Here is a 72,089-nt window from a genome sequence, read left to right on the forward strand (position 1 = left end):
TCAATGTCAGCAGGCAGACAAGCCTTTCCACCATGGCACTGGTGTGCATGATTCTTTCTGGAACCCTTGGTAGATGGTTTTGGTTGTAGGCTCAAAGCCAAATGAGGCTTTAAACAAACCCCTTTGAGGGCTAGGATATTACTGGGCTTGAATCTACAAGCAATCTCGGCAAATCAGCCACTTGGGTGTTGGTCTGCACTCTAAAAATGACTCTTCTGGATCTTGGGCTCCCCTGGGATTTGACAAACTCCTACCTGAATCCCAAGGTTCCTGCAGAGAGACTTTTGACTTGAAATGGGTGCAGAATTGTTATTGTTCTGCGAGATATGAGTAGGTTATTTTCTAGTCTGCCGTCATGGTAACATCAACCCTCAATATTTTTAAGTACCATCAAAATCAATCAGTTTATAGCTGATCTTTCCTCTGTTTCCAGATTTGTATTTTCAACTACTTAATTGACATCTCTACTTTGATGTTCTATAGTTACCTCAAACTTAACTTATCCTAATAGAATTTGTCATTTTATCCAATTCTGTTATGTCTTATATACTTTATATCACTGTAGGTTTTATCTAATCCAGAAACTAGGGGATTATTTTAGATTTCTTCACACCTCATGTTTAATCAGCCAGTAAGGCTAAAACTTACCACGTTTCATTGCTTCTCTGAATCACTACAATAATACTTCATTTTTCCCTCCCACAATCCAGTTGCTTTAATCAAATTTATACTTTCTATCGCATTTTCCCATATTTCATACTTTTTTCAATGTAAATCCAAGCCTATAATTTTCCTGTTGAAATACTTTCCAATGGCCCCTACTGTCTGCAAGATTTAGTTCAATACTTTAGTATTAACTTTTTGGTGATTTGACTTCTTTATTATCTGACGTCCCCCGATCTCTCCAGCTTTCACTCTTGACTTCCTCCTCCCTGTCATTAGATTTTAATATATTTATTTTAGCTGTGATCTCTCCCACATTTCTAATAAGCTAAAATCTTCTATTCAAAATGTCTTCCTACCTTTCTGCTTGGTAAACTACTAATCCCCTGCTCAGAGGTCTTTCATAAAGCTTTATTCCTCTTATTTCACATCTGCAGGATTATTTCTTCTGTCTTATTTCTACTTTTTTATACTCTGTTAATTTATATGTCATACATAGTCTTAATTTGGTAGCTGTTTGTTTCCTCCCCTAAAATAAAGTCTCCTTGTCATCAGGTACCTTATTAATTGCTGATACTCCAGAGCTTAATATATTATTCATTGGCATACAGTAGACAATCTGAAAAAAAATGAGCTAAGCCCTGAAATTCTTAGAATCAAGTAATCTCAGTCTACAGTGTTAGATAGCAATCAGTGAAACATCTTCTGAAGTCATGTTCCATATTAGAAGAGAGGGTGAACTGAATTCAGAACAGATTTCTAGAAAATTCTCCTTATTGTGGAAAAACCGTCTGCTTTGAAAAGCAGTTGAACAGATGATCCAAACAATGATAAGAAGAAAGAACCAAGGGGAAAGAAAGATAAGAAAGATAGCAGATATGTTCAGGGCAGAAAGGAACTTTAAATAAGGAGAAGAGAAGTCAAAGAACTATGAAGGAAATATGAATTAGAGGCCTTTTGATTCATACTTTGTTAAAGTAGAAGCCAGTTAAAGTGGAAGAACTCAGACTATAAAATGTGCTTTCTACTTGTACGGACATAAGTATTTAAAGTTTCACTGTGAATTATATGGCATCATGGCCCAAGTCAATAGCCTTCACTCTAGAGATAATAATGAATCTTTTTGACAGTCTCTTACAAAAAGCTCTATTATGGAGAGTTGACAGCTATTCAGAGTACCTAGATAACAAATTCATTCTGTAATAATCTCATATTTAAATAGGGAAAAGCTTTCCCCTTGCAGCCTAGAAAAATATGAGCAGAGACATTTTTGAATACTGAGGAGAAAAATTCACCTTGTTTGTATTTTATTTTGCACAAAGTCTGTAGGCTTCGTAACTGCTTTGTTATACAGGGATATCATTAGGACCCACATCAGGCATCAGCAGCAGCAAAATCCTCACATTTCTAGGGTTGTTAAAAAGTGTTCTCGGCTTCCTCAGCACCAGATGTAAGATCACTTTGTCTTCGAAACTGGAAAAAAAAGCAACCTCTTACAAATCATATCATGTTTCTTAAAATTATACAACTAATAAATAGGTCTTTTTCTTTAAAAATACAGGCAATACTGATATTTATAGAGAAAAATCTTAAAAGTATCGTATTTCTGTCCCATTCCTATCTCAACCTTCTTCTTTTCCCTCCCTCCCTCTCTCTTTCTCTTTCTTTCTCTCTTTCTTTCTTTCCTTGTTTTTTTTTTTTCTCCCCCCAACGTCTTGCTCTGTCGCCCAGGCCGGAGTGCAGTGGTGCGATCTCTGCTTATTGCAACCGCCTCTCAGGCTCAGACCCAAGCAATTCTCATGTCCCAGCTACCTGAATAGTTACGATTACAGGCCTGTGCCACCCTGCCTAATTTTTTTCCTGTTTTTAGTAGAGATGGGGTTTCACTATGTTGACCAAGCTGGTCTTGAACTCCTGGCCTCAAGTGATCCTCCTGCCTCAGCCTCCCAAAGTGTTAGGATTACAGGTGTTAGCCACCATGCCGAGCCTTTAACCTACTTTCTTAATTTCTATTGGATCACTTGTATCTTTTGGTATACCTTCAAACTTTTATAATAAAAATAACCATAGTCTTCTTGAACATAAATCTTAATAGATGCCAACACCCTATCCTCTCATGACATTTCTCAACTATTACCTATTCCTTTCCTTCAAGGTAATGGTCATTTTGACTTTTAGATAAGGTCATCAATCCTGTCAATTTTTTTTTCTAGTTTCATCAACTAAGCTTGCATCCCTAAACACTGTAAGTTAGCTTTAGTTTTACCTGGTTTCAAAGTTCATATGAATGGAGTTTTTAAAACTATGCATTCTTTTGAGTTTTTATACTCAACATTTTATTTGTGAGATCTATGCATGTTGTTAAGTGCAGGTATAGTTCCTTTTAATCAGCATGTCAAATTTCAATAAAGTAATACACCTCAACTTATTCACCACTCACCTACCTGTGTTGTTTCCACTTTGGGGCCACTATGAATAATTCTGCTCTCTATATATTCCTGGAAGTTTATCTGAATGCATAAGGGCAAACGTTCCTGTTGGTTATATACCAAAGACTGAGATTACTGATCATAGGGTATGCACAGTTTAATTTTTAGTGGGTAATGCCCAAAAAGTTTTAAAACTTGTTTCAGTAACTTATATTTCAACTAGGAGTGTGAGAGATATTTCTTTTATCCATAATCTTTGCTATCTGTTGGCATCATCAATATTTTGAAATTCAGTCATTCCAATAGGCATTTTAAAACATCTCATTGTCATTTTAATGTTGTTATTACAATGAATAGATTTATATCTGACATTTTGTTATTTGTTTTATATGTGTCTCATGTGTTTTCTTTTCTTTTTTTTTTTTTTTTTTGTGTGAGATAGGGTTTTGCTCTGTCACCCAGGCTGGGGTACAGTGACATGAATAGGGCTCATGGCAGCCTTGACCTCCTGGGTTCAAATGATCCTTCCACCTCAGCCGCTCAAGTAGCTGGGATCACAGGCATGTAGCACCATGCCTGGCTAATGTTTTTATTTTTATTTTTTTTGTAGAGATGAGGTCTCGTCATGTTGCCCAGGCTAGTCTTAAACTCCTAGGCTCAAATGGTCCTCCTGAGTTGGCCTTCCAAAATGCTGGGAATATGGCTGTTAACCAACCAAGCCTGGCCATTGTGTTCTTTATTTTTTTTAAATTAAACATACTTTGTGTATGTTAATTCCCTTATTTTTAAGCTGTTATATTTTTAGCTTTCTTAATCACTAAATAAGCACTCTAATTTATCAGTCTACTTCAGATGAATGCTAATTCAATTCCAGTAAAATACAGCAACTTTATTCCCATATAACTCATTCCCTTTCCTTTTCTTTGAGCTATTATTGTCATATATTCTATCTATATATATTATATAACTACCAATATGGTGTTATAATTACTGCTTTTATGATCTTATCTTTTAAAATTTAAGATAAAAATGGAGAAACTATCTATTGAAGAAGGGTTGGCAAGCTATGATACATGGACTAAATCTAGCCCACTGCCCGTTTTTGTAAACAAAGTTTTGCTGGAACAAGCCATATCCATTCCTTTATGTATTGTCTATGAGTACTTTCATGCTAAAAAGTGGAGCTGAGTAGTTATGACAGATGGAATTAATGTTACTAATAACACAACCTTAAATTCAGGTAATCATCCTGGATTACCTGGGTGAGCCCAATGAGATTAATGCAGCTGTCTTTTAAATCAGTTAACAGAAGAAAGCACAAAAGATGTATTTATACATCTTTTGTTATTTCATAACCACCTACATAATTACTTTTACTGGTACTTTTTTATTTATTCATGTGCATTTGAGTTTCATCTGATGTCACTTCTTTTCAGTCTAAAGAACGTCCTTTAGTGTTTCTCATGAGGAATTTCTGCTAGCAACACATTATTCATCTGTGTTTGTCTCTATTTCACCTTCATTTTTGAGGGATAGTTTTAAAGGATAAAGAATTCCTGCCTGTTTTTCCCCATGTACTTTAATATCCCATCCATTGTTTTGGATGAGAACCTAGCTCTTAATATTATTGTGGTTCCCTTGTATATGAAGAGTCTTTTTTTTTTTTTTCCGCTGCTTTCAAGATTTTCCTTTTTATCAGTTTGACATGGAGGTGTTTAGGAGTGGATCTCTTTGTGTTTATTTTACTTGAAGATCCTTGAGCTTTTTGGATGTATTGAATATTTTCCATGAAATGAGGGGAATTTGGTGCCATTATTTCTTTAATTTGTTTCTGGTACTCCCCATTTTTATGGGACTCCCATTATACATGTGATGGTATCTCAAAGGATTTTGAGGTTCTGTTCAGTTTTCTTCATTTTCTTTTTTTTCCTGTTCTTTGGACTGGGCAATATCTTTTTTGCTATCTTTATGTCTGTTTATTTTGTCTTTTGTCAGCTCACCTCTGCTCTTGAGTTCCTCTAGTGGGTTTTTCATTTCAGTTCTTGTATTTTTAAACTCTAGAACCTCCATTGGGGTTTTTATAATTTCTGTCTCTTTTATTGTCTTTTATTTGATGAATCATTGTTGCCATCTTATAATTCTTCAAACATATTTTCTAATTTTTGAAGCCTTTCTTTGTTAAGTCCAACATTTATCCTTCCCTTTCTCCAAGACACTATGTCTGTTAAGTGTTGTTTTGAACTCTATGGTTAACTATTTCCTATTATTTGCATATTTTTGTTGTTGAAAACTGGACATTTTAGATAATATATCATAGCAATTTTAGATTCTGATTGCCTCATTTCCAGGAGTGGTAGTTATTGCTAACCACCAGTATCTTTGAATACTGGAAGTCCTAACTCCCAATACCTTGGAATATGACTGTATTTGGAGTTAGGGTCTTTTAAGTGGCAATGAAGTTATAATAAGGTAATTAGAATAAGCCCTAATGCAATATGACTGGCATGCTTAGTAGAGATTAGGACACAGACACATAAAGAGAGAAGACCATGTGAAGACACAGGAAGAAGACAGCCAAGTGAAAGCCAAGGAGAGAGGCCTCAGAAGAAACTAACCCTGCCAACACCTTAATCTTGAACTTCTAGCCTCTAGAGTTGTAAGAAAATAAATTTGTTGTTTAAGCCACAGTTTGTGGTGCTTTGTTATAGAAGCTCTAGGAAAGTATTAGACACCTTGAGCCAGTAAGACTTCTACCCTTTCCTAATGAATCAGTGTAGCTTGAGCAGTATATTCAAAGTTGAGGCTGCCCCAGCTTTTACTTTATTTTTGCAAGGCCTCTTGTTCAACCAAGGGCTCACTACGAACTTCTCCAGTCTCCTTAGTATGTGTATAGCTTTGCACATATTTATATTCTTCCAGACTACAGGGGAAAAGTAGGAAGTTATCAGGGTCCACTGTGGCTGTCCTGTTCTTCAGATTTCTCTGTTGAGTTTCTGGTAGGTTGCTAGTAAATTTTTTGCCCCAACAAGTATTGTGATCTTAGTCAGGCTAGGAATGACATTGGCCTTACCTGCTTATTTGCCACTGGGATTATGGTTGTTTTAATAACCCTCTTGGTCATGGAACATTCTGAACTCTGTTCCAAATAAAACTAGTCATCTCAAGCAGTGAGTCATCTCACAGTCTGACCCACCAAAGTAAACTTCTGCGTAATGGAATCTGAGGGTAGGGTGGTATATTAGTCTGTTTTCACACTGTTATAACAAACTTGTCAAGACTGGGTAATTCATAAAGGAAAGAGGTTTAATTGACTCACAGTTCCATATGACTGGGGATGCCTCAGGAAACCTACAATTATGGCATAAGGCAAAGGAAAGGCAAGGACCTTTTTCACATGGCAGCAGGAGAAAGAAGAGCGAGTGAATGAGGAACTAGCTAAACACTCATAAAACTATCAGATCTCATGAGAACTCACTCAATATCATGAGAATAGCATGGGGAAAACTGCCTCCATGATCTAATTTCCTCCCACCAGGTTCCTCCCTCAACACCTGGGATTACAATTCAAGATGAGATTTGGGTGGGGACACAAAGCCTAACCATATCAGGTGGGAAGAGTGGGAACAGTACCAAACTAACATGCCACAGACATCCACTGTTCTTACTGAGGTCGAGTAGATTTTCTTAAATAAATACTTTGCAAGTTCTCATATGCTTGGTCAACTTCCTGACTCTTTAGAAGGTTGTTTATTGATAATTTTATTCAGTGTTATAATTTCATTTTTAGGGAGAGTTACCATGTCCCCAGTCAGCCATTCTGGAAATGCAACTCATTCTCTCTCTTCAGAAATCCTTTTACCATATAGTCTTATAGTTGTTTCTATATTTCAATCAGTTGTTGATCACAGTAGTTTTCCTTGACCATCCTATGTAAAATGGTCTTGCCTTATCTCCTTACTTTGCTTTATTTTACTTCATAACATTTTTCAGTTCTTGACATTTTATATTTTTATGTGTTTGTTTATTGCCTTTCTCTCCCAATGGAATGCAAACTCCCTAATGGAAAGGACATTGTTTTGTTGATCATTGCATCGTTAGTGCCCTATGATAATGCTTAGCAAATAGCATGCTCTCCATAAATATTTGAGGAAGAATGAATGAATGTTAGATATGTAGTCTTTTAAGCTTGTGAGAAAATAATCATTCTCATAAACTTTTGTGACTTGTTATAGCATTTTGGGATGTTGTTACACTTGATTCTGCAATTACATTTCTAGGAATCAACCACCTAAAGAAATAGTGGTCTTGTATGCAAAAATATTTATACTCAAGTGTTCACTGCATCATTGTTTATAATTTAGAAAAAACTGGAAACCAAGCTACATATGCAGTAATTAGGGAATGTTGAATACTAAGAAAAACAATGAAGGTAATAAAAGGCATTATTTAGATATGTTTTGTAATGGAAAGATATTTCTAATCATTGCAAAAAATGCATATGACAAAACAATGTGAATATAATACATACAATGAGTAAAAAAGAAAATGTGTGTGTATTGGTCTTTTTTTGTGTGTAGAATTGGATATGTGGATATCATGAGAACTATATTAAGGAAACAATCACTTTTTACTCTATATGCTTTTTACTTTTAAATTTACCCTCATGTATTACTTTTATAATTTTATGTTTTCTATTTATAAAATGTTAATAAAAAATAAAGGCAATATCACACATTCTGTTCATATTAGTTCTAAATATTTTGCATCATCTCCTCATTTGTATTTGTATTCATCTCCTCATAGAGTGTAGTTACTAGAAATCAACATCTTTTGATTTGCCAGAGAGTGGGTAAACACTTACCAAATTGGAACAGCTACATATTGAGTATGTAAGTGCAACAGAAAATTCCAAAGGGTAGAAGAACAATAAAATACGTGATACTTCCCTCCCAAGTTTCTATAACCAAAAAACAGGGAGAAATCTTATGTTATTATCTTTAGTGAGTGCAAACATGATCATGGAAGGAGCTACTGGTATGAGACTCAAAAAAAAAAAAAAAAAAAAAAGGAAGGAAAATGAGAACAGATAAACCTTTCACCATTTGAGTTCCTTAGACATTTCTACTCCTTTGCCCTCTGCTACACTTTCCCTAGCTTTCGGTTCCTCAGTTCAGCATCTGTGGTTTCTGTATTTGATCTCCATTGCTTAGCATTCTTGTCTCACTCTGACAACTTTTACAGAATCACTGGCATAGCTCTCTATGTAAACTCTTCAGTTACTAAGATTTGACTCTTCTGTCTCTAATGATAAGATGGCCACCAACAGATTTATCAAGCAATCCTTTTCTATTAAAACAGCTATTATTAATGACAACCCTTTGTAAATTTACATACATGGTGATAAAACTCTCACATACATATTGCTCTAATATCATTTAAAATGAACAATAAATTCAAAAAGAGTTAAAAGAACATTTAACTTGGAAGCATAAGGTGATTGTGACTGCTGGGATCAATCTGGGATAAACAGATTCCCTTCTGTTGCTATCAGAAAGGTATTTTCAACTACAAATCTGATTAGTTAGTTATGTGAATAATATTGGTGCTCATCCTGAAAATGTGGGTTTTGTGCTGGCTGTGGAAAGACAAGAATGATACTCAGATCTAGAAAGAATGACATCATAATTATCTCCCCTTCAATTCCTTCTCTAACTCTTCCTCCTCCTTCTTTGTTGGGTTTATTTAACATCTTTTATATTCAATAAACTAGCGGGTAGTAGGAATTAGATGATAGGAATGCAATGACACATATAAACTTCCTGATTTCTTAGAGTTTATAATGAAGTAGAAGAGACAGAAAGATAATATAAGGTACCATATAAAATGGATAAAAACTTGCTCACTCATTATAGGGGACAGGAGGGACAGGAGGTTCACTCCAAGCTATTACTCTTTGGGAAGGCTTCATAAAGTGGTAGGAACTTTGAAATAAGGGTAGGACTGAGAAAAACGAAGAGAGGAAGCAGCATTCTAGGCAACTTTAAATTTTTTGCTTGTTTCCTTGTAACCTATCTTGTTTCAGAAAGAGTTTAATAGCATAAATTAAAAATGTGACAAAATAATTTAAAAATTCAGACATAAAATAGAACCAATAGTAAAGTTAAAATATATATCAGAACAACCTATGGTTTTTAATGTGAGAACAAAACTGAATGTAAGCAATATAACATTTTGAGAATTATAGTGTTCATTCATATATGGTATAAACAGGAAGATAAGGAAAAGATGTAGAAGGTTTGAAATACCAAGGTAAATAATTTTGATTTAATTTTGTTGGCAGAAATCCACAATCATAATCATAACATTTTAGCTAGAAAGTACTTGGGACTTCTTAGCTGACAAGACTGTGAAAAGTCATTTTGCCCATATTCCTTATTTTTTTATTTTTTTATTAAATTTTTTTTGAGACTGAGTATTGCTCTATCACCCAGGCTGGAGTGCAGTGGCACGATCTCGGCTCACTGCAACCTCTGCCTCCCGGGTTCAAGCGATTCTCCTGCCTCAGCCTCCTGAGTAGCTGGGATTATAGGTGCCCTCCGCCATGCCCAGCTAACTTTTGTATTTTTAGTAGAGACGGGGTTTCACCTTGTTGTCCAGGCTGGTCTCAAACATCTGATCTGAAGTGATCCGCCTGCCTTGGCCTTCCAAAGTGCTGGGATTACAGGTGTGAGCCACCTCTCCTGGCCCCATATTCCTTAATTTATATGAGAGTGCTTTTCTAAAACTCCCTCCCTGACTGAAAGCAGCAAAAGGTCAGCCAGATCAGCTCAAATGTGAAAACAACCTAAGAAACACACACACACACACACACACACACAGAGAGAGAGAGAGAGAGAATGAATGAGTCCCTGGCAGATGATGTAAACTGTAAGCTTCTGGACCCAGCTTAAGTCAGTAAGTGACCCTTTTTGCCTTAAATCAACTTGGATTGTATTTCCTGTTACTTAAAACCAAGATAACCCTAATTAATATATACTTAAATGAAGAATAAGCAATATTTGGTAATTATAAAGACAGTAGAAAGAGAGATGAGGTATTATGTCAAGGTTTTGTGTGTAGGAGATTGAAACGAGGGAGTCTTGCAGTGTATACCTTTGAGGAGGTAAGTAATTTCCATTTTCTATCTGTTGAGCTTGATATGATAGTGATAGCAGCATAGCCAAGTAGAAAAGTCAAGCTAGCTTTTAAAACAACAGGCCAGGAGTTTGGAAGAAAGAACAGAGCAGTTAACTGGCAGGCATTTTCTTCATTTTACACAAAAGAAAACTTAGAAACAGGTAAGTTAAGAAACTTTTCCATGGGTTTACACACAGTGAGTACTGAGGATAGTATTTAAATAAGTGCACTCTGATTCTGGAATCTATAGTATTAACCATTTTGCTACATGAGGAGTATATTTCAGATTCATGCACTTTTCTGATGCTGCCTGGGAACACTGATAACTTGATGAGTTTGTAGATTTAGCCAAGACCCTTACTTATGTTAGAAAAGTTGGCATGTAAAAGTCCTGTAAAATGTTGGCTGCCTTAGCAAGTGTAAGTACATAATTCTATAATGGCACTAGAAAAAGATGGTGGTTTTGAGATATAAGTCTAATATACAAGTTCATTTTGTGCAACTAATCACAGCAAACTTGTGCTGAAACTTGTGATTTGGAGAGACTGTAAAACTGGTGGTTATTACTGAGTTCAGATCAGATAAATACAGACTACAATGGTTTCTCACACTGACTGCAAAAGGCAATCCTTGGCAATTATGCCATATTAAACTGATAATTAAAAGTGTATTAATAAGAATGGTGACATATAACTTGAAACAATTATGCACTTGATAACTTAAGTCCTCCTTCCCTATTCTCTGCCCTCAAAATTAGAACTAAAGATTTGTAGATTGAATGTTCAGGGTAACCAGACAATTTTCTTACGATTTATAGGGAAAATCTGGTCCATGTTTGTTTACATAATCACTCATTACAGATAATATATTTTGGAGAATTACTGCATTTTTCTCTTATTATCTCACTGTCCTCCAGGGTTTTGTTCTCCAGGTTTGGGTTCTTTCCTCTGACGTCCGCCTTAATAACATGTCACAGGTATGGAGAGAAAGTATGTAGGGGAGGAGGAGGAAGTTTTTCCTCACTTGCAAGGATGCTTCTACTCTTTACTGAAATTGTCATTTGTTTTGTTCTGTTGATCAAACAAGGTGTTTCACGCCAATTTGTCCTTACTTTAAATGTGAGATTTTGTATTAGTTTTGCTAAGGTCTTTTGCTGCACTAATATTCTATGATTCTGAATTTAAAGCCAGTATAATTAAAATAAACCTATTGTGTTATCAGTAAAGATCTTCACAGTTACTGGAGAACTAAATGGAAACAAGTTGCGTTTATTTATATTTAGCATTTTTTGCCTTAAAGCAAAATTCATGTAAGATGCAAAGATAGGCTATGTATGAAAAGCTCTATGTTAAGCCAGAAATTGCTAGATGTCTACAATTTGAACCGTATGTGTCAGTAGCAGAATTCTTTTGTTTATTTGCAAAATGGTTCTATGGTCCCAGATTATACTTTTCTTTTATTAAGAGAATCATTAAGTGACTCTGTGCCTAATACATAGACACTTGCTACTGAAGTTTTCAAATTTTTACTCACTTTAATTCAGCAAGTCAAGAATTCAAACATTGTCTTAATATTTACTAAAACTCACAGCCTAGAATTATTTTTGATTTAAAAATTTCAATCAAGAACTCACTACTAAATCAAAGAATTTCATGAGGACCAATAAAAGCCTCATCTTACCTCCTAAGATTTCAAAATTATTAAAAAGAATAATTTTAAAATTAATATGTTCCTATAGAATTGGTCACTTACTGCTTGTCCATAATTCCTGTATGACAGAGAATTGAAATGAGACAACTCTATTATTGTTAGAGTTACTGCAGTAATTGTAGTTATTATGCAGAAGATGTTTATGATTAAAGTACATATAATCTGAAAAGGAGACAGAAGGTAAATTTATTATATTCAGAATAAACATTTTGGTGTAATAGTTTGCATTGCTGAAAAAAGTCATCTAGTTAAAACTTTGATCTAGTTTCTGAAGTCTTAGAAGTATTAAGTCTTAAGAAAACATTTTTCTAATTTATATAAAACCCAGTTAATCTGGAGGGAACATTAACACCATCAGTCCATTAATCATTAATCTTCCATTTAGGCTAAAAAGTATTGTATTTTTCAATGTTACAAGTCATTTGGAAGAAAGCATATAAGATATGATTTGGACAAAAGTGGTTCCACTGTAAGAAAAAAAAGAAAATGGAAAATGACTGCTTGTAGAAATAGGAGTCAGTTGATAAAATTTTAATCCTGGGTTTTCATTACCTAAGGAAATCTATCAATATCTTCAGACATCAGTTTTATATCTGTCAAATTATGAGGGCAGACTAATTTCTAAGGTATGTTTAGCTCTCAGATTCTAAAGTGTTCTTCTTCCCAGTATCTATCCACCTATACCATGCATGGATCTTTAATCTGGACCAATTTCCTACTTCATTACAAGGTACAATCTTGTTCCCAAATTGGATAGTTCAGAAAATGAAGTTTTACAGTAGTATAATGTCTATATCTAAAGGCATTAGGTCCTATTAAATTTTTTAATTATAAAGTTTACACAATGTTAAAAGGTAGAACATCAAACAAAACAAAAACTGTCTATACATTTAGAAACCTATACATAATCATGATTTTAGCCAATACAGTGTATTTGTCTATATTAAATTATGTTCTTCTAGATTCATTCTTAATTCCTTCATTTATCTTACAGGTAGCATAGATTCCTTCATTATTTAGACATTATATTTTCATTAAAACTTAGTATTTAGCTTTGGGATAAATGATTTCTAGAGATGCCACAAACATTTCAACTTACTCCAGATCGAGTCGGATACTTTGTTACTCCTATTATGAAGACTCCTGCAATGATAAACTGGATATAAAAACATATTTATAAATACTCATTGATAGTGCTTACCAATTTAGAATGTACTTTTAACAACTCTCTTCTAAGTCAATTATTTTAAGAATGCTAATAGTAACAAAATACACAGAAGTTTTAGTAGATGGGTGGGGACAAATTTACATCATGTAGTAATACATTGAAAGGTAATAGTAGAGTCAGTCATAACAGAAACATATAGGGGACAGTAGGTAGATTCACATTGTGATAATATGCCGGACAGCCTAAGCAGTCCTGAACCAGGAACAAAATTTGCTTTTATGTGTATGAGATACATCATATATAAGTCATTTGATTATTGCTTTTAATGTTATCCTTCCTAATGAGATGATGTCACTAATTATGATTAATATGCACATATCCAAATATGGAAAAAGTGGTTCAAGAATCTATTCCACATTGTGATGGTACAAAATATGCAGTCTCTTATGAGATTTGTAGTCATTATTAAGGTAATGGCAGAAATTCATGCCTTTGCCTTTGTTTTTTAAAACAGAGGTTCCATTATTTCATGTCAGGAAGTCTATCTACTTCCAAGAAGTATAAAACTATGCCATATTGTTTGAAGATAGGTTGCACAATTTCCTCAAAGTATTCCTTGTCTTATTTGTTTTAGTGATAAAACACTAAAGAGCCAAGTCAAAGGCTATTTTTGTCATGCTGTACACTATAGGTAGGAAGCCCAAACCTGAAGCTTACAAACTTCCCATGGATAATTTTAAATCTATATGTTCAGCACTTCATTCCACAACAAAAGCTGAGATTTCTAAGGAGGTACACAGTGAAGGTAAGAACTAGCTCAGAATTTAAAGTGAAAATATCTTGTGAGTTTTGAATTAGAGTGCTCTCTAATGAGATTATCTTTAGATTACCATGTGTTTTACAAAATGCCTTTCAAAGGCATTTTAGGCTTTAAGTGAGAAGTTTAGTATTAAATTACATTTAGTTGAAATTTTAGATAAGTTATCATAGGAGTTAAATATACTATTTTTATAATGTGAGTGGCTGAACACTAAGGAAAATGCATCATTTATTTGGATTTTATTGGAAAATCCACAGTTTTTCTCCTATTTTTTCCCAAGGCAGTGCTTTGACACGTGTGACTCAGTGCATCATTTATCATTTATCACCTATGAACCAGTGCATTATTTATGAGCCATGCATCCTTTATGAACCATGTATCATTTATCTGGATTTCGTGTGAAAATTCAGTATTTTTCTCCTATTTTTCAAGGCAATCCATTGACACTTATGAGCTAGTGTATGTATAAAAGTGGGAGACCTCCTAGAGATCATTGTTTCTTCTAGTGATCACTCGCTGTCTCAATGGGCAGCCATATTGTATCCTACAGCCCTCATTCCATCTGTTTGAAGTGTGGGTTAAGTTGTTTCCTTGCTCATTATTGCTATCCAACCATTCTTTCTCCTCCACCTTTCAGTCACATGTCAGATTCAATAACTCCCTATTCTTCAGGGTTGAAGTAATCTATTGACCCCTTAGCCACTCTTCTTTTGGAATGAATTGACATTTTGACACGCTGATTCTCTCTCCAACATCACTTAATATTTGGTGATATTGTGACACACACATACATACATACATATATGTGTATATATGCATATCTGTCTATCTGATCTTTTGATATGGTTTGGCTCTGTGTCCCCACCCAAATCTTATGTTGTAGCTTCCATAATTCCCATGTGTTGTGGGTGGGACCCAGTGGGAGACAACTGAATCATGGGAGTGGGTCCTTTCCATGCTGTTCTTGCCATAGTGAATAAGTCTTATGAGATCTGATAGTTTTAAAAATGGCGGTTTCCCTGCACAAGCCCTCTCTCTTTGCCTGCTGCCATCCACATAAGATGTGACTTGCTCCTTCTTGCCTTCTGCCACAATTGTGGGGCCTTCCCAGCCATGAGAAACTGTAAGTTCAACAAACCTCTATCTTTTGTAAATTGCCCAGTCTCAGGTATGTCTTTATCAGCAGCATGAAAATGGGCAAATACAGTAAATTGGTACCAGGAGTGGGGTGCTGCTGAAAAGATACCCGAAAATGTGGAAGTGACTTTGGAACTGGGTAACAGGCAGATGTTGGAACAGTTTGGAGGACTTAGAAGAAGACAGGAAAATGTGGGAAAGTTCGTAACTCCCTAGAGACTTATCAAATGGCCTTAACCAAAATGCTGATAATGATATGAAAAATGAAATCAAGGCTGAGGCTCAGATGGAAGATGAGGAACTTGTTGGGAATTAGAGCAAAGGTGACTCTTGTTATGTTTTAGCAAAGAGACTGGTGGCATTTTTCCCTAGAGATTTGTGGAACTTTGAAACTTGAGAGATGATTTAGGGTATCTGGTAGAAGAAATTTCTAAGCAGCAAAGCATTCAAGAGGTGACTTGGGTGCTGTTAAAGGCATTCAGTTTTATAAGGGAAGCAGAGCATAAAAGTTCAAACAATTTGCAGTCTGACAATGTGATAGAAAAGAAAAACCCAATTTCTGAGGAGAAATTTAAGCCAGCTGCAGAAATTTGCGTAAGTAATGAGCTGAAGGTTAATTCTCAAGACAATGGGGAAAATGTCTCCAGGGCATGTCTGAGGTCTTCATGGAAGCCCCTCCCATCACATGCCCTGAAGCCTAGGAAGAAAAAGTGGTTTCATGGGCCAAGCCAAGGGCCCCCGTGCTATGTGCAGCCTAGGGACTTGGTGCCCTGCATCCCAGCTGCTTCATCTGTGGCTGAAAGGTGCCAATGTAGAGCTTGGGCTCTGGCTTCAGAGGATGTAAGCCCCAAGTCTGGGCAGTTTCCATGTGGTGTTGAGCCTGTGGTACACAGAAGTCAAGAATTGAGGTTTTGGAACTTCTGCCTAGATTTCAGATGATATATGGAACTGCCTAGATGCCCAGGCAGAAGTTTGCTGCAGGGGCAGGGCCCTCATGGAGAACCTCTGCCAGGGCAGTGCAGAAGGGAAATTCAGGGTTGGAGCTGCCACACAGAGTCCCTACTGAGGCACTGCCTAGTGGAGCTGTGAGAAGAAGGTCACCATCCTCCAGACCCCAGAATGATAGATCCTCTGACAGCTTGCACTGTGTGCCTGGAAAAGCTGCAGTCAATGCCAGCCTGTGAAAACAGCCAGAAGCAGGGCTACGCCCTGCAAAGCCACAGGGGTAGAGCAGCCCAAGGACATGGGAGGCCACCTCTTGCATCAGCATAACCTGTATGTGAGACATGGAGTCAAAGGAGATCACTTTTGAGCTTTAAGATTTGACTGCCCCACTGGATTTTAGACTTGGATGGGGCCTATAGCCTTTGTTTCAACCAATTTCTCCCATTTGGAACAGCTGTATTTACTCAAGCCTGTACCCCCATTGTATCTAGGAAGTAACTAACTTGCTATTGATTTTACAGGCTCATAGGTGGAGGGGACCTTGCCTTGTCTCAGATGAGACTTTGGACTGTGGACTTTTGAGTTAATGCTGAAATGAGTTAAGGCTCTGGGGGACAGTGGGAAGGAATGATTGGTTTTGAAATGTGAAGACATGAAATTTAGGAGGGGCCAGGGGCAGAAAAACTCCCATTTTTTAAAACCATTAGATCTTGTGAGACTTATTCACTATCATGAGAATAGCACAGGAATGACTCGCCCCCCCCACCCCCCGCCATGATTCAGTTGTCTTCCACCAGGTTCCTCCCACAACACTTGGGAATTTTGGGAGCTATAAGATGAGATTTGGGTGGGGACGCACAGACAAACCATATCATCTTTCTAGTACCTTGGGCTTGTGATTCTTGTTCTCTCCTCCAATCCCTGACTCCAAACTATCTTAGTCACTTACTCCCATAATCATTCTCTTGTCTTTGCTGTACCTTTCAAATCTTAATTTCAAGTATTCCACCGGATCACCACCTGCTATCTTTCTAGCTCATGCCCTCTAGTACTAAAATTTTAACAACCCTTTGACCCCACCTGGGTCCATAATCTGAGAACTTCAACTCTCTGTTAAATTCTTCTTTCCATCACTAACTTAAATTTCATGGCCAACCATAACAAACACTGCCCTATATCCACTTGCAACTCTTTTACACCTTTCTTGTTTTATTATAGTTGCACAACTAAACAAAAATCCTGATTGTTTTTATCCTATTGCATGGTTGCACTCATGCAGCTGACAATGGCCTGAGAAAGGCATACAACCCATATTCATATCCTGTTCCTAAACCTCAAGTGTGTCCTTAATGCTATATGAAAATAAAACCACCTCTCCATAATCTGTGCACTCTCACTTTTCCTCGATGATTATTTCATATTCTCTCACCTTTCCTCAAACAACCAAACCACTTCCCCATCCTCAGTCTCAGCTCATAATCTTGCTTAATTCATTGAGCTATTTGAAGCTACTGGAAAAAACAAAAAACAAAAAAACAAAAACAAAAACAAAAACTTCCACAGGTTTCCAACATCCTATCAAAGAAAATTCTCCTTTCTCTTTCTCTGCCTTTCCCTCCTGTTTTTGTACTTTGAAACCATTTATAATTAGGCTGGATAATTCTTTGTTGTGAGGGGCTGTCCTGTGAATCACAGGCTATTTAGCAGCATCTTTTGCCCCTGCCCACCTGATGTACACCTCCAGCTGTGAAAATCCAAAATATCTCCAGATATTATAAAATGTTCTCAGGGGCAAAATCGCGTCTAGCTGAGAACCACCGCCCTAGATAAACTTTCTATGCTCCTAGCTATTTGTGCATCAAAATCCATCACCTCTTGCCTACACAAATACTTGATTCCAATACCCACCCCCATTTACTCATATCATCAATTTTCTTTCTTTTGGTTCAGTCCTCTCAACAAAGGATATGATGCTGTTTCTTTCAACTCACAGAAACTAATAAGCAAACCTTCTCTGGAGCCAAATTTCCCCAGCTATCACCCCATTTCTTTATACCACATTAAAGTCCTTAAAGAAGCTGTCTGTTTGCTGTCTGTAATTCCTCTCTTCCTATTTGTTTTCTTACATCAACTCCAACCAGGTTTTTGCTTCGTAATTCCACTGACACTACTTGTAAAATTTACTAGTGCGCAGATCATACTGACTTCCATATTGCTAAATCCAATAGTCAATTTGTAGTCCTCATTTTATTTGACAAAACAACAAAATATAATATAGTTGATCCTTCCTCATTTCTTCTAACAATTTCTTCACTTGGCTTCCAGGATGCTATACTCCCTAGGTTTTCCCCTACCTAATGGCTATCTAGAAACCACAGACAAGTGTCAGTAATGAAAAATTTAGAAAATGAGTACTGACTCATTGGGTGAGGAGACTGAAGTGAAGATAATAAACATGCAAATTAATCATGCTAATGGATATTACAGTTGAGATTCTTTGCCTTTCACATATCTAGGGACAAACTGCCCTATGGCTGTCATTGTGTACTCCTGTTTCCATGTCTCTTGAAACAGCACTTGTAAATTAAAGGTACTCAATATATATTTGTTGAAAAAAGGAATCTGACTTTGAATAAATTATCAACATGAGATTTAGTCACATAATTCTCCTGAAAACCTTGTTCAGAAACTGTTCCCTACCTTCTATTATTGGCATGAATATTATTTATTGTATGATTAAAGCAATATATATGTATTCTACTCACAAAAATTCCCCACAAAGTACATCCTGTTTTGTAAGTTATAGGTTCATATATTCCAAAGGCTCCTTTAATTTGCCCCTTATACAAAACCAATAGGAAGTACCACATGAAAACATGAAAGATGCCAATCATAATCTGGATAGCCTGTGAGAAGAGAATGCTGTTAGTACCGAAATAATGTAATTTAAAACACAATTCCAATAAGTATTAACTATAAGAAACATTTAACACCTTTACAAATACAAAAGTAAAACAGCAATGCACTTAAAAATGTATTTCCTGGATTGGTTATCCCAGAAAAAAGGACCAATCAGGAAGGACTGAGATATACCAAATAGGAATCAGTCATACTGAAAACAACAGGCTGTTCAAGAATAGTAGCTCTGGCCAATTCTCCTGTAAGTTAACAGTTTGATTCTATCACTGGCTAGTCTGCCCACCTATCAAGTAATGGTATGAGAGGAGAATATTGGGATTACTTCAGAGAAAATGTGGTTACTAATCTACTATAATGCGGGAAGCCATAAATCCAACATTTTCTTGTACATTAGCAATTTATTAAAGATGAATCACTTTTTGACTTTTATAAAGGTTTGATTTATCTTTTCCTTCAAGGAGTACTTGGTATGATTTTTTTCACAAGTATGTTGGAGTGAGGCATAATCCAACACAACAATTCAGAAACTATCCAGAATAGACTTGCTTGAACTCTGTTTTCCCATTTCAGAGGGGAAGGAGTTTGAATAGGGGAGAATTATTACTCAACTCTAATTTGGAAGAAGATAATTATAATCCCAGCAAATTTATTTCTGGATTTATATGTGAACTGATATTTCATATATTTAATCACATTTTTTTTACTACTCTTTAAAAATGACAGAGGACACATAAATTTTATTTTCATATAAACTTTAACAGAAAGCTATTCAATGTTTTAAGAATTCCAGCTCTTTGCAAAGCAGACAGTCTATGAAATATGTAAATGCAATTGGCTAACTTTAAAAAATACATTTTGGAGAAGTTTATTTTTTTTAAGGAAAGGTCTCTTTTTTGGTAATCATCATGCATTTTTATAGATTTAGAATTTAAGCTTTCCCCTTGCATCAAATTTGCAAGAATGGTAATATTTCCAGAAATTCTTTGGATTTGCTTGGAGAAATATCCCCCGCTAGGCTGCAAAATCTCATAGGGTCTGGAGTTTGTTTTTCTTATTGCTTTATCACCAGCCTCTAATATGGTGACCAGAAGAGAGAAGGCATCCAGCAAATACCTCTTATATAAGCATACTGGTGTCAAGAATAATGATTCCATATGACTTTCCTAAGTGTTAAAAAAGTAAGTGAGCTTGAAAAATACTCTCTTTTTAAATGATTGGCTATTGTTTTATATAAGACTATGAAATATCTAATTAGTCAAAGCTTGTTAAGAACTGCCAGTGTGTGGAGAAGGACAAGATAGGTTTTCTTATTTGAAAATGATTCTTAATCTAGAGCCAATATGAGTTCCAGGAGGTCAGACCCGTCTACCCCGCTGTCCCCAGAAAAAAAAAAAATGCAAAGGATTGCGACATGTACATAATTCTGGGAAGAAGATTTAGAGCTTTCATTCCATGCCAGAATGGTCTGTGACCCCAAAGAGGTTAAGAACCTCTGCTGCACAGTCGAATCGGTGACTTAGATAATTGATCTATGCAACGTTCAAATTCAGAAGAAAAGTTCACATGAGTGGAAAAGTTTTCTCTCCTTTGGATGTGAAAAAGCATGATACCCTTAATTCCTTGGTGTTTATTAAGAAAGCTAAACTGTAACTTCACATGTTTATAACTTAATAGAAGAGACAAATTTATAATCATCCTACTGCGTAGATGTAAGTACAGTACTCTCTTTTTTCCTTTTGAACCTTACTTGGGTTTCTTTGTTATGCTGTGTGTGCTGGTTTAGTCTGTATACTTACATCTCAGCACATGAAAGAACATGAGATCAGTCAAAATTTGTAGAAGACAATCAACATTTGAAAAACGTAAACTTTTATCCTTTTGATTTAACCAAGTCTGTCCCTCTTCAGATCCAATATATCCTTTAAAAAAATGAAATAGTTCATGATCTTAAATTTAGTTAGTCAAAGTGAAATCTTACCCCTAAAACGAGAGAATTTGCTGTAGAGATTTTTGAATGAACACATGCCATACTGCCAGCATTTCCTCTAGATGGTTTTCTCTCTAACCTTTGGTGATATCTTTAGCAAACTTCTACAAAACAATACAAGGCACATATACATGATTTTCTTAGAAGAAAATACATACGTTTGATCCTTTCCTTATTGTTCAGCCACCACCTCCCCAAATTCAGAAGCAATAGCCTTCTTCTTTCTAGGCCTTAATATTAGAGGCATCAACTTTCATCCACCTGTTCTGAATAACAGCCTTCATAACTGAAAAGTCTCTCTCTATGACTAAAACATATCGGCATTTTACAGATATCATCTCTGAGTAGTAAATACTGCCTACTGTTTACAGAGTAAACAGTAACAGAAATGATAAGGTATAAAGGATATCTAGGGAATAGTATTAGAGAATTTTCAGTAAAACTTTCAACAATTTATTTGCAATTCGTAATCAATTCAATGAAATCCATAGTGCCATGTTTGCGTTTTCAAAACCAAGTTCTTGTACTTAAATTCATCAAAAAGTGGGCTTGTGATTATTTTTTCTGACACATACCTGCTACTCAGTTATTTCTATATGAAAAGAATCTTTTATTCTATCAGACAACTTACTGAAGTTGCTCCCACAATGTTAATGTTAATGCATTTCCTAGTCTTTTTTTTCCCTGTTATTCCTGCTTTTCTCTCTGTTGTTCAGATCATCTCCACATTTATATTAAGATAAAACCTGGCTATTAATTATATCCCCTTGTGGATTGTATTTATTTTTAGATCTGGAATTCTATATCTGCTAGTATGTCATGCTTACATAGGTCAATAGCTTGAGTCATGCCACCTCACTAACATGATCTTAAAATTTGAGACTTGATCTTTTCAGAAAGGAGGGAATTTGACCAACTGACCTCTCATTCTCTGTACTTGTAAAATCTCATGACTTAATTTTTTAATAGGTCTTTGTTTTCTAAAATTGTTTTCTCAATGTCTCTTAATGCTATAAAGTGTAGAGACAGAGAAAACTAGTTAAGAATACAAGTTAGTAATAGCAACAGAGAGAAAATAATATGTTACTAACTGAAGTAAGCTTTATACATTCAAACACAATCTTTGAGAAATAAAGTGTTTAGAAGCATAGACAATCAAAATTAATCACTCTATGATTAAATAAAAATCCATAAAATTACAGAATCCATATAGAATAATAAGGAACAGCATATCTACATTGCTATTATTTGTCACTTTACAGAAAACAAGAAAATAAAAATAGGCCCTTTTATGTATACAGTTGGCCCTCTGTTTCATCTGATTCAACCAATTGTGGATCAAAAATATTCAAAAAACATGCCAGTAAAAATACAAATGCAACCCTCAATGTGGTGTAACAACTATTTACATAGCATTTGCACTGTATTAGATATTATAAGTAATCTAGAGATGATTTAAAGTATAGGCGATTTGCATGTTACATACAAATCCTGCACCCCTTTGTATTAGGGACTCAAGCACCCTTGGATGTTGGTATCTGTCCAGCAGATACGGAGGGATGACTGTATAGAAAATTCTTTTCACTTTCGTAGTTAACAGTGGAACCACCCTAGGTTTGGTATTCCTAAAAAATGCCAATCAGAAAAAGAAAGTGGGGGTTTCTCAGGTTAATTGATGGAAGGAAGAAACTAAGAAATACTACAACATATTCCTGCAATAACTGATGATTGGAATTCTTTTCTTTTTTTAAAATCAGTCTCTGTTTGAGTACTTTAAACCCAGTTAAGCATCCCATTATTTGTAAAAACAAATGAATAAAAGGAATCATTTATTTGTTTTTATTTTTTGGTGATCCTGTCACTAATCCAAAAGCAGCTGAGGAATGAGTACCCTAACCCTTACTCCCAACCCCCCCATTCTTATCCCCTGAACTTGCTTTATATAGAAATTCTGAAATAGTCGCAGAAAGCTCTTATCTAGAAAACGCTTCTCTATCTTTAGCATCTTTAGCAGGAATGCAACCCCTCGGCGCCTTCAGAATTAAGTCCAAATTCTTTAGCAGGGCACGTAAAGCCCTTCATGAACAGCTCCCCACCCAGCTTCTTAACCTCATCCTGACCACTTCTCTGTTTCCACACGAACAGCTCCCGCAGTAACCTTGTTTGGGAAGCCTACTCTGTCTCACAAGCCTGTTAGATGCCCCACTCCTTGTTCCCCCAACATTCTGAGCATAATTCCTACCACAGTGTGTTCTTTCGATTTTCAGGACAGGCTCCTAAGTCAATGGGAGCTCCCAGAAGTCAAGGAATTCATTTCTGTATGACCAAGGGCAGTCCTGGGCTAGAACCCAGAGAATCAATACTGGATCAAATCAAGAATGGGGCGTGGGGTAGGGGGGCGGGGTGCGTTAAGATCCAGACTCTGATGAGGGAGGGAGGGAGGTGATAAGAGAACAGGGAGGCTGTGGGGAGAGGAGCACCGTAATCAGCCTCCGTGTCCCTTTATGGCTTTTGACACGAAATCACTCCAGCAAAGCGACATCACTATCCTGCATGTTACTTATTCAAGGTTCCGAGAAGTTTCGGGGGGTGCTCGTCCAGGACCCAGACCAGGTTCTCACGCCAGCGCCTGGGCCTAGATGAAGAGGAAGATCCTGGTTGGCAACGCGCTCAGCGCCAGGTGCCCAGATCTCGCTGAGCTACCATCACAGGGATAGCCCGGAGCCCAGCACCCAGCCAACCCTCAGGCTCCTCAGGGAGTGAAGTCTCCAATGGCAACGGTGTGCTCCTCCTGCGCCTGCGCACCCACTCAAGAACGGCAGGGGCGGAGGGAGTGCGTGTGCGCAGACTCACTAGGCCCCTGGCAACCACGTGGTCAGACAACCGGTCAACTACATTTTGGTGTCCCTAGGAATGGTTTCTGCAAACGTCTGTTCTGAGATTACCCACATTGGTGCATTTCTTATACACACACCTGCTGCACAGTGACCAGGATCACCGGGGAAAAGTCCGCCCTTCACCTTTTCTGTCTTCAAAGAAAAATTCTGACCGCAAGTGCACTTTGAAGGGTGCACTTTCGAGTGAAGTGGCTGAATCAATGGCTCACTTTTTTGTCCTTTAAACATAAATAACCGAAGAAGGAAATTAGTGACGAGAGTAATACTTAACAAGACACCAGAAGGACTTTTTGATCCACTTGCTGAGGTGGGTTTACCTTTTGGGTGATACATGGTGCCAGTTTTCTATCTGAGGTGTAGACAGTAGTTAAAACAGTGTTTAAGAAGAGATCCTGTAGATGAGGAGTACAGACCATCCTCTTAGGCAGCTATCATGACTTACTGAGGCATTTAAAGTACCTGGAGAACAGCTACTCATGCCATTTCTCATTTATTCATGGAAAATTTAAATTGACATTGTGGAAAAGTTAAAATTCCAGCTTGTAATGTAAATTTTTAGTCAATGATAGCCAGTGAGTAAAACATGCAGAAAACAAGACAGATTTTTCTTTCATAAGGAAATTTTCTGTGCTTCCAAAATCTTTATTTGCAAAGGCTAAATCATGAGTGTGTCTAAACTTTTCCCATGTTACCATTCTGCTCAGTATTCTGACTCTACCTATGCCCCTAACCTTGGGCATGAGTCACTACTGCTTTGACAGGGATGACATGAGCCATCACATCAGATCCTCACTGCCACTATTGCAAATCTGTGGATATCTGTGATAATGATACTTTTCTATTTTGTAGAGAAACTGCCCTTCTTCATGACTTAGGTGATGTTATCTATCCGTGCTTTTGATTTCTTGAAACTTACACTGTCTTTCATCCCTTCTTTCTTACCCTGATTGTTCTAATTGGGTTATAAATGTGCCCACAATTCAAAAACAAAAAGCCAAACTCAAATGGAAACCCCTCAATGCAGCAACCCCGTCCTACTGTTGTCCCATTGCAGGTTAGTTTAACGTACATGAAAATACTCTGTAAATAGCAAAATTTTGTAGATATTCAGGAGGCAAGATGTTTGATGATATTAGTGTATAGAATAATGTGACCTCCAACAAGGGCAACTGGACATTTGCTTTCTGAACAAAAAGACGAGGAGGAGATGAGTTAGGGAACTCCAGTGACTGGACACCTAGAAAAATCATCATCAAAGAAGGTTTATCAATCTTCTTGGAGTATAGGTCAGATCTACTGCTCTACAACCAATATCAAATCAAAATCAATTTTTTAAACATACTGAAAAAGGCTTTTGTTTCTAATGACATTTTATTAAGGAAAAAGTAATATGAACAGAAACATTTCTAACTTTAAGAGAGTTGCGGAATCATTTTTCAGTCCTCCAATCCTTCACCTTTGCCAGCATGTAGTAGTGGTAATGTAGGAAGAGACTGTGAAGGGAGATACAGCCGTCATTAGCGACCAACCTGAAAACAAATCTCAAACACAGTTTTTAAAGACTAGAAATCATTGTGGACAATTAAAGACATCTTCTTAACTTTTTCCAGGCAGTTTTTCCCCATGAGATTAGACTGATCCCCCTTTTTCTTTTAATGTCTAGGGACATTCGTTAGAGTAGTTGTTGCATCTGGGAGGAGCTGAAGAAGACGCTGGTGTCACAGGGTTGTTTTCATACATATTTGGAATAACCAGGACAGGCTGGAAAGAATGAATAAAAACCAGCAATAAGGTTACTACAATCCTACGCAATTTCTCCTGGTACCATCAGAGTGAAGGACAAAGAGCATTCTGGTAAGCCCATAGTAGGATTTAGCAGACACAAGTCTGTATTTCTCCAGGGCGTCTTCAGATTATTTTACAAAGAAGAGACACAACTCACCATGTTGATCGTGGTGTTTGCTTGGTTGGCAAAATAAGCTGTGGCACAAGCTGTGCAGACCTCCAAGAGGGAGAAGATAATCAGCATGCCTGAAATGCCTTTTCCAGAAAGCTGAAATCATGAATAAATAGTGAAATTTTGGCTAGTCAGGAGGGCCTCACATGGGCTTCAAAAATTATTGGCCCATCAAATGTGCTATTGCTTATACTCAACTTGCTCCATGCTTATTCTTCCAGTATCATCGAATGCTTGTTCCAGAGGAGTGTGAAGTTATTTTGGATTTTCTTTAAAATGCCAGAAGTCTTTCCTTTTGGTAAGTAGGCTATTTTGTTTAGAAATATTAGAAAGAAGGTAGTTTTTTTTTTTTGCTTTGTGACAGCCTCATTGCTTTTTTTATAAAAATGTTAAAAAAGTCAAGCAATATAGAAACCAACGGATCATTCAAAATGCCACTGCTTAGAAATAACCAAAACTAATGTTTGATGACTGTTATCCTAGCGCTCTGTGTACAGGGAAAAGGCAGAAGAATGGATGTGTGGAAAGATGCCATGAGAGAGGAAAAAACAGAGACCAAGGGAGAGGAGCATCATTCTATAAGAATGGAATCATGTTATTTCGATTTTAAGTAAAAGTGTTAAGCTCACTTGAACTTTATACAGGCCTTCTACTTGATCAGATACAGTGTAGGTGAATTTTCCTTCATTCACACTTCTGTTTATTCTGTTATTTGTCTTCCTTGCTTCCATTACAACTTGAGCCCTAGCTGTTGTTTCATATCCATGTTTCTAAATGTGAACATATAGCTGTTGCAGGGAGAGATATAGCTTAGCTGGTCCTGAGCACAGTTCTTGCTAGTGAACATGGACTTTGCTTTTTCTGTCTTCTGAGAGCCTGCTAAATGCTTAGTACGGAGGCCTGCTCCTTGACTGGAGGTTTATTCCTGTGCATTTTTGCTCATTCCCTGCTGGTAGTGGGGTACCATGCAGGATATGGGAAGGTGTTGCCCTTTCTTCTGTCTCTTGAGGTCCTGGGTACTACCCATGGTCTTGTACCATACAGGATTTGCTTTATCCTTTCGCAGAATTGACTGCTCTCCACCCCAGCCTTCTCAGTTACAGACTCGAGAGTGTTAGTGAGACTTCTCAGTAATTTTTTTGGCTTCCTTTCTTTCCTTAGTTTTGTTTCTAGGGAAACAAGAGCGAGGTCTAAAAGCTGTGCTTTTTCCCAGCTACTTTGAGTAGCATCAGAATGATTCTTTTCTCTACTTGGATGCCAGTTTGAAAGCTGTTTTTTTAAAATAATTTTTGTTCTTTTGTTTGGTATTTTGGAGGATGAATTTTGTTTTTGCTTCACTCTGCCTTATTTACCAAGAAGCTTTCTCATCTTTTTTTTGCCTCCTGATATGGTTTGGCTCTGTGTCCCCACCCAAATCTCATCTTGCAGCTCCCATAATTCCCACTTGTTGTGGGAGGAACCTGGTGGGAGATGATTGATTATGGGGGTGGGTCTTTCCCATGCTATTCTTGTGATAGTGAATGGGTCTCATGAGATCCAATGGTTTTAAAAAAACAGGAGTTTCCCTGCACAAGCTCTGTTTTTTTTTGCCTGCCCCCATCCATATAAGACATGATTTGCTCCTCCTTACCTTCTACCATGATTGTGAGGCCTCCCCAGCCATATGGAACTCTAAGCTCATTAAACCCCTTTTTCTTCCCAGTCTTTGGTATTTCTTTATCAGCAGTGTGAAAACAAACGAATACACCTTCTTATATAAGCTTTTCCTTACACTGCAAACAGTGTTGTCCTTTGCAAGCACAAAAGTGATCATTCAAATTCCCGGTCTAAAACTCTTCTACGTTTTTAACAAAGGATTGTCTCAGAACTTGGTGGAAAAGGAGTGTGCCAGCAATTCCAACTATTGACACTTCAAAGAACATACTCTATGGGACAGGCATCTGATGGGAGTGCTTAGACAACTTTCAGATTATACCAATGGTTGGAGTCAGGATTTCAGAACCCTTTAGTTGAGAAGCAGATGGCTTCATAAGCCTGCCACTCTGAGATCCAGTGGAACAGAATTACTTACACAGTACTGAGTGAACTGATAAGGGAAATGTTACTGTGTTTATTTGTTCAAAATATTGTGATATTGTCTTCATGTTACTATGTTCTAGATATATAAGGAAGTAATTCTGTCTTTCTTAAGATATATGTAACCCACAGTAATTTAATAAACTCTGCTTTTTGTAAACTGAAAAGCAAAAGCAAAACCAACCCCAACATAAAGTAAAACAAAACCTGTAAAACCACTCTTCTGTGGTTTTCCATTGCTCACAGAATGAAGACCAAACTTGTTAACGTGGCCATTGAGGTAGGATGACAGCTTCCAGTCCAACCTCATTTTATACCATGTTTCTCCATTCCTTACAGATGGTAAGCATTCCTGCCCTCGGGCCACCCATTTCCTCCTAAGGTCAGAGTCCATGCTTGGCTGTATAAGGCTAATGAATGTGTGATCCTGTTTTGAGCACATTCAGAGGCCTGTGCTTCATTTTTTGATTGCTTCATTCCTTGGGTTTCTCTGTAAAAGTCGGATGTTCTTATCCCTGTCATTTACCTCTCACTTCATACTTTACTCTGAAGTTTAACAAAAAACACTCAATAGCTTGACGACCTTGTTTATATAGAATTTCAAATGTTGGGAAAATAATTTTTGGACAATTTTAGAAGCCCTTCCCCATTGTTCATGTAATTGACAGTGAGATGGGCCAATAAAGGATGTCCTTTAAGCCTCGGTCTATCTGTAGAGGTAACCCTCTCACTTTATTCTATAGTCCTAGAGATCATATGACTAGGGGTGGGGCTAGAATAGAAAAAAAATTTTCACTAGAGCTGGTGTACCGTATTAAGAGATAAAACATAGACCCACTTTACGGGACCAGGCTGGTGGACTATGGGATACTTACGATGGCCCAGTAGTCTGCGGGATATAACCCATGGATGCACGTATCCACCACCAGCAGAATCACTCCAAGGAAGGCAAAGATAGAACTAACAATGTTCATTCCCACGCTGCCTTTCACCTAATGGAGATGGCAGGCAAAAATCAATTATATACAGGATCACTGAAGTTAAGTGAAATAAGAATCAGTCACATTTCATGGTTCTTAATTTTTGAACTTTCAAAACAAATTTTCAAGTTGAAATTATTCTGTTTTCTGCCCTTCTGGGTAATTACCATAAACATTATTCCGTATGCAGCCTAGATTTAGGGTACTTCTAAAAAGCTGTAGAAAAATGTAAATCATATAAAGCAGGCACTCATCTATTGTATTTTACCAAAAGCCTCATGCACAATAACAACTTTATTTTCTTTATAAAAAATGAAAAAACTTCTCATGAGCATTTTTCTGTGGCAGACACTGTGTTAAATTATTTAAATTATCTCACTTAACTCTTACAGCTTTTGTATGAGGTGATATGATAGCATCTGATTTTTATAGATGGCAAAGTATTTAGACACAACATTTTTGCTGAAAAATTTAGGAATTAATGAAAACCCTAAGTCTCTCTAGGGACTAAATATGCACCCCCAAATTTAGAAGAAGAAACTCTCTTGGCTTTTGTGGGCAGAGGTGTATGGGTGACTACAAATCTTTCCCCAGTTTCTACAATAGGATTTTAACATGCAGAAGAATAATTGTGAAACCAAGTCTGCAGCTGACTTGCTAGGGGTGGCATAGTCGAGTTCTTTAGAATGTGCTTGTGCTGCAGCATGCCTTAGAGCCTCCTGAGGTCTCTGAAAGCTCTTAGAAAAATTGTCTTATGTAAGTGTCAGTGGCTGTCTCCTCTAAGAGGATGGAATCTATGCTTGGACAATCTCAATTAGAGGGAAGGATCCTTAAAGGATGCAGAGAAAGGGTGCTTTATTTTGTTTTTGGACTGCAACAGGAGTGGTTAATCAGAATTAGGCTTGTTTTTATTTTATTTTAATTTGATTTAATTATTTTATTCTTGTTTTGTCTGGAAGAGCAAGAGCTACACAATCCTATGTTCCTCTTTCCCCGTTCTTCCCTCTTGTACTGGATTACATATAATTTTGACACCACCTCTGCTCTAGTTGACTCTAATTCTTGGTAAATCACTTTCTTTTTCCTGGTTCAATAGTAGACCAGGGAATTGCAATAGGTGGGGTGCTGTGACCAACAGAACTCAAGGTCCCATCTTACTGATCATTTTTATAAACTCTTCTTACGAAACAGGCTAGATTCATTTAATGGCAATTTAAAGAACTGTAAAACACACACCCAATCTGAGTAAGAGTAGGAAAGACGCAAAAATATGAAAATAAAAATACAAGACAGAGCTGAGAAGTGGCAAATTAACAGTAGAGACTTGGTAACTGATGTGGCTAGTAGGTATTTCCTGGCTCCTGGATTCTCCTTTGGACTTCCCATAATAGTGACCTGACTGAACCAGGGAGCTTTCAGGTTAAAGCTTAAACAACCCTGATCTTTACTACTTCTCACCCTTGTCAGTTCAACAGTCAGGATGTGGAGCTCTGCCATTTCTTAGTGGCAATCTGTGTGGACCACTCTCCTACCCCAGCGCTCAGAACATGAGGCAACCAATAGATTTTTTTTGGGAAAGGTGCTCTCTTTTGCATTTCCCAAATCCAGCTTTTCCATATTCCTCCCCAATATGTTAAGCTAATCTTTAAAGGGGTTCAAAAAGCAGAAACAGTCTAACTTACCAGACAGGAGGAAAGCTCCTTGGATGCTGACACAGTGAGAGAGCCCGAGATAATGAACTGTGGAAATGGACAAATTTATTTGAGAAATAGGTTAACTGGTTGTGGTTGGGAGTTTCTCTTCATACGAAAGGTTGGTCTATTTATGTTCATCTAGCTTCCTTCTCTAAATTTTCTCTCGCACTTCTGAATTTTCTGGAGTAACTCTCAGGCACGTGTCCTTGACTTCTTTTTTATTGTTTTCTCCTTAATTTCTGGCCTATGAAGAACTCATAATGTCTAAGCATTCCTTGTTCTGAGGCTTACGCTCCATCCCTTCTCATAATCAATTGCTTTTTTTTAATTAAAAATATTTTTTTGGAGATTGGGTCTCACTATATTGCTCAGGCTGGCCTCAATCTCTTGAACTCAAGCAATTCCCCGGCCTCAGCCTCCCAAGTAGCTGGGACTACAATCACACACCGCTATGCCTGACTGACTTGCATATTTTTAATCATGTTTCCAATCACCTTTTTTTTCTCTCTCTCTCCAACCAATACATACATTTCCATCTCAAATGGAGTAGGAAACCAAAACTTTGGCTTGCTGGTTACATGATTACATTTTAAAGAATGGAATAAGCTCCTATTTAAAATGGTGAACAAGTTCCCGATTTTTTTATGCTCATTCAGAGCTGTTAATTTTTCTAAATTCTCCAGCCCTCAGATGTAGGGCTTTATCAAGAAATGAGTTGTGAATTGGCTGGAGATATCAATACTTTATAAACCAAGAAGATGTGGTGTTCTAGCAATCTACTCACAGAAAGGCCACCCCAGAATGGGTATCCACTAATAACAGCAGTAGAGGCAACACGGAATACTTTTCCATAAGGGAATACTATTAAACACAAAATAATTCCAAAACCAAGGTGCATCAATCCAACCATGATCTGGATTACCTGAAAAAAGAAAACAACCATTTTAAAATTACTTCTTCACTTTCAGACGTGTGAAACGTTACAGTCATTGCTGCCCCTGCTTATTGATTGTCAATTTTGCTGAGATCCATGGTTGTCATTCAGGCACGCATCTGAAGCAGGAGGTGGGCCATGAAGATTCTGACATACACTAGAATAACTGCAGTGCCGGGCCCTTAGTGAAATGCCTTGTTTTGAGGTATTTGGGGAGACTTATTGGGGTGGCCCAAGAAGAAATCTTCAGAAAGTACAGCTGCTTAATCATGCATTAGTATCTCTGAAGGCCTCTAAAAGACTATTAGAAAAAAAATACTTTAACTGTGATGTCAGTAGTTGCTTTTTCAGATGGATCAGTTCTCTGCTTGGGTCATCCCAGTTATGGGTAAAGGGATTGGTGAAGATAAAACCATTTATAAGGCATGAATTATGTGCTTAGTCATGTTCTGAACACTTTACATTTATTGTTTCATGTAGTCCTCCCACAACTGGATTGAGTCCCAGAGACATAAAGACATGTGAGACCTTGTATCCAAGGTCGCACAATTCCTGAGGGGCAGATCTGGGAATTTACTGCAGCACATTGACTGCTGAGCCTGTCTGAACTGTTCAGTACTGTCTTCCCCCATGCTCAGCTCTGCTCTACCTCTTCCATGAAGTCCTCTTGATTACACCAAATTAGTCTTTTTTCTTTCTTTCTAAATTTCTGTTGCATCTCATGACATAAAACACACCTTGTTATTTGATTTTGTATTCATTGATATTGTTCTCTTTTAAAAAGTTGCAGGTGTGCAATCATTTTCTTACCATTCTTCTTACCAATCATATATTACTAAAAGTAAGGTATGCATCTTTTAGCTCCTTATACGTCTTATTGAACCTTCCTTCATTGTAAATAAAGATAGATTTCTGAGGAATAACTATTTCTAGATTGGTCCAAAGGTTGACTGTAGATTTGTCATTTATTGTTCCCCATGTTTACACCTTATCTATCCAGGAAGACTGCAAATACAAGGACTGCTGTATTTATTCAATAAAAAGCTACTGAACACAAGTAAGTTGAATTAAAATGTAAAAAACCCAGTTTTATAAACAATGCTAAAAGTTTCTTGAGACTTTGATAAAAACCATGAACTTTTCTCCCTAAAAAATTAGTCTTGCACCTCCATACACACACATACCATACTTTTGCATATAGCTTCAGAGGCATGATGGGCCTCCTTTAGCCTATCTCACTTAAAGAACTCCTGTATTAGACTTTAGATTTGGTTTTTACAACTCTTCTTTAGAGCAGCAATTTAGACATCTGGTCACAAACTTCCCATCCTCATCCTTGCTGTCACCTTGATGAGGGACAGTTAGATCTGGATTTGTACTGGCCCTCATTTCTCCTCCTACAGCCCTGGCTGTACCATTTACTGATCAAAATTGCCTATAGGGCAGACTTAAAAATTTGGACATACAATTTGTCTGCATTTGTGGACACAGAAGCACTTTAAGGTCTGAGTTGACTGGTACAGGTGTGCCACGTCCTGCCACCTGTGGCCCCTGCACTGTCGTGATGCCTGGGGCCTGCTGATGGTATAGAGATAACAATCTTCAGAGAGAGGAAGTAGCTTCTGCCAACTGGAACTTTTGAAAACAAAACTTCACAGTCTTTTAAAGTATTTTTATCACATGCCTTTTCGGTGCCAGGCAGCATGCTTCAGTGGTTCGTCATCCACTCAGTCAAAGCCAAAGCCTTCTGCTCTGCAGGCCTCATCAGCTGTGGCCTCTGCCGCTCCTTTGCCCTCCTGACAACTGCTCCCTCCATCCCTCATTCTGTTCTATTTTATTGGCCTCCTCCCTGTTCTTCAAATACATCACAGACATTTTCATCTAAAGACTTTTACACTGGTTGTTTTCACTTTCCCTGATATCTGCAGGGCTCACTCCTAACTTCAGGTTTTTGCTCAAATGTCATGTTCTAAGGAAAGCCCATTCTGAGCGCCTTGAAATTGCTGCCTCTTCACTGTCTGGTACTTTTTAGCCCTTTTACACTTCTTTGTTTTGTCTATATCATTCGACACCTTCTAATATACTAAGTACTTTACTTCCTTCTTATGTGTACAGTCTGATTTCCCCCACTAGGGCAAGAGTTCTGTAAAGGCAGAGATTGCACCTGCTTTGTACTGGGTGATATATTCCAAGCACCTATGTGGGGTTGGCTGTATGGGGGGTTTGTCCCATTGGCTTATGAGAAGTGGGGAATTTCCTCTATCTGGGAGGAGGAGGATCAGAAGGGCAACTTCCACAGCTTAGTAAATAGGCTGCTGCAAGAGAACTTAGGCTCATTTTTACTTCCCTAAAACATCACAACTTGAAATAGGTAGTAAGATGACTAGAAGATTTTCTGGCACATAATGAGCATTCATTTACGGAATGCTCCAGCAGAGAATTTCGAGCTATTCACAGGGAGAGACTTAATATAATTTGGTGGAATTGTGCTGTGGGATGGATGAGGTATTTGGAAAGCACAGCGAAGGGAGTAACAATTCTACGTAGGCAGGTGGAATTTTCTTACAAGTAGGGCATTTTTGTTTTTACAATGCCTACAGAAACAAGGTGGTCAGTTCAGAGTCTCCTTTGTAGAAGTAAGGTGACAGTTAAGCTGTAGCATCTCTAAGGATATTGGCGAGAAAGGCACAGCAGATGGAATGTCCCCCAGTTCTTTCACACTCAGCCTTTCCCAGACTGCCCATTTGTAGTTTCCTTTTCTGGAGGTAGCCATCAATGTTCATTTTTATGTAAATTCACCTTTATGCAAATACCCGACTTGTAACCGATCCAGAGACGGGATTGAGATTGTCCAAAAAGTCCTTTGAAGAAATGAGATCAAGCTAGATGTAGTAGAGCTTCCGTCATGTCAGTATTACCAAATCCTCCAGCTAGGGAGGCTCCTGTGTCTCCTGTTACATTTTTGCTTGATCTAAAATGAAATGAACTCAAGGGAAAGTCTATAGGCAGACTAAATATTTCTGCCTAAAAGGGATAGTTTCAGAATAACGTTCAGAACTTTTTAGCAATTGGATGATATTCTCTTCTCCTATAACTTATAAGAAGGCCTTGCAAATGTGAATTTAAAATTCTGATAGTAAATAGACTTACCCCTAGTGCCTTTGCTTCTTCTTTAAAGTTTATTACTGCTGTTCCCACGCTTGGATTTCTCATTTGTATATTTCTTTGACCTAGTTGACTGACAGCAGAGGTTCCTGGAGATGTGATGAAGTAGAGCTGAGCACTCTGAGCACCCTGAGCTTGGTTTTTTAAGTTGATTGAACCTGGAGGCTGTTGAGATCCAGGAGCCATAAAGCTGCTTGGTGGGTAGTAAGGGTTGGGTGTGGTTTCATATACTCCAGCATGGCTTGTTGGCTCGGATGACACCATGATGTCCTAAGTATCACAAAACATACCAAAGTGATACGTTTATCCAGAAAAGAAACTAAAGAAAATCTTACCAAATAGCAAATGTCAATTATCTATGCAAATGGAGAGAGCAAGTGAACAGATAATGGGCCATAACATCTGATACAAACATGATTCTCATAAATCCCCAACCCCCAGGCCAAGAACTGGTACCCGTCCGTGGTCTGTTGGAAATCTGGCCACACTACATGAGGTAAGCAGCGGGCAAGCATTACTGCCTGTGCTCTGCCTCCTATCAGATCAGCACGGCATTGGATTCCCATAGCAGCGTGAACCCTGCTGTGAACTGCACATGCTGGGGATCTAGGTTGCAAGCTCCTTATGAGACTCTAATGCCTGATGATTTGAGGTGGAACAGTTTTGTCCTGAACCCATCCCTCATTAGAGAGATGCTGTGCTGCTGACTGTGAAGATGGAGGAAGGCGTCCATGAACCAAGGAATGTGGGTCACCTCTAGAAGCTGGATGAAACAAGGAAACAGATTCTTCCCAGAGTCTCCAGGAAGGAACCTGACTCTGCTGACACCTTGACCTTAGTCTAGTGAGCTGATATGGGACTTCTGACCTACACAACTGTCAGATAAAATAATATATTGTTTTAGGCCACTATGTTTATAGTAGTTTGTTATATCGAGAAATAGAAAACTAATACAGGGGCCAAGTAATACAATACTTGTATGGCAAAGAGGGCAGTCCAAGATTAAAATTATTTGCCAGTAATTGGGAAACTAGATAGTTCACATATGCCCATTTAAGACGATTCTCCTGTTCTTTAGGGAAAATGCTCTTATTCATTTCTGTCCTTCTGAAAGCTTAGAGCATCTCAGACCCCATGTAGCCGAGGGAAATTTTGTTGGAAATAAGCCAATGCAACTGGATATGGACAACAGTGACTATTAATTCTTGAAAAAAAAATTATGACACTTAAAAAATTTGTCGTTAGCCTTAGATTCCTTTTTCTGAGGTCTTCTCAAACAATTTTTCATGTACTTATGAGTATCAAGAAAGTTAGAGTGATGAATGTCTCATTCTTGGTATGAAGTATGAATACTATGAATAACCTATTGGTACAGTGTTTCACTGGTATCTAACAGGGACGCATATTCAGACCCTGTGCTCATGGAATCCAGAAATTTTAGGGTAGGAAAGACCCTTTCCATTTATCCTGTCTCATTCCCCTTCATTTACAGATGAGAAATTGAAGCTGAGTCAAGTTAAGTGACATGCTCAAGGTTACATAGAAAACGTGTGACAGATGGTACATCTAGATCTAGATCCTTGAGGAATCGCCATACTGTTTTCCATAATGGTTGAACTAGTTTACAGTCCCACCAACAGTGTAAAAGTGTTCCTATTTCTCCACATCCTCTCCAGCACCTGTTGTTTCCTGACTTTTTAATGATCGCCATTCTAACTGGTGTGAGATGGTATCTCATTGTGGTTTTGATTTGCATTTCTCTGATGGCCAGTGATGATGAGCATTTTTTCATGTGTCTGTTGGCTGTATGAATGCAGCCATCCCACTACTGGGTATATACCCAAAGGATTATAAATCATGCTGCTATAAAGACACATGCACATGTTTGTTTATTGCGGCACTATTCACAATAGCAAAGTCTTGGAATCAACCCAAATGTCCATCTGTGACAGACTGGATTAAGAAAATGTGGCACATATACACCATGGAATATTATGCAGCCATAAAAAAGGATGAGTTTGCATCCTTTGTAGGGACATGGATGCAGCTGGAAACCATCGTTCTTAGCAAACTATCACAAGAACAGAAAACCAAACACCGCATGTTCTCACTCATAGGTGGGAACTGAACAATGAGATCACTTGGACTGGGGAAGGGGAACATCACACATCGGGGCCTATCATGGGGGGGAGGGGGGAGGGATTGCATTGGGAGTTATACCTGATATAAATGACGAATTGATGGGTGCTGACGAGTTGATGGGTGCAGCACACCAACATGGCACAAGTATACATATGTAACAAACCTGCACGTTATGCACATGTACCGTAGAACTTAAAGTATAAAAAAAAAAAAAAAAAAAAGAATTAAAAAAAAAAAAGAAAAGAAAACCTGTGGCAGAGTTAGGACTTGAAAATGGGATTCTTGGCTGTTGGTTCAGAATCCCCCTCCACCCCCAGTCATCCATACAGCATCACTCTGGACATCTGCAGCTTGTTTTCCAGGCCAGCCTTGGTGACAGGGTATTGACTCTGCTCCTGCAACTGCCCAACAACAAAACTTCTGTCTTTGATGCCATGGAGAGGAGTTTATAAACCAGATTAACTTCTTAGTGACTGAGTAATTAAGTTAGTAAGGATTCTCTTTGCAAGCTTTAGGTGAGGTGTGTAGAGAGCTAACCTTTATTAAAGCCTTATTGTAGGCACAGTAGGGTCTGTATAGTATCATGTTTAGGAAGATGAACTTGGGATCTAACCCCAACTTTGTGTCTTTGGCAAGTTCGTTAACCTCTCTTTGCCTTTGTTTTCTGTCTGTAAAATAGAGCTAAAAAGACTACCTTCCTTAGAGAGTCAGTCTGAGTATTAAAGAGTTATTCTCTGCAAAGTATGTAGGACTGTGCCTATTCCAACCACAGGGGTTGGCTCTGTTATCGCTATGTTAAGTGCACGAGATACATTATCTCTGTACCCTTTACAGAACCCCATGAGGTAGGTACTCTACTAATATCCCCATTTCACAATGAGAGAATTTAATCCAGAACCTACACTCCTAACCCTTGTTTAAGGCAGTGGATGTGGCCATAAGGAAATTTTATAAAAGGAATTGAACAGGGTCAATGTCAAGAGCAAGGAAACAGGAGATGGGTACTCAGAGTACAGTAATTAGCCAGAACAAGAATTTTTTTGAGGTTTTAAAAAGCATACAATTAAAGAATTGTCCACGTTTCTGCATGTATATGATTTCATTACATTCTCCTTTGCTGTTGATTGTTGCTTTTTTTTGTCTCGAGAAATTTTATGAGGAAAACTCAATACTTTTCATTTATTTATCCACAGTTTCTCCTTTCATATCTGCTATTTAGTTTCTGGACTAAGATCTATAAGTTTCATATAGAACCCAGATTATCATGGCTAGGCCTATACTTATTAGGACTAGTCTCAGAATACATTTTTACTGGGTCAATTTCTGGTTTTATGAAAAGAATTAAAGACAGAGCCAGCCAGTTCTGATCCTTTGATTATTCAATTGAAATGAAGACAATTCTGCAAATGATACATGAGAAGGGAAACTAATAAATAGACTCCTTTTATAGATTCCACCTATTGTCTTAGTAGGATTGTTCTCTTGACAATTAATAAAATATTTACCACCATTTGTCCTTTTTTTAAAATAAAAATTAGAACAACTGCAATTTTTAAGAACAAGGAACACATAAAAATATTGGAACTCTGATGAGATCAAAAGTATAAGACTAAAGCAATTAGAGAAAACCTCACCAATTTGCTCTGCGATTATATTATTTCAAATAAAAATGGGGAAATTTTACTTTTTTATAGTTTCTTTTTATCTCATTTTCATGCTAACTTCACTTTTGTCAGAGTGAAGATGATTATTATTTTCAAGAGTACTTTATAGCATAAAGCAAAACATGAAACTGAATCATTTCCACAAAATCACCCAGTACATCCACAGATATACACTTACATCACCTTTCCCAAAATGCTGACCTGGTGAAAATGAATGTTTTTTCCCCACCTATTTTAATTTTAATTGTTTTCTTGTCAGAAAGAAGCACCTTAATTAAAATGTGTTACAAAGCCAAGGGCTCCAGTGTTTCTTCTGTGTTCTGTGTTGTCCTGTGGTAGCCACATAATCATGAAGCACCCAGTGGGGCATGGCCTCGTCCTTTTTGGTCGATGTTCGTGGAATGGCATACAGTTGAACCTACTATTCACTATTCACCTTTCTTGGCATTCGTTTTTTATTTATTTATTTTTTGTTTGTTTGTTTGTTTTTTGGACAGAGTTTCACTCTTTTCACCCAGGCTGGAGTGTAATGGAGAGATCTCAGCCCACTGCAACCTCCGCCTCCCGGGTTCACATGATTCTCCTGTCTCAGCCTCCTGAGTAGCTGGGATTACAGGCGCCTGCCACTACGCCCAGCTAATTTTTGTATTTTTAGTGGAGATGGGGTTTCACCATGTTGGCCAGGCTGGTCTCAAACTCCTGACCTCAAGTGATCCTCCTGCCTTGGCCTCCAAAAGTGTTGGGATTACAGGTGTGAGCCACCACGCCTGGCCAGCATTAGCCTTTTTTTCTTTTTGGAGTCCGTTTTATCTCTTTTATAGCGATCAACTTACTTTTTCATTCTTCTTCTGTTTCGTTTCTTTCTTGTTTCATTCATGGTTTTATTTTCCCTCATTTTTCAACTGGCCTCAACATAGAGTCAAGAACTTGTCTTCATCCTTCCAATCTAGAGAATAGAACCCACACAGGTAGACCAGCCCCACTTTGTGCCCATTGATTTGTAGGAGAGATAAGCAAGGACGTTTCAATGGAGTTACTTTGTTCCTTTGGCACCTCGGTTTCCTCTTTCTCGGCTCCAACCTGTGTGCCAGTATCAGCTATTTACCTGGATTTTATAGGCAGCTTTTACTTCTGTGCTTCAAACCAATTTGTCTTGTATCTTTATGTAGTTCCAAAGTCCTTTTATGGTTGTTTCTCTTTCACCTTAAGTGATGTAGATGCAATTGTAATGTTTGGAATACATTGTGCTTTCACGTCTTCCTCTAATTTTTACCGGGAAGTCTATTCTGACCCTCCCAAACACTTTAGTATTTACTTTCTCCAGCTTTCTGATACTTAATCATTGCAATATCATACTGCATTTTAATACCTTTTAAATTAGATGGACAAAAATTGGAAAATGCAGATAATAAAAAAAGGAGAGAAAAAGCACTCAATCTCACCATGCAGACATAATTGATGATAGCATCTGCATTTTGATTTGTAAACTTTCGTAGGCACATATATGTATTTTATACATATATAATTTAGTAAAATCAAGTTAGGATCATAATGTATGTGTACTTTATAACCTGCTTTTTAGCTTAATTTAATGTCCTATAAATAGCTTTTCATGTCAATAAACATATTTATTGTAATTCTTTTTTTTTTTTTTGGAGACGGGGTCTCGCTCTGTTGCCCAGGCTGGAGTGCAGTGGTGCAATCTCGGCTCACTGCAATATCTGCCTCCCGGGTTCAAGTAATTATCCTGCCTCAGCCTCCTGAGTAGCTGGGACTACAGGCATGTGTCACCACATTGGGCTAATTTTTGTATTTTTAATAGAGACGGGGTTTCACCATGTTAGCCAGGATTGTCTCGGTCTCTGGACCTCATGATCTGCCCACCTCAGCCTCCCAAAGTGCTGGGATTACAGGTGTAAGCCACCATGCCCGGACTATTTATTGTAATTCTTAATAGTGGCATGCTATTTTATTTTTTGGAAGTGTCCTGTCACATTCCAGTTACTTATTTTATGTTGTATCTCAGGTACAAATGAGTACCTTGAGACCAGAGATCCTTGGGGCAGGGGCTGATATCTATCCCCACCTCCAACTCCATGTATGGCACAGTGTCTCACACATGGTAAGGCTCATTAAATATATGTTAAAAGAGGTAGTGGCGTGATTGCAGATTCATTTTTCTTTTTTTTTTTTTTTCTTTTTTTGTGTATTATTGAGGGTTTTCTTTCTCTTATGGTTTTACATTTTTGTATATTTTTCTAAAATAGAAAAAAGATGCTGAAGATTTATTAATGTTATGAGCTTAAGAAAATGACAATTTCAGGCAATAATATTGCTGAAAAGCTTGAAGGTAATTGAAGGAAAAAGAAGCGAGCATTGTTTTTGAAAGCCTACAGAATCCTAATTACTGTCTGGAAGGGTATAACATGATCAATCTTATTCATGTTATCCAGGCAGCAGGAAGATGAAGTTGAAAATAAATCATATCCCACTGGGCACAGTGTCTCACGCCTGTAATCCCAGCACTTTGGGAGGCTGAGGCAGGTGAATCACTTGAGGTCAGGAATTGGAGACCAGCCTGGCCAAGATGGTGAAACCCTGTTTCTACTAACGTACAAAAATTAGCTGAGCATGGTGGCACACGCCTGTAATCCCAGCTACTCGGGAGGCTGAGGCAGGAGAATCACTGGAACCTGGGAGGCGGATGTTGGAGTGAGCCGAGATTGCACTGCAGTGCTCCAACCTGGGTGACAGAGCAAGACTCCCTCTTAAAAAAAAAAAAAAAAAAAAGGAAAAGAAATAGTGTCTTTTAAACCTAGAATCCCCTTCCTTCTCCTGTTGGCCTTTCAGACCCACCTCATGCAGTAAATCTTGGTAAGACTTCTGCACTGTTCTCTCCTATAATCATGTGGTTAGTGCTATTAACAGTGTGATTCTTCCATGTTGTATTCTGATTTGTGATTTCTTCAAACATGCTCTAACTTCTAAGGGCAGGAGTTACAGCACCATTTTATAATCTCTTTTGTATCCCTAGCTTAGGAAAATGCTCGTAAACCTGAATGCTTTACAAACTGTCTGTGGAGAAAGGCCATTTTTTCCATTAAAAATTTCAATTTATTGTGGACCAACACATTTGTAAAATACAATAAAAATAAACAACTAGGAAAATAAAATAGACAACAATTCAAGCCCAGCGTTTCCATGAGAATCTGTAGGCATAAAATTGTTTTAATAAATGTAACCTCAACATGGGAAAACAGAAAAAAATTACAAACCTGACAATGATCCACAACTATTATAATCACTATGACACATAGCTTTTGGCTCTTCCAAAATTGTAGCTAAACAAAAATTACAAAGGAAATAATGATTTCCTGTATTAAAAGTCCATAATACACACTTGGAATAAACATTGTATCCATTACTGTGTACATTTCCACTATTTAAATAAACTTGCTTCTTGCTTATTAATTTGTTTAATCTAACTTGGATTGATGGCCGTGCTACTTGCAGAGGATAATGCATTTTTAAACTGTTTCTATGTTTTGTTTTAACAATACCCCTAGTAGAGAAATCAGTCTCACAGAGGTATGTTGATAAAAACAGAAGGAATTTTGGAATAATTTCAGAAACACATGATTTTTGTTTGTTTGTGTTTTTGAGACAGAGTCTCACTTTGTCACCCAAGCTGGAGTGCAGTGGCCTGATCTCCACTCAATGCAACCTCTGCCTCCTGGGTTCAAGTGATTCTCATACCTCAGCCTCCTAAGTAGCTGGAATCACAAGTGTGTGCCACCAGGCCCAGCTAATTTTTGTATTTTTAGTAGAGATGGGGTTTCACCATGTTGACCAGGCTGGTCTCAAACTTCTGATCTCAAGTGATCCACTCACCTTGGCCTCCTGAAGTACTGGGATTACAGGCGTGAGCCACAGCACCTGGCCGGAAACACAGAATATTTATTTAAAATTCTTATGTATAACAAAACAAGTGATATCACATTTTCAAAATGCATATTCAATCCATCGGTAGTCATTGCCAACAATTTATCCTATCTATAATTTTTTTCCTTTTGATCAAAAAATGGATTTTGAGATAATGTGATATATTTTTTTCTGTGTCTGGCTGATTTCACCTATTGATCCATTTGTCTGTTCTTTCACCAGTACCACACTGTCTTTGTTACTGTAGGTCTTGAAGTTGGGTAGTGTCAGTCCTCCAACTTGGTTCTTCTGCTAACATTTTTGCTACAGATTTTCAGATATACAGATATAGAGAACAAAATGTTGATTAGCAGGAGTAGCTGGGGGAGGAAATGGGAGATGTAGATGAGAGGATACAAAGTAGCAGATATGTAGGATGAACAAGTCTAGAGATCTAAAGTACACTATGAGGATGGTAAGTAATAAAATTGTAATGCATATGGGATTCGTGGGAAATGAGTAGATTTTGCTTCTCTTGCCACAAAAACAAAAACCAAAAAATGAGTAAGTGAGATGATGGGTTTGTTAATTTGCTTCACTACAGAGGCTTTTTGCTGTCTATATGTCTCTCATAACATCATATTGTATATTTACATATATACAACAAAATTTATTTATGAAAAAGAAAAAAATGCATTCTAGAAAGATTAATTTTCAATTTTTGGACCTCTTCTGAATTTTATATTCCTTTTAATGGAATATAAAATTCATATAGTGATTGGTAATGACTTATTGCAGATGTGGAATATCAGAATCATTAACCACTTTCTTGCTAGTTGTTAAATACTCTTTTTCTAAGCTTTTAATGTTTGTTTTTACCCTTTAATCTTACCTGCCACTGTAAAACATGTTGCAGTTTTTCTTTGCAAAGAGGTATTATAATCATTAAATTATTAAAGATATCATACAAATAAGTGATTGTGGTCATAGGCACATCTTTGAAAATTTGAGATCAAACATGGTTCTTGTCTTGATGAAACACAAACAGTTCACTACCTATTTCAAATATTTTCAGCAGAGCTTTCCCAGTGGAATAATCGGTTATAAAGAATGTTTAAATTTTCTCAATTTTTAAATATATTTTCTTGAGTTAGAGTTGATAAACCAACCTTAGAATATTACATGTTGTTATGTAGTCCTATACAGCATGACCAGTATGAAGCTCACACCACTTACAACTTGTATAAGCTGCATGCATAATGGTCTGTACCCTGTTCAGTGAGATGGAAGTCACTACATGCTACTACATACTACTCTCCATACTCGGTCTCAGCCAAAAGGCCAAGAAGCGATGCATGCTTTATTCTCATTTTCTGTATTGATGTTTTCATGAAATGGCAAGGAAAGAAGGAAGGAAGGAAGGGAGGAAGGGAGGGAGGGAGGGAGGGAGGGATTGATTCCAGCATTGGTCTGTGGTTGACGGTTTGGGTAACACCAACCTGTCAACCGTTATGACTCCATGTTTGCCAGACAGGCTCTATCTGGCAGCTAGAGGTACAGGGAGTCAGGTTTAGTCTTCTGGGAAGGGGAATGGTGAGAGCTAGGTCACTCAGGCTGAAAGGGTCAGTAAAGGAACCGAGGCCCAGTGGTATAAACAGGGTCAGAATAAAGGTAGGAAGAGGAGAGTTAGCATGCTTAGGGCTCCTAGAAAATGTGTAGAAATAAATTCTAAACCTCAGTCACTGGTGGGTAAACAATGGTAGTATAATTCAGTATCAGGTTAGGATTGATTTAGACATAATATCATGTGCCATTTAATGGATACTGTTTGGCTTTTCATAAACCTTTATTTAATTCTTCCAACAATGCCATAATAGATTTAACTGCCATTTTACACACGGGAAACTCAGTCGTAGCATGGTGAGCAATATGATTAAGGTCATATAGTTAGAAAGTGGTAGAGTCTGTCCAGGTGTGTCTGAGTCCAAACTCTTTACTTTTTCCACTAAAGCAGGGCACCTTCAGTGACTGAGAGCCTGACTGAGTCTCTGGGTAAACTTGAGTCAATCAGGAAGAGTGGAGTAAGAGGCAGAGTGCACTCATGAATTAATGCCTGGGACTTCCACAGCATGGCTCTTCACAAGACTTGAAACTCCACATTTGTGCAGTATCTGAGCTTCAGTAGTGGCCTCAAGTGGCAAGTGTGGTACGGTACAGAGGAACAATTGTGACATGATGGTGATGGATTTTACCACCAGGTGTCCTCCGTGGTTAATCTTTGCTTAAAAAAAATTCTTGCTTGTTTTGAACAGTTATTCTTTTATTCTCCTTTTTCTGATATAACAAGAAGTTGACTCAGAACCTTGGAAGGACAAGAAAACATATCTCTCTGCCTCTCCCCTAACACTGTGCAACCTCAGAAAATGACAAGTGGTTGGAAATCTTACAACAATACTTGTACAGTATGCCGACTTGGATCAAGTATTTTGAATCTAGAGAAAGTATTTATCCACTAAAGACCTTGAATTTCACTAATTAGGGATTACTTGGTTCTGTGACTCTGATTTAAATTAGAAAGCTATAAAAGAACAGAGCACATTTTGAAATTCACCAAATACTTACTGAGGGCCAGCTCTGTGCCAGACACTATTCTAGGATTTAATAAGTGAATATGGTACAAAATGCTTATCACATTCCTAGCTTCTGTATCCTTTAGGTACTCTGCTTAGTACTATTCTACCTGCAAGTTTCAATTGGATATGCAAGTCAGGTTTCCTGAGAATAGACTGCTATCATCAGAGTCTTTCAAGTTCATGGATGAACCAAAGATCTGGCATAAATTTAGGGTGGAAGGGTAAAGGCTACAGACATTGTTAGATTCTTATATCTTGTTCATGTTAGGGTTTAGGGTGTCTCTAAAATATTAATGTCTTTAATTTCACAGGTGAGAATCCATTTCTAATAATGCTATGTCATAAGCTACTTTTATTTTAAAAAACTGGACATGTATTATTCTAATTAGAAAAGGGTCTGATATCAATACCACTGATTGCCTCTGAAGAATGGATTTGGTGATCAGAGTGTCAATTAATCATCACCATTCCTAATTAAAGTGGAAGCAACATAGGTTTCTACTATAGCCTAATGCAACTAAAAAGCAATCAATACTGCACCATCTACATTGAAGTATGTGAACTGCAGATATTGTAACACTAGTCCTTACCCTCAGTTATTCGGATCCAATGGACCTCACATGGGATCCAGAATTCTGCTTTTTAACATTCGTGACCAATTGAAGGAGGACCTCCCTCTGTGTTTTCAGAATCACTGGATTATTCTGGTAGAAGAACTATAGGAAGCTAGAAGAAAATGAAAGGTTGTAGCTAAGCCAACTATATACCCATTCAACGGGCTACTCAAAAACAAAAAGTAATAAACTATTGATACAGGAACTGAAGTATCTGAAGGGCATTGTGTTAAGTGAAAAAAAGGTGACCTGAAAAGATTACATTCTCTATGATTCCATCTATAGAATATTCTTAAGATGACAGAGTATATGGTGATGAACAGACCAGTGGTTGCCAGGGATTAGGCATGGGGTTGGACTGTAAAGGGGTGACACAAGGGAGTTTCTTTTTGGTGATGGAAACGATCTATATTCTCAAGTATTTGGGGATGGTGGAACTGTTCTAAAATCCAGTTGTGGTGGTGGTTACATAAATCTCTACATTTGATGAATAAACTATATATACACACACAAAGCATAGTGAGTGCATTCGAAAACTAGTGACATTCAAATAAGTTCTGAGGTTCAGTTAGTGGTGTTATATAAATGTCAGTTTCCTGGTTTAGGCAGTTATACTATGGTTATATCCAAGGTGCACACGAGGGAAGCTGGCAGATACCTAGGAGCTCCTTGTAGTATTTTAGCAACTTGTATGTGAATGTAAAATTATTTCAAAATTAAAAGTAAAAAAAAAAAAAGAAAAAGGAAATCAACAATAACAAGCCTATGTTGAAGCGCCAATGTAGTAAGGATGAAAGATAGTGTCTAAAAAGACAAACGGGGAAGGTAAAACCCATGGAGGTTAAGAATATGATAGAATCTAATACAGACACCCTAGGTTCAGAAGCCTGTTCTCTGTCTTCCTAGTTGTGACTTCGGGCAAATTAGTTAACCTCTCTGTGCTTTAGTCAACTTGTCTTTGAATTTGAGAAATAACAGTATCTATGCCAAAGGGTTATTGTGAAGCTGAAGTGAGATATGTGTACAGAATACTTTTATTAATGTTTGATACATAGGGAGGACTCCAAAACATGTCATTGTTTTGTTATCTCTATGGAGAAAGAATTATCAAGACTTAGGTTAAAGTCAATGTGGGGACCAGAGGCAAGCGCAGGATCCTGGAGGAGAGGAACAGAATCATCACGAGTAGACTTGGTGCAGGTAGCTGTTTGGAGAAGGAGAGTCGCCTTTTGTGTGGAATACACAAATGGGCTCACCTGTTGGCTTTTGGGGACAGGGTATTAGCAACTTATAGAAAAGAGAATTAACTAAAAATAGTGAATTGCAGTACCTCCTCCTTCTCAAAACATTTGAACCAAGAGAATAAAACCTGAAGTGCTTAGAGCTGATCTCTCAAATATTGACAAATGAAAAATTGTATATATTTATGGTGTACAACACGCTGTTTTGATATATGTACGCCTTGTGGAATGATTACATCCAGCTAATTAACACATCCATCACCACACATACTTATCATTTGAAGGAAAGTAAAGTTGTGTAGAAGATAAGGCACATATTTACTTTTATTCTAATTTGAGTGCTTTACAGAGGTGGTGCTGCTAATGGAAATTGTGTTGATGATTTCACTAAGTTCTTAAAGAACAAAGTCTAACATAATTATTCAAAGAGAATTGAATGAGCAGGGACTGGGGATGCTGAGGTGAGTAAAAATGGTTATTACCTTCAAGAAACTTATTTCCTAATGACAGCGTCAGACCCAGTGAAATATACAGTTATTATGAAATCCAATCAGGCCACGAGAGAAGGATTTACAGTGGTTGGTGAGGAAAGGCTTTGCAAAAGAAATCATCCTTGAACCTGCCTTTGAGTAAGTCTTTCTCTGAGTTGGGAGGGTCTGTGGGGTCTCTGTGGCTAAGAAGCAATCTTTGGTTTAAAAGTAGCAGCATGATAATTTAATTTTGGCCAATACAGGGGGCTAATTGTGGTCTCGTCATACTCACTCATAGACTCTTCCTCAGATCTGGAAATTCCCATGCAATGGAAAGGGTGAGAGTCCTGATCCCTTATTTAATGGTCCCCTTTCATGGTATCCCCTGGAGTTGAGAGGATAGGGTGAAGAAATGGAGTTCCTCCATCCTCATATTAGGGAACAGAGGGGAGGGTGTTTGGGGAACGCAGGACTGGCCAGCCCTGATCTCCATCATCAGATGCACATCCTGTTCACTTCATCTTCCCGTCATGAGTTTCTGCTTTCTGGAGTAAAAGGTGAAGGAGGTGCAGTCTGGGCCTCGCCTCTTGGGGGCCAAGTTTGCTCCTCCCTGATCCTTCTCTGATTTTACTGGAAACCTCCAAACACACCTTAGCTTTTGCATTATGAATGGAAGATCCTGTTGGTGGGTGCTGTCATAAAATGTTTTCGTTTTTCAGAAAGCAAAGCAAAAGATCTGTAAACAATGATGTTTGCCAACTGTTAGAAGGTAGAATATTTCAGAATGAAGTGCCATCATCTAAGTGTGAAGAACATAGAGCTGAAAAAGAAGCTGCCTCTTAGAGATGTTCTATTCCAGGCCTCTGCTTTTCATCCGAGAGTGAATATTCAAATCTAAACTATTTTATTAATATTATTCTTTAAATATCTCTGCCAGAATTTCCATCAAAAGTCAGTCATATATCTGAGTAGTTCATTGAATCTATTACGTAATTGTTAAGATGTGCCATTATTTTATACAACACCAAGAAAGGAAATTCAGCCATTTAACCTATGACACCGTATGATCTCAAAGATGTTAAACAGTGGAAAAAAGTAAAGAATTAATGTAATATGTTATGTCTTTAGATAGAAGATAGAGAGATTTTCCTTTTTAGTCCTAAGACAGTAGGAGAAATAATGAAAATTTTATAATTAGGCTGAAGTTTGAATTCCATTTCTTCTATTGTGTGACCTTGGGAAGTGACATTTCTTTAAACTCTATTTCTTCCTCTATAAAATGGGATTATACCCACCTTTGTTGGGTTGAGGTGAGGAATAAATGATTTACTGGATGTAATGCTTCTACCCGAATCCCTGTCCCATGGTGTACATTTAAAAGAAAATTAGTTTTCCTTCTCCTTACTTTAAACCAATATAGTTCTCGTATTAATTTAAGTCAAGTTCCTCCTGTTTCAGTCCTCTAAAGCATAGGTATAGTTCTAAATTGAGACGCCTCATAAGGAGGAGTCTTCGTCATAGAAGAGCATTGCTCTTTCTTGCCATCTCTGTCTCCTTTGTCCTCCTTTCTTTCTTGCTGGTTGAAATGTAGATTTCAATGATTAATTCCTTGTATTGCTTTGCACATGGACACAAACATTCTATGCTTATTGAACAGTCAGATATGATCACCAAAAGAAGCAATTCTCATTTTCACCTATTATGGAAAGTGCCTTCTTCCTAGGTAATGCTACAGAATGTTGTTAAATATTGCCTCTCCAATTTTTCTAAGATTTTAATCATATCGTCTTTAACTCATTGGATCTCTTCTGTCACCAACTGCCTTGTTATTTAAATTATCTCCTCAAAAGGATTCTTTCAATTCATTTTTTTCAGTTTAAAACTTTTGGGCATCAAAGGATACTATAAATAAAATGCAAATACAACCCACAGAAGGGAAGAAATATTTGCAAATCATATATCTGATAAGGGTTTAGTGTTTAGAATACAGAAAGAAAGCTTGCAACTCAACAATGAAAAGATAATCCAATTAAAATTTGGCAAAGGATTTGCATATATATTTCTCCAAAGAAAATACACACATGGCCAATCAGTATGTGCATGACAGGCATCTGAAAATAATGTTCAATGTCATTAGACACTAGCGAAATGCAAATCACCACAATGAGATACTACTTCACATTCGCAAAGATGGCTATCATCAAAAAGAAAGTAACAAGTGTTGGTGGGGATTTAAGAGAATTAGAGTCCTCATAATTTGCTGGTGGGGACATAAAATGGTGTGGTTACTTTGAAAAATTGTTTTGCAATTCCTCAAAAAGCTAAGTATGAAGTTGCCATATGATCTTGCAAGTCGACTACTAGGTATATACCCAAGAGAACTGAAAATATATGCTCACACAGAAATGTATGTACAAATGTTCATAGCCATAATAACCAAACAATGGGAACAACTCAAATGGCCATTAACTGATGAATGGATAAAGAAAATGTGGTATATGCATACACTGAAATATTATTCATTCATCAAAAATAATGAAGTACATGCCACGACATGGATGAACCTTGAAAACATCATGTTAAGTGCAAAAATCCAGATAGAGAAGGCCATATATGTGTGTTACTCCATTTGTATGAAATGTCCAGAATAGACAAATTCATAGAAATGGAAAGTAGATTAGTGGTTACCAGAGACTGGGAGAAGGAGAAAATGGGGAGTGACTGCTAATGAGTCTAGGTTTCATTTGGGGGTAGTGAAAATATTCTAGAGTTATATAGTGGTGATGGTTGTACAACTTCCTAATATATTTTAAAACAACTTAAAGGGGTAATTTCTCAAATTTTATGAATACCTAATAGCTGTACATGTTTATGGCATATATATGATATTTTAATACAAGCATTCAATGTGTAATGATTAAATCTGGGTAATTAGGATATTCATCATCTTAAATATTTATCATTTCTTTATGTTAGGAATGTTCCAAATCTACTCTTCTAACTATTTTATAATATACAGTAAATTATTAGCTCTAGTCACCCTATTGAACACTAGCACTTACTTCTTCTATATAACTATATTTTTGTACCCACTGACCAGCTCCTCTTTATCCCTCCCTACTCACTACCCTTCCCAGCCTCTGTTAACCACCATTCTATTCACTACCTCCATGAGATCATTTTTTTTTAGCTCCCCCATATTGGTGAGAACATGTGACATTTGTCTTTCTGTGTATGGCTTATTCCATTTAACATAATGTCTTCCAGTTCCATCCATAGTAGCAAATGGCATGATTTCATTAATTTTGATGATGGAATAATATTCCTATATATACTATATATATCCGATTTTCTTTATCCATTCATCTGTTCATGGACACTTGAGTTGATACTATATCTTGGTTATTGTGAATAGTGCCACAATAAACATGCCAGTGCAGGTCTCTTTTCAGTATTCTGATTTCCTTTCTTTTGGATATATACCTAGCAGTCAAATTGCTGGATTAAAGCTTTCGGCAACAAAGAAGATAATCAATAAAATAAAAGAAAGAGACCTACAGCATGGGAGAAAGTATTTGCAAACCATTCAACTGACAGAGGATTAATTAACAGAATGTATAAGGAACTCAAACAACTCAATAAACAACTCAATACAAAAAAAGTCTGATTTAAAAATAGACAAAATAGACATTTCTCAAAAGAAGGCATAGAAATGGCAACAGGCATATGAAAAAATTTTCAACATCACTAATCATCAGAGAAATGCAAATCAAAACTATAATGAGATATCATCTCACCCCAGTTAAAATAGCTGTTATCAAAGAAAGAAACTAAATGCTGGAGAGGATGTGGAGAGCAGGAAACACTTGCTTACCGTTGGCGGGAATGTAAATGGGTACAGCCACCATGGAAAACAGTATGGGAGCTTCTTCAAAAATCTCTTTAAAAAATTAAAAGAGTAAATTTTATGGTGTGTGAAACAAATCTCAATACAAATAATTTTACAAGATAACCAGTGATATAAGTCAGCCCACAAGAGCTAAATAATAGTATAATGTCCTAGTACATAGGACAAAATAATTGCTCAATAATATAGCACAGGTGGAAGCTCAATAAATTTGGAGTATTAGAAGAAAACCTCTTGGAATAAGAAGGATTTGAGATGAATCTTAGAGAATAGGCAGAAATTAGTAAGAGAGAAAAAAGAGAAGAATATTCTATGTAGGGGAACAATATCTAAACAGGATGAAAACAGAAACATTCTATTTGTGTTCAGAAGCAATAATTGAATAACCAGACTGGACTGTGGCTAACTTGGGGTGTAATGAGAAGGCAGTAGAGAAAAGTTAAAACAATACCATGCAGGATCTTAAATGTCCATGGCATCTGGACTTTAATTGGTAAGCACTGGAGGATCATTCAAGGTGTCTAAGTAGGGATGTAACAATTCCAATTAATCGTTTCTAAAACAAGCGAAACAGCAGGAGCAAATTAGAAACTAGACCTAAATTGAAGACCAGAAAGAAGAGGAGAGTTGGATTTTAGAGACATTTTAGAGTAGACAAAACAAAGTACATGAGGAACTTCATTAGATACAAAAAGTGAAAAAAGAAGAAATCAAATACGTCTCTCAGCTGTGAGTATGGAGAATGGGGGAGGATGCAAAGGGAGATAGACAGGAAGCTGAAAAGGAGGTGTATGGGAATTGGACCACGGGCTCAGATTGGACCGGCTCTATAGTTTTACATGGCAGATAGGAGATCATTATGAAATAATTTGTAAATACGCAGATATACAGGCTTGGAAATCAGATGAGTAAGCAGGATTGAAAATGCAATTACATGAATTAGTTACCTAAAATTGATAGACTGAGTTATAGGAATGGATGAGAGTTTTGCGGGGAAGGTGACACTTTGTAAGGAATGTGCACATTTGGTTGTCAGAAAAAGCGAAACTAGTGAATATGAAATTGTGTATGTCTAAGAAAGTAGGAGAGAGAGTTAAGAGTATCCCATCTTGGAAGCTAAGGAAGGGCATGTGTCTCAAAAGGCAAGGAAGCAACAGGGAAGTGTTGTTAAAAACAAATTTCACAGAATGAGAATTGAATAGAATCCACTGGTTTCAACAATTAAGAAGTCATTGGCAGAATTTGGGGGAAACAATTTTAGAGAAGTGTTAGAGAGAAAAGACAGACTGTAATTCACTGAAAAATGAACGCCATATGAAAGCATTCAAACTTGAAAGCAGACTGTTTTTGAGATGTTTGGTTGTAAAGGAGAGGAGAGAGAGAATTCAATGGTTTGCAGGAGCATCTAGGCAAGCAACTACCTCAGAATGGTGAGAGGTCTAAAGCCTACAGGCACACCTAGATAAAAGGGTTACATTCATTCAGCAAATGCAACAAATTCAGCTTTCCATGTGCTTGGTACTAAGTGCTGTGTATATAGGAGTAAACAACATAGACAAGAATTCCTGCCTTTGTGAAGTGTACAGAATTTAGATGCATTAGTCTCCATCTCACTAGTGAGCAGTCAAGAGGATGGTGCAGTTTAGACGTTTCTGTTCACTTAGAGCTAAGGTTCAGTCATGTCACTTATAATAACTCCTTGACAATTGGGTGTTATAAAATGTTCTTCAAAGCAATTCTTGCCCATCTTCGATGGAAACAACCACAACAGCCAATACAGTAGCAACAAATCTGTGAGGTGCAGCATCAATGACAAGAGCGATATTACTCCATGAACCAGGTGAGATCAAGGAAAAGAGAAGTCCCCAGCCCTAAAGCATCAGAAAGCTCTCACTGCATAAATAGCTCTGGCACCATTTTTCATCATCTTCTGCAGTAACAGAGTTGCCCAGAGATTTATCCACAACTTTCTATACTTTTATCTTTATAGGAAATGAAACTTGTTAAAGTCACACTTTTGCGTTCTGCAGGAAACAGCTGCAGTGAATCAGAGTTGACGACAGGAACAAGGCATCACGAGAGGACAGAAAACTTTAAGACATTGAATGAGACACACAATTTTTCTTCTTTTAAATAAACTTGAATTAGGTGTTTGTCAAAAAAAAATAATAACCTAAGATCCATTTAGGATATACTATTTTGCAGGTCTTTTGTTTGCCAATGTGGAACTGCAAGAGATTCTCTTAAAGACTTTTTCTTTCGTGAGTTCTCTTGAAAATGTTTAATTACGAAAACTCTGAGAAAGACAAATTCAAAAAAAGGCTCTCATTGAATGGGACAAAACAAAGTACAGTTCAGCAGAATTGAGTTTTCTGCAGGCGTTTAGCATTCTAACCTAGGATGCATGCTATTTTTTAAATCACTAATTTTCAAGGCAGCTGTACTGATAAAAGAAAAACTTCAACCAAATTAAATTTAAAGGAGTTTAATTGAGCAATGAACCATGCGCAAATTGGGCCACCTCCTCGAGCCAGAGGCTCAGAGACTCCAGCACAGTCACGTGATGGAAGAAGATTTATGAACAGAAAAAGAAAGATGACATACGGGAAAAGAAAAGTGACGTACAGAAAATGGAAATAAGGTAGAGAAACAGCTGGATTGGTTATAGGTTGGCATTTACCTTATTTGATCACTGTTCGAACAGTTGACTCCATTTGATTGATCAAAACTTAGTGGCTGGCACAAGTATAGGTGACCGTCTGTTTACATCTCCACTTGTTATAGTTCATGACATAAAGAAAAACCTTTAGGCCAACCTTAAAATATGAAAGGAGGCAGGCTGGGCACGGTGGCTCATGCCTGTAATCCCAGCACTTTGGGAGGCTGAGGTAGGCAGATCACAAGGTCAGGAGACTGAGACTATCCTGGCCGACATGCTGAAACCCCGTCTCTATTAAAAATACAAAAAATTAGCTGGGTGTGGTGGTGGGCGCCTGTAGTCCCAGCTATTCAGGAGGCTAAGGCAAGAGAATGGCCTGAACCGGAGAGGCGGAGCTTGCAGTGAGCCAAGGTCGTGCCACTGCACTTCAGCCTGGGTGACAGAGCGAGACCCTGTCTCAAAAAAAAAAAAAAAAAAAAAAAAAAAAAGTAAGGAGGCAGCTTTAGAGTAGACTTGATTTAATTGGAATTATCTGGGGACCTTTTAAAAATCCCAATGCCTAATGCTAGCCCAGAGATTCTAATAATTACATCTGGGCTCAGTTTAGGCAGCAGAGCTTTGGAAAACTCTCACTTCGTGCTAATGTGCATCCATTTGGTAACCCCTATTCTAAATTCCTTCCAGGGAGTCCAAAGTACACCAAACCTCAAAACCCAAACAGTGTGGAGGAAAGTTGTGTCCTTCTTTCTTTCCTTTACTTCCTTTCTCTTTTTCTCTTCCTTCTTATTTTTCCTTATTTTTAAAAATTTTTTAAGAACAAAGTTATCTATTTTTTCATTGGTTGCTTGTGCCTCTGGTGTCATGTTTAAGAACTCATTGCCTTTTCAAGGTAACAAAATGTATACCTATGTTTTCTCCTAAGAGGTTTATAGTGTTACCTCCTACATTTAGGCCTCCATTTTAATTTTTGTGTATGGTGTGAGGTAGGTGTCCAATTTTATTATTTTGCATGTGGCTATCCAGTTGTCCCACCACAGTTTGTTGAAACGATTGTTCTTTTCCCATTGAGTTTTCTTGGACCTTTATTGGTTGTCTTTTAATACGTATGCTTATATCATTCTCAATTAGGCACTAAGATTTTTGAGATCAGGGAGCTTCTCCTATCTTTATCTGTACCCCTCCATACAACAAAATGCTTTACCCATAACAGGTACCTGATTAACTAATTTCTCTTTCTCCAGCCCTAAGAGGAGACAACTTATTTATTCTTGCCTCAGCATTTTGCACTGCTGAGTAGGCTGGGGTCAATAGAGGATAACTGTAACTTTGCTTTGATTTTGCCACCACATGATTCTGTCGTGTTCATTTGTTACTTGGTACTTTTTAGCTCAGAACACACAACCAAGTATTCCATAAAAGGAAACTCACTGAAGTATTGAAGACTTAACCTATGAAAATTTCAGATTTGAACCCCTCCATCAGTGTTTTATGTTATACACCAAGAATTTAAAACAAATCAAATTTCTTAAATGAACTCATACTAAATGAATCTGAAGTAACTATTTCTGTGTATTGAATCTTTGACTATTCTCTTGTCGAAGTGAAATTAAAAATAAATTTTCTGGGTTTTAACAGGTGCTAGTACTTCCTACTGGTTGGCATTGACAAGACTTTAAATGTAAAGCTACATTTTGAATAATAAGCAGAAACATGTATCTTGCTCATCGTTTCTGTGCTCCAAAAGTCATTTGTAACAAGAAAGAAAATACCCTACATATCCAATAATAGAGGAATGGTAAATTTATATTGATTCGTGAAATCCTAAATTGAAATTAAGTGATGCTTATGAAATTATATATCAATAAGGAAAAATCTATGATATGCTGTTACATGTAAAAAGCAAATAATATGCTGTGATTGTAACTGGGTAAACTTATCTATTACTATGAAGTAGGATAATCAACCATCCTGTTTGCCTGGGACTATCTTGGTTTTAACATTGAAAATCTTGTATCCCAGAAAAATCCCTCAGATTCAGACAAACTGGGATGGTTTATCACCTTATTATAAACAAAGATTATAAGACAATCAGAAGAAAATGAAAAGAAGTTATGTGAGCCTCCTAGTCAATGAGTGCAATTGGGTTTTCAAAGCTTATTTCCTTTGTGGATATAACATTATTTTTACGAAAATACAAATTGAGAAGAAAAACTAAGGCTGGAGAATATATCTTCCACTTCTTGGCAAAGCATGTTTACTATTGGTCAATGTTATTATTTGACTCTATATTGCCAAAGGGATCATCGGAGAGAAGGTCATAGGAATTTTCATTCTTCTTTAATAGTAGACAGTAAAGATGTCCCCTATTTTAAGAACTTATGTGAGGTCAGCCAAAACTAATTATTTGAGGTCATACAAATGACTCAAAATTCTTAGAGAAACCATGGGTTTGGAGAGGAATCCTCATATATATTTCAGAAATGGGGAAAAAAATAAGATAGAAATAACATCTTGTATTTTTTTTAAAGATTTCTGACTTTCATTTTTTTTCCTCAGGCCTGCCCCTTTCATGCCCTTTCCTACTTCTCTCATATATTTCAGTCATCTGGAGTTCTGGGAGTAAGGAATCCATTATCAATGACCTATCCCATGAATATTTTCTTTGGGAACCTGTGTAAGACTATATAGACATGAATATTTGATGACCTGACACCTCACAGTTCAAACCTAGATTGGGGTTTTGTAAATATGAACTCAAGGCTGTAAGAGCCTCCCATGGTCTAATGTTTCAAGAGTAAAGAAGAATAGACAAACACTCATGTTGGAATCATCTGTTGCAGAAAAGAGCACAAAGATAGTTTTATTAATTTAGAACGAATTTTGAGAACTTTACGTCGACAGAAATGTTCTATCTCCTTTTTTCTCTAATTTTGGGGAATGTCTTCCACTAGTGGTCTCTAAAAATGTAGAAATATCACAGGGAGTGCAAATTACATTGTCTCTTTACCTGCCACAATCGGGCAGCACTCATATGTAGCAAATGCCCAAATAATAGACTACAGATTATAGTGACCTCACCCTAGGTTAACATTATTTCAAAGTAAGGTACTAGTATATCTGAATTGAAAACTAAGGCAGCTATTGACTCAGATTTGGCATTTTAATTACATTGTTTCTGAGTAGGATATTCTGAGAATGTCTATAGCACTTAGTGTCTGCTTTATATAAACTACCAGTTAATTATATATTTATGATGCAAGTCGTTTTCCAAATGTGGTAGAAGTCTGAGTCTTTTTATCCCCATGGCTAAAATCTGACTCTGACTCTCTGTGTCTCTCAGTGCTTGTTTAGTGCTGATCAGAGGGTAAGTTCTTGATAGAAGCTGTTGACTTGGCTCTCATAGTTTATGAAGACATTGGAGAGACAATTTGGTTATTTCAGACGTCACAGGATTTGAGTAAGAAGACCTGGTTATGAAACAAGGCTCTCGTAATTACAAGTTATGACTGTTGATAAGTTACCTTTTCTCGTTTACAAGTTATTTGACCTCTTTGAATTACTTGTAAAATAGAGATAGGGATGTTTTCTTGATCATGGAACATCAAATGAAATTATTTGATGAAATACTTTCTCCTCTGGAAATTATAAACACAACGAAATGTTGATTATTATTTGAAATTTGGGCACCTCATTGTGGCATTTTCTATGGTCATTTTTTTCTTTTCTTGCATAAAGGCTAAAAGTAGGTAGACATGCAGACAATAGCCTAGAGTGGGAGTCAGGAGGAGTTAAGGCAGAGACATGTCCATGTATAAGCTATGCTGTTTTTACAAAAACAGATGAGTCTTGGCCATTTAGAGCTTCCCTCATGGGGTGTGGTAACTCTAAGAATGTGCCACAATGTCAGCCCTGTAGAAAGATAAATGGAATAGGTTCTGTATTGTCCCTAGTTGTTATTTTTTTAATCGTCCTTAAAACAGTGATGCAAAAGGGACTCCACCAAAAGCATACATGTGGAAAAAAAAAAAAGATAGTTTAGGAATGTCGTGAAGTAGTCATATATCTTTACCATCAGGTGCAGTCTCCCTGGTTGCTGATGGAGAAAATGAAAAAAAAAAAAAAAAAAAAAAAAAACCGTACTAAAAAGCCTATCCAAGGAACAGGTTAGTAGGAAATCACATTCTGAAGCACTCATTCTGCCTTTCTTCAGTGTAAGAAAGTTGCTCAGAAGAAGAATCATGACAATACAAGCTGCTACAATGGCTACATTCTCTACATTCAGTGTAAGAGAGAAGGGGCTATGGTCACTCCATGCAAACGCCAGACAGAGATGTGGTGGGTATGTGCAGAGTACCTCAAGAAATGAAAGTCAGCATGTCTCTTGGAAGCTATGAACACTAATGTTTAAAAAAGGAAACAGAAAATAGAAGAAATCATTTAAGGAGAGCTGTCATTTTCTATTGGTGAGGATTCCTGATCTTGGGGAGGTTCTGGAAAGTTTGTCTCTGTTTCTTCTTCTTCTTCTTCTTGGATTGGAATAATTTCAATGTCTTCTTCATTCTTTGGTTGGGAAGATATTTCATTTAGCCCAACCACTTCTTCTTTTATTTCAATGGCCTGTTCTTTTTTTTCTTCAGCTGACAGGAGAACTACGCTCTAAAACACAAAATTAAACAAACTATTCTTTACTTTTACCATTGACACCTTTGTCAACAATCTCTACGAACATTTATCAAATAGCTCCTGTTTTTTATGCGACTTATTATTATACACTTTTAAATACCAGGATTTATTTTGCAGGTGCTTAAATCCTTATCAAATCACTTATTAAAACTCAAGTCTGAGTAAATCTTCAAGGGCAGCAGACATTTACCACAGTGCCTGGAAGGACCACGTGGTATTGGGAAAAGAACGTTGCAGTAATAGAGGAGTTTAGATTGTTGTTCTGATTTGCCTTTAGTGAATATAACTCAGGGAGAAGAATTTTCACTCTTTGATACTATTTTTCTTTAAATGCAAAATGAAGTAATTAGTGATGACTTCTAAATTCTATTCTTAATCTAACAGTCTGGTTCTGAAGCAGTTAGTAATATATCTGTTATTGGTCTCTTTTTATTTCCAATTGTGGAGCCCTTTAACCTATTGTCTTGAAAGAGGAATTAGGTGAAAAGGAGGGAGGAGGGGAATACTGAAAAATGAAACCAAAGAACTAGTGACTTTAGTCAGCCTTCAACCTTCAACCATCTTGCTTTTACACACTGAATATGGAATCACAAAATCAGGATGGAAGGCTGAAGTCAAGCAGCAGGGAAGGTTAAGAAGATGATGCACAGAGGCGGGGCATGGTGGCTCATGCCTGCAATTCCAGCACTTTGGGAGGCTGAGGCAGGAGGATCACCTGAGGTCGGGAGTTCAAGACCAGCCTGGCCAACATGGTGAAACCCCTGTCTCTACAAAAATACAAAAATTGGCCTGGTGTGTTGGTGGGTTCCTGTAATCCCAGCTACTTGAGAGGGTGAGGCAGGAGAATCGCCTGAACCCAGGAGGCGGAGGTTGTAGCGAGCCAAGATCGTACCATTGCACTCCAACCTGGGCGACAAAGTGAGACTCTGTCTCAAAAAACAAAACAAAACAAAACAAACAAACAAAACACACAGAATGTAAAACTGTGGGCTCTAACTACAGACTGATTTCAAATTTCAAGACATCTTTCCTTACTATTGATGTTATTTGCTTTCTAGAAATATGCCATGACCTTTTTTTTTTTTTTTTTTTTCAAATCAAGCTCCTAGTTTCAATGACTCATCAGATTACATTCTCCATAAATGATCCTTTGTGGATATGGATTTTCTAGAGGAAGGTTGTGGCCAGAGGGCCTGCTACTTACAGATTTGGGTCTGGAGCATGTTCTTTTCCATTCATTCTCAACGATGCCAGCTATTACAAGTTCCTGGAAGAAGGCAAAGATCAGCATCACTGACAAAATGCCCTGAAAAACAACAGAAGAATGAAGGTGAAAATGTAATAATGGCACAAAGAACATTGTTCATGTTCAATAAGTTATTGTTGACTATAATTGAATGATCAAGAGGTCAATTCTTTAGACAAGTAATGACTAGCTGTGAGAAATGCTAGTACAGGAGACAGCTCTAACTCTAACCCTAACTCTGAACACATCTTTCAGCACACAACAGATGGTTAATGTGTATTGCTGATAGAAAGTAAGGTATGAATAATCAGTTGAAGAATCAATTCTATATAGGAAAGAATAAGTAATGAGTCTCAAATTAAATTGTGTTCAGTCTTAGTTGGTATGGCATCATGCCGAGGAGACCTCTTCATCCTTGGGATATGCATTTTTTAAAAATCTCTTTCAAACTCTACATTTAAAAGTCCTTGGGCAAAAGATACTCATAACATCTTAGGTATTTCTTCTATGCTCATCTTAGTCAATATAATGATAAATATTAATGCCACTAATGATGTTGACAATAATTAATGTTAAAGCCAATGCTTATGTAGCACTTCTAGGTACCAAACACTGTTCTAAATGTTTTGTATATATTAACTTACTTACTACTCAGAACAACCCTATTAGATAAATAGTGTTACCATCCCCATTTTACAGTTGAAGAAGTTGAGGCAGAGTGTGGTTAAAATTCTTGGCCACAGCTACATAGACAATAACTAGCAAACTCAGGTAGTCTGGATGAATCCAGAATTCATGATCTTAATAAACAAGTCATCCTTCCGCCCTGGAGAGCAATCCAGTTTCACACTTACCAGGAACAGAGATTGTATGCTGTAACAGTATTGAGTAGATGGAGAGTTTTTCTCAGAGGGATTAGCTGGTTCACAGTTGTATATGTTAATATATGGTGTGTGAACTCTAATAAAATTCAGACTCTCCATTTTTAAAAAATGGAAAATTTTAATATTAAGTATGTCCATGATTGAAAGGATCATTCCAGAAATGGCAGCAAAGAGGCTCAATGAATTCATTATCATTTTTCCTTTGACCTGAAATGGAAACTCAGATTATTAATTGGGTTTGATTTCCCTTTGGAAAACATAGTCTGGGAGGGAATTCCAAATGCCACTCCCTTGACTCACAAAGCAACTACAACTAAATATACTGAAGTTCTCTTGGTTGTTTTTAACCTCTTTGTCTCTATAAAATAAAATCATGTCTCTATCCTGTTCTTTTCTCAGTATTCCCTATCTCATTCACCATCCATCTGTTTTACAAAGCAAAAATTCTAAGAGTAACCCTTGATTCTATATCTTGTATCCTTGCACTTCCTTCACTGCCACTGCCACCATCCTAATAGGCATTCAATAAATATTTGTTGAATAAGTGAAGATAAATATTATCCAGTTTATTATATGCCTTCATAAATAGGTAGAGGGAAGAGAGAGAAGACGGTTCTTGTATCACACTTTAGTGGGATGGTATTGTGAAGTCTAGGTTGGGAAGGTTCAGCTAGAACCCTCTAGATCTGTACTATCAAATAAATGGAAATTTAAAAAGCAGAAGCAACAACAGTAACAACACCTATCCCTGCTGCCATAGGCTGCGATCAGCCCCATTTAGCCATCTTCCAAAATACAATTAGGGCTGATGTCTCTGGGTAGCATAGGTGCGAGAATATCAGTGTGAACGTTCTACCTTGCAAAGATGATAAAAGGTTGAAACAGGAAAATATAAGTAACAAGTACCATAATGATATGGGATTATTGGTTATTATTTTATGCTGCACATATTTCATTCCTGGCTCTACGACCTACACGTGGCAAGTCAGTGGGTCTGGCTGTATCTGGAGAATAATTTGATGTCCTAAAACGTTTTTCCCCCAAAGCTGAGTTTGTCAGGCCACTTGAAGAGAGGAACCATCTCAATCCCCCCATTCCTTCACTGATTATGAAAGTGACTCAGTTTAGTAAGAGACAGTGCTGGGGGTGGAATTTTTTGGGAGCAAACTTGCTGGTAAACTTTTTTCATCCGTACAGCATCAGCATCTCTGCAGGCCAGTTTCCTCTGGATGTGGATGAGTCGCTAGGAGTTTTATGGGCAAGACCACAGTGTAGAACCGTATAGCCTCTGAAGCACCATCACACACTCTACTGCCTTTCATCTCCATTGTGACGTCACATGGTAGCAAGGACTGTTACCCTTCCTTTCTAGGTGAAAACTCAGAGGTACATAGAGGTAAACTGACTTGTTCAATGTTACAGCCAAAAAATAGCTGAGCTAGAATTTGAGTCAATCATGACATTGATCAGATAATTTTCCTAAAGGGTGATCTGGGAGAAATGATAGGACTTTCAGAAAGATCTATTATTTTCACACAGCATTTAACATTCATAAGACTATAGGTATGGTTTTCATGGATCTGCTTTTAGTTCTGTTCCCAGATAGACCTCACTTCTAAGTTTTTCATAAATAAAATCACAAGAACATTGTGGAGGGTCTTTGCTTTTTAGGGCTGAGAGGCTGTGATACCTTGGCTTTTTAAGGGCCTCAGTTTTTAACCGAAAAAATGGGTACTTGTCTGACACGTGGGAAAGAAGGACATATGGTTACTTGCCAAACACTTCCTGGAGTTTTTCTCCGTTGCTGCCAGGAGTGATCCAGAAATAATATACTGTAAAAAAGAGAGGTGGGGGAGATGGAGAGGGGTGGGCAAGGCAGGAGAAAGGGAGATCACTTTTTAACATTGATAACTGGTCAGAAAGAAGCCTACACTTTCAGCAACTTTCACACAACCATCCACCCATTTTTATCAGTTTTATTCATTTTTCGGCCGTCATAGTTCTCCTTGATTCAGGCTCAGTGACACTAAATTCATGCCTTTCACTCAATCATCTGGGGATCTGTGACTAGGAATATAATAAGACCAAAGAGACAGAACTCATATTTCCTCATCAATTAATACTCATACCATGAATTTAAAAGTTTCATTTTTAGTTTTTCTTTGTTTTTAACTTGTAGAACTGCCCTTTGGGGGTTCACAGTGACATAAATGACTCTGATGGCCTCTGAAGCGTGAATTGATGCAGAAGGAAATACTTGACCTGAACGGCACAGGCACTCCATTAAAACACTGGCTGTTACAGGAAGTGATGATGACTATTTTTCATCTTCCTTTTCTCACATTCAGGCTGTAGAATGGAGGAAACTCTTGTTCTAACCTATCTATACTTGTTTGGAAAATTTTAATCCTGGACTTACAGTGGCAACTATGAAAAGTGTCATGGGGAAATAAACATCACTGTCCTATGTGCCACACCCGGACAGGGTTACAGATTTGGAAAACATGTACATAAAACAGCCAAAAGAGTGCTGCTCTGTTGATAAGCAAAATAAGACGGATTTGTGATGGGACAAATTTCACCAGGTACCATAGTAACTAAACAGAATTGTAAGCAAGAAGGAGTAGATGGGAGGAAGTGGATGCTCCTGCTCCCTCTTGCTTTCCAAAACATCTTGCTATCTAGTCTAAAAGTCTAGGGCCGCCCTCCCCACCAGAACTGACTTTGGAGTGTTCTTGCTTTGGACAGTCCCTGTGAGATCCATGCAGGGCCCCCTTCTCTGAATTCACATGAAACAGGAACACTGACTCTCAACCATGGGATTTATACTCAATTTGGTCAACCTGTCTTCTTAATTAGTTTAACCCAATAATATTTCCCTCAACACAGAAATAATCCGGCATATCCCTGTGGAGCCTTTTAACATTTTTGTCTGCAGCATTTCCCAAATGACTGCTATTCTTATACTCACCATAATGCCTCCCCAGAGAGGGTACCACACAGTCACACAGATGGGTGCATAGATCCCTGCTGGGATCATCAGAAGACCCCCCAGGGCAATGTGGAAGAGCCCATTCATAATCTGGACAGCCTGGGGAGAGAACAGAGGCAGCAATGGATGAGCTGAAATCATCACTGCTAGCAGGCAAAGACAAGGTTGGAAGCCCTGGCTCCTGACTTGGAGCTGTGAGGAATGCCTAAAGGAAGCAGTGGAGGTGCCAAGAATTTTGTCTTTTTCTTGTTCGAATCTGTTTCCTCAACCACACAGGGCATTTCCAGGGAGCAGGTATGCCTGGGATTCTGGCAATGGACTGGGATGGGGGACCCCTGAATATACAAACCCCAAAACCAAAAGGTGACATAAGATCACCCAGAGGTTATCTAGGCGGTGACTTATCTGATGGACCCCTGATTTGGCCCGCTGTGTTGGACGCAAAGAACACATCAGGTTGGATCCCAGTTCTTCAAGTTGGATTGAATTCTGTATGTGGCCTACAGCATCAGCTTCTGTTGGCCAGAGAATCCCTACGACTTGGGATGGAAGGCAACGGACTTACCCCCAAAGCTTTAGATTCCCTCATGAAGAAGCTTTGCGTGGGACCCACCAGTGAAGACATCCTCCTGAGGAGTGGTTTTGGACCAGGTTGCATAGCAATAGGGCCTTTCATTGGCTCTGCTGGGAAAGTCCCATTTACTGAATTTCTGGGTGTTGTCATTTTGCTCTCAAAACTCCTAAAAATAAAACAAATAACAAAGTGAGGAGAGCAAGAACAAGATTTTAGGCAATCTTACCTTGTGTCATGCATCTGAATGCTTCTCTCAACATTTCCTCCATGAGTGTCATTGAGGGTGGACATGGCCTCTTCCGAGTGACCTTGGATCTGAGGCAAGGCCTACTGCTGAGTTCTGAGAAAGGAGATGGAGGGGTTGTTTAGGAAGAGCATGTGGGCCCAGGAGTCCCTGCCAGAGATCTTGGCAACTGGGTTTGGGGCATACTTTATCTTTGTAGAGAACACCTTGCATATATGACTGCATGTCCTCTTTGATTCTTATTCCTGGATGCTTTTCTTGTGCTTTAATATTGAAAAATGTTTTTTCAATGGACTTGTCCTTGTCCTTTTGCTTATCTGCCTTTGTGCATTATGATGGGCCAGAGGCAACATTGCAGAGTGCAGTGAGGACTATCTGTAGAAGCAGGAGGGGTCGATTCCAGGCCTCCTTCTGTCTCTAACTCTGCCACCTTGTGCAAGTCACATCAAGAAGGCTCTCTAGGTCGGGCATGGTGGCTCATGCCTGTAATCCCAGCACTTTGGGAGGCCAAGGCAGGCAGATCACCTGAGGTCAGGAGTTTGAGACCAACCTGGCTAACATGGCAAAACCCCGTCTCTACTACAAATACAAAAATTAGCCAGGTGTGTTGGTGTGCACCTGTAATCCCAGCTACTCGGGAGGCTAAGGCAGGAGTATTGCTTGAACCCAGGAGGCAGAGGTTGCAGTTAGCTGAGATCATGCCACTGCATTACAGCCCAGGCAACAGAGTGAGGCTCCATCTCAAAGAAAAAAAAAAAAAGGCTCTATAGGGCTTTCTAATGCAGTACGTAAGACTGTGGCCTCCTGAGTCGGATTGCCTAAGTTTCAATAGTGATTCCTCTATTTGTTCTGATATGTTGGGCAAGTTCTTTAAATTCTCTGGGCCTCAGGTTCAACTGTAAAATGGAAATAATAATAATTCTTATCCCATGGGCTGCTATAACACTTAACTGGGCTCATGGTCTGTGCATGGCTAGTGTCTTTTTGTTCGGGTGTAGCTCAAATGTCAGCTCCTAGAGGAGCCTACCTTGAACCCTCAACCTATAACACGTGCTCCTATTTGCTGTCTTTTACAAAATCCTATCTTATTTGCTTTACGGCATTGATCACTGTAGGAAATTACCTTATTTATTTATTTGCTTATTATCTCTTTCCCCACAGAATGGAAGTTCCACCAAAGTTGAGATTTTGTTCTCTCTTGTTCAGTATCTAAAATAATTCTTGGATTTAGTTACTTGTTAATAAATATTATCGAAGAAATAAATGTATGCAAAGAACCCATGTTGGAATAAATAGTTATTTTTGTTGCTATTCTTGTTCTTCTTTGTATTTTACTGAGCATTAGTTTCTATTTTATCCTTCTGTAAAGTGAGAACAGTACCCCTCTCTGAGATGTAAGACATAAATAAGTTAACATATGTAATTGTGCCTAGGACAAACGGAGAGCGTAGTAAATGCTATTTATCAGTTTTCATGATTTATTCATTGCTGAAGTGAGAAGGCAATTAATAAGGCCCTTCCCAGCTCAGATATTTTAAGGTTCTGTTCAATCTTCATCTTGGGTTTCCTTAGTATTCAGTTATTTATGTTAAGCGCTTATGTGGACTCGATTGGGTCTTTCCTGGAATCTGAAAATCCCTCTTTTGAGGACACATCGTTGCTCTTGTCTTTACTGATTGTAGGTCATGTAAGATGTGTTGAAAATCAAGACTGTCTATTCAGGTCACATATCTTACTGAAGCCAGTGCCACATCCCAGCCATTAGACCACAGGCTGAAGTATATCTTACTGAAGTCAATCAGAGCTGAGTAGCTGCAGGTGTGATGTAAAACAGGCAGCTGACTACTGTCACTCACATTTATACCTACTTTAGAGCTAGAAGCAGATTTGACTCATGGTATCTCATCTGAGTCTTATAGACTCAGTCTTATAGAATAGGCAAGGAGTGAATCATCACCTGCGTTTTATAGAAGAGGAAACAAGGGCACGGAGAAGTTAGGTTACTTGTTCCAAGTTACAAAATTAGTAAATATTTATTTGTTTGTTTGTTTGTTTGTTTGTTTTCATGACAGGGCCTCTCTCTGTCGCCCAGGCTGCCGTGCAGTGGCATGATCACAGCTCACTGCAGCCTCTATCTCCTGGGCTCAGGGGATCCTTCTGCCTCAGCCTCTGGGGTAGCTGGGACCACAGGTAACCACCACCATACTCAGCTAATTTTTATATTTCTTTTAGAGATGGGGTCTTTCCATGTTGCCCAGGCTGGTCTTGAACTCCTGGACTCAAGCAATCTGCCCGCCTCCACCTCCCAAAGTGCTAGGATTACAATCGTGAGCCACCATGCCCAGCCAGCAAAGATTTAGAATGAAGACTTGGATCTCTCAAACGAGGCGTCCAGGGTACCAGGCTGCTTTGTCTTCTGTGAGAAATAGGAATTCAGCCTTTCCCTTATGAACCCCTCTTTTCTCCTTCCAGTATATGCACTATTTGAATGACTATAAATCAATTGAAAATTATTATCTGTCTGGCGCATGGGCTAGAGGGAAGAGAAGAAACTTTGGTTGTTTCTCACTTAATTTTGCCCCTGTCCTAGATAGCCAGATGCCACATCATCCTGGGGATCTGCTTTGACCTCTAACAAAAAGGAATATTTCAATATAGCCCACTAAAGAGTTTGCATACTGGTCACTAGGTGGGATTTCTAGAGCTCATCCAAACCTCAGAAACCATTCTGTTCATTTCACAAGTGAGGAAACTGCAGTCTGGGTATAGAATGTGCCTCGGTGAAGACCTCACAGTTAGCATCAGAGCCAAGCTAGAAGGCAGTCACCATGGCTCTGACGTTAATGCTTTTTCTGCTGTACCATAGGCTAGTCCAGATAATTATAGTTGTTTACTGAGCACCTACTGCATACTAGGGATATTGTATATGGTATTGCCAACTCACTCAACACCTTCATAAGTAGGCATTTTGACTACTTTCTGCAGATGAGGAAATGGAGGTTCAGACCTCTGAAGATCGTATGGCAAGTGTAGAACGAGCTGGGAGTCACTACACTCCGCCCTAGAGGGGTAACTTTAGTGAAGATTACTTAAAGTGCAAAGGTCATCAATTGTTTGAACTGAAGGAAATGATTGGACTACCGTTGTTTTAATTTCATTTTATTAATCAACTGCTTGATTAAAGCTGTGTCTGTATTGTTGGTGAGATAAACCTTTTTTGTAAGCCAATTCTATTTGGGCTGTGCCTGTTGTGACTAATGGCAATAATGACCATGAGGGCTGTTGTGTGTTTGTGTGTGTGTGTGTGAGATATTTTATTTCTCTGTTAAAATGGTATCTTACGATGGCAACTATATTTCTACAAGCCTTAAACAAATATTTGTATAAAATAGTAGTTTATAAACAAACACATGAGTTCTTTCTCTGTTTTTTGTCTTTTATGGAAACTATCTCTCTGTCATATATATATGAGATATATATATATGTGAGATGAGATATATATCTCATATATGTGAGATGAGATATATATCTGTCATATATGTGAGATATATATATATATATATCTCACATATATGAGAGGTAAATATATTAATTGATTTATGGCATTGTGGGCTGACTCTGTAATGAAAAACTTTCGTTCCATGAGAATTCATAAATACATAAAACTAGCCCACATACTCCTATGGAGATTGTAGATTCTCACAGTTTTGCCTTATCATTAAAATATATTGTTCACAATGACTTAGTGCCCAATGCACAGCTATGCTCAAAGACTAGTTGGTAGATTAGTAGGGGTTATGGACCACATTGGCCAAAATAGGATAACAATAAAATTTTACATTTGCTGATGTCCAAATCAGCATGAATGTTAAAATCAAGACTCAGGTGATCAGTCAGTATCCCATTTAATTACTCACACTAACTCCTGCAAATATTTTTTTATTTTTATTTTATTTTATTTATTTATTTTTGAGATGAAGTCTTGCTCTGTCGCCCAGGCTGGAGTGCAGTGGTGCAATCTGGCCTCACTGCAACCTCCGCCTCCTAGGTTCACGCCATTCTCCTGCCTCAGCCTCCCGAGTGGCTGGGACTACAGGTGTCCACCACCACACCCGGCTAATGTTTTGTATTTTTAATAGAGATGGAGTTTCACCGTGTTAGCCAGGATGGTCTTGATCTCCTGACCTCGTGATCCGCCCACTTCGGCTTCCCAAAGTGCTGAGATTACAAGCGTGAGCCACTGCGCCAGGCCTGTGTTTTTATTTTTAAAGGCACCCCTGTTTTCATGTCCATCCACTGAAGAAGATCTCACAGCCTTTATGAGTTTTGGTTTGAATAGACTTTTAAGTCCACTCATACCATCACATACTGAGAAATTTAAAACTGCCTCACTTTTTTTTTTTTTTTTTTGAGACGGAGTCTAGCTCTGTCGCCCAGACTGGAGTACAGTGAGACGATCTTGGCTCACTGCAAGCTCCGCCTCCCAGGTTCACGTCGTTCTCCTGCCTCAGCTTCCCAAGTAGCTAGGACTACAGGCGGCCACCACCACGCCCGGCTAATTTTTTGTATTTTTAGTAGAGACAGGGTTTCACCATGTTAGTCAGGATGATCTCGATCTCCTGACCTCGGGATCCACCCGCCTCGGCCTCCCAAAGTGCTGGGATTATAGGCGTGAGCCACCACACCCGGCCTAAAACTACCTCACTTTTGTTACCTCACCTTCATTCTTTTCCACTCAAAATTGCTTTGCATTTTTATTCCTTCTGGTCTCCTGTGCACTTATCTCCGAGGAAGAATGCTCTTGCTTTTCAGCCCATCTCAGTCCAACCAAGCTGTTAGCCCTTCCAAGAAATTATTTCTGCTTTGCACCGTCACTCTCCCAATTTCTGGCAATATGTAGCAGACAGAGTTAATCCCAGCTCTCTTGCTTGCTCCTCTTGTGGTCTCCGTAAGTTTAGGGTAATAGTTGCCTTCCCCATTTCAAAGTATCATTTTGAGAAAATGAAATAATTTGCATTTGCTAAGGTGCTAAATACTCCTTTAATGACTAAAATGTACTGCGGTGCCCCTGAATCCCAAAGCCTTCTTCTTTTAATCTAGCAATGTTCTTGGCCACTGCCCAGGCTCCCTTTTTCTTCACCGCAGCTTCTTCAAAGCTTTGCTACCCACTCTCTCCCCTACCTCCTCTCCACCCACTCACGTCTCAATGCTTCACAACTAGTTTCCGCCGGTCACTGAAACTGAAACTTATCTTTGAGGACTGTGCTGTAAATCTGAGGTTTTCTCCTGCCACCAAGGTTTAGATAGTTGGGACCACATTGCACTTTAGCTCCATCATCTCTCAGTCCATCTTCATCTTGGCTATTGGTCAGTCAGTGGCCAAGTCATACCATTTCTACCTATGCAACACATTTTGCATGTGGGTCTGTTTTCTATATCCAGAGTAACCTGTGAGTTTCTCATTTCCATTCATGCTTTTCTGCCTTCAGTCTTTCTGTTTTCCAATCCATTGTCCACAAGGCCACTACATCAAGCTCCTAGTCACTGCTTTGAGTGATGCTCTTCCTGAGCCTGAACTCCTTTGCTGGCCTGTCATTACCTGCTGGTGAAACCCTTCATCTGACCCCTCCAGGCCTTTGGAATTCAGCCGTGTATGACTTCCCAAGCTCATAGCCCACTATCGCCACCAGAGCCACTGGTCTACACATGTCCTCTGCCTTCTTTCCTGAACCTTCTCAACTTTGAAGTGTTCCTTCTCCCTCCCTCTTTGCTTTCAATCAAACACTGCATTAGATATGCGCATCACCTGAGGGTGTTCCTGCTCTCCTTGCCTATTTGCAAGGAATGCTTCAGAGCTCCTAGCTCTTTGCTTTCCTTACTAGACACCAGCTACTTTCTTCGGAGAATCCTGTGTCCTACTAGACTTGCAGAGGGAACCTGTTTTCTATGTCCTATGAGCTCAGTTATGTTAAGCAGAACATCAAACTCAGCTACTTCCTCAGGGAAGCTTTACAAATGCTCACAATGGCCAGGCGCAGTGGCTCACACCTGTAATCCCAGCACTTTGGGCAGCTGAGGCAGGCGGATCCCCTGAGGTCGGGAGCTAGAGACCAGACTGACCAACATGGAGAAACCTTGTCTCCACTAAAACACGAACAAACAAACAAAACACACACACACAAATGCTCACAATGCTGGATTAAACATTTCTTTTCACCAGATTCTCAGGGAGACTAAGCCATTTTATGGGAAACAGGGAGTCACTTATATACTGGATTCAGAAAACAGTAATGGCATGATTCAAATTAATCCTTGTTTTCCTTCATTAGAGCTACCTCCCATCTGCAGTGGCCCCTCTCACTCTTGGTTTTCCATGTGATAGATTTGAGGCAGGATTTCGTGCTCAACTTGATGTCCACAAATCCCCTCCAGAAAATGTTAGCCTGTAAAGCCACCTGTACTTCTAGGTATATTTACATTTAATGTAGACAAAAGCATTTAAAGGAAGAGGAATGGGGTTTTTTTCCATTATGGCTATGACTGATTATTTTCTCATTTGGTATTGGGAAGTCCTAAGGGATGCAGGATTTTAGTTCTAATTTTCACAATACAGTGGGTATTACCATTGACCCCATTTTATAGATGAGGAAGTTGAGCCTTTAGAGGTTTAGCAATTTGCCCAATGTTATATGGCTTGTAAGTGGTAGAGCTCCAGTTTGAAACCGATGGTTTAGAAACCATGATTTAATCTATATGCTGCAATCTACTACTTTTGTGGAATGATTTCACAGTTGACTGCGTAGGGTAATTGTTGAAAGGGAGAGTGGTTAGAGGAGTGAGTGGGCAGCAAGCCTTGATATCATCACCCCTCCTTAAGTAATAGAACTTTTAGGAAGTTTGAGTAGGGAAACTCTAGAATTAAGACCAAGAACCTCCAGTTTTCAAAACCATTCTATACCTTATCCATCACCTCCTTTTAAGTCATGTAAAGAAAGCAAATTGATTCCTTACCTGAGTCTCCAAGGCCTCAAATCTCAAGGGCTGATTTGGATGCCAGCTGCAGAGTTCAGTGGGTGCAGCTCGTTTCTCAAGCACACTGGGAGGGTAAGTGAGGTAGTCCAGGCCTGAGGATGAAATCGCTGATAGATACCAGGTGACAGGAAATCAGTAGCTTCCGCTACCTTGGGCTTCGCTCCAATTACTTTGGTTTAAGACTTACCATAGCTGAAGGAGGTGCAGAAAAAGTTTCTGCCTTACCAGGTTTCACTTCTTGAAAAAGACCCCAGGGGACTGCCTGGCATGCTCATGTGACCTTAATTAGAAGAACTTCTGCAGCCCCCACCCTATAAGCAGGTGTGGATGGCGGGTCCCTAAGGACAAGAAAGAGTCTAGAAGTTGGCCAAAGATGGGACTGTTAGCACTGGATTTTACCTTCTTGCTTCACTTTTAGGGCTGAGTAGGTGGGGAGGAGGCATCCATGCAGAGATTCAAGAATCACTGAGGCTGTATATTTGGGAGCACTATACTTAGGGGTCCTCAAATATTGTCCTCATTTGCT

At 38.1% G+C, this 72,089-nt stretch overlaps 3 protein-coding genes across 5 annotated transcripts; all 3 read right to left on the minus strand.

Moving 5' to 3' along the window:
- Positions 1-1,941: 1,941 nt before the first annotated feature.
- MS4A13 (membrane spanning 4-domains A13) lies at positions 1,942-18,942 on the minus strand. The gene is made up of 4 exons (XM_023215830.1): positions 18,814-18,942; positions 13,078-13,134; positions 7,954-8,049; positions 1,942-2,136 (listed from the first exon to the last, which is right to left on the minus strand). The coding sequence occupies exons 1-4, from the start codon at positions 18,940-18,942 to the stop codon at positions 2,080-2,082; spliced, it is 339 nt and encodes a 112-aa protein (XP_023071598.1). The 3' UTR covers positions 1,942-2,079.
- Positions 18,943-25,203: 6,261 nt separating this feature from the next.
- MS4A12 (membrane spanning 4-domains A12) lies at positions 25,204-39,543 on the minus strand. 2 transcript variants are annotated; one of them, XM_023215871.2, is made up of 7 exons: positions 39,501-39,543; positions 34,643-34,927; positions 31,343-31,480; positions 30,547-30,603; positions 28,760-28,876; positions 25,794-25,904; positions 25,204-25,612 (listed from the first exon to the last, which is right to left on the minus strand). In XM_023215871.2, exons 2-7 carry the CDS (start codon positions 34,919-34,921, stop codon positions 25,511-25,513), a joined length of 804 nt encoding a protein of 267 aa, XP_023071639.2. In that variant the 5' UTR covers positions 34,922-34,927; positions 39,501-39,543; the 3' UTR covers positions 25,204-25,510. The 2 variants fall into 2 exon arrangements, with proteins under 2 accessions (XP_023071639.2, XP_023071640.2); XM_023215872.2 differs by lacking the exon at positions 31,343-31,480.
- Positions 39,544-56,729: 17,186 nt separating this feature from the next.
- Positions 56,730-71,699, minus strand: MS4A1 (membrane spanning 4-domains A1). Of its 2 annotated transcripts, none has more exons than XM_023215499.2 (7): positions 71,543-71,699; positions 64,279-64,453; positions 63,693-63,812; positions 62,497-62,553; positions 60,692-60,928; positions 59,796-59,897; positions 56,730-58,564 (listed from the first exon to the last, which is right to left on the minus strand). In XM_023215499.2, the coding sequence occupies exons 2-7, from the start codon at positions 64,435-64,437 to the stop codon at positions 58,346-58,348; spliced, it is 894 nt and encodes a 297-aa protein (XP_023071267.1). In that variant the 5' UTR covers positions 64,438-64,453; positions 71,543-71,699; the 3' UTR covers positions 56,730-58,345. The 2 variants fall into 2 exon arrangements, with proteins under 2 accessions (XP_023071267.1, XP_023071269.1); XM_023215501.2 differs by having other exon boundaries at positions 64,279-64,627; positions 71,543-71,691.
- Positions 71,700-72,089: the final 390 nt, after the last annotated feature.

Source organism: Piliocolobus tephrosceles, chromosome 13 (assembly GCF_002776525.5).
Source record: "Piliocolobus tephrosceles isolate RC106 chromosome 13, ASM277652v3, whole genome shotgun sequence".
In the NCBI taxonomy this organism is placed as follows: domain Eukaryota; kingdom Metazoa; phylum Chordata; class Mammalia; order Primates; family Cercopithecidae; genus Piliocolobus; species Piliocolobus tephrosceles.

Coding starts and splice junctions, on each gene's coding strand:
- MS4A13 (XM_023215830.1), bottom strand. CDS start 18,942: ATGATTGGCATCTTTCATGTTTTCATGTGGTACTTCCTATTGGTTTTG. Junction 13,135..18,813: donor GTACTTTGTGGGGAATTTTT/GTGAGTAGAATA, acceptor TTTTATATCCAG/TTTATCATTGCAGGAGTCTT. Junction 2,137..7,953: donor TATGTAGCTGTTCCAATTTG/GTAAGTGTTTAC, acceptor TTTTTTTTCCAG/TTTCGAAGACAAAGTGATCT.
- MS4A12 (XM_023215871.2), bottom strand. CDS start 34,921: ATGGTGTCATCCGAGCCAACAAGCCATGCTGGAGTATATGAAACCACA. Junction 28,877..30,546: donor AGGAGCTTTCCTCCTGTCTG/GTAAGTTAGACT, acceptor CATCTCCATTAG/GTGAAAGGCAGCGTGGGAAT. Junction 25,905..28,759: donor CCGCAGACTACTGGGCCATC/GTAAGTATCCCA, acceptor TCATGATTTCAG/CTTTCTGGAAAAGGCATTTC.
- MS4A1 (XM_023215499.2), bottom strand. CDS start 64,437: ATGACAACACCCAGAAATTCAGTAAATGGGACTTTCCCAGCAGAGCCA. Junction 62,554..63,692: donor CTCTCTGGGGAGGCATTATG/GTGAGTATAAGA, acceptor TCTTTTTTACAG/TATATTATTTCTGGATCACT. Junction 59,898..60,691: donor GCATACAATCTCTGTTCCTG/GTAAGTGTGAAA, acceptor GTTGTTTTTCAG/GGCATTTTGTCAGTGATGCT.